Source organism: Arachis hypogaea, chromosome 10, assembly GCF_003086295.3.
Source record: "Arachis hypogaea cultivar Tifrunner chromosome 10, arahy.Tifrunner.gnm2.J5K5, whole genome shotgun sequence".
In the NCBI taxonomy this organism is placed as follows: Eukaryota; Viridiplantae; Streptophyta; class Magnoliopsida; order Fabales; family Fabaceae; genus Arachis; species Arachis hypogaea.
In genome coordinates this window covers 5,359,437-5,431,525 of record NC_092045.1, presented here as the reverse complement: position 1 = coordinate 5,431,525, position 72,089 = coordinate 5,359,437, and the positions used below count along the sequence as shown (strand labels likewise).

The 72,089-nt window shown below is 35.9% G+C and overlaps 4 protein-coding genes across 29 annotated transcripts; all 4 read right to left on the bottom strand.

The window, feature by feature from the left end:
• Nucleotides 1-38,062: 38,062 nt before the first annotated feature.
• Nucleotides 38,063-43,299, bottom strand: LOC112714869 (protein LNK1). 21 transcript variants are annotated; one of them, XM_072204488.1, is made up of 12 exons: nt 43,067-43,299; nt 42,284-42,406; nt 42,006-42,171; nt 41,843-41,890; nt 41,429-41,624; nt 41,149-41,337; nt 40,693-41,035; nt 39,764-40,447; nt 39,054-39,199; nt 38,753-38,888; nt 38,581-38,674; nt 38,063-38,432 (listed from the first exon to the last, which is right to left on the bottom strand). In XM_072204488.1, exons 6-12 carry the CDS (start codon nt 41,331-41,333, stop codon nt 38,374-38,376), a joined length of 1,647 nt encoding a protein of 548 aa, XP_072060589.1. In that variant the 5' UTR covers nt 41,334-41,337; nt 41,429-41,624; nt 41,843-41,890; nt 42,006-42,171; nt 42,284-42,406; nt 43,067-43,299; the 3' UTR covers nt 38,063-38,373. The 21 variants fall into 21 exon arrangements, 17 of the variants coding, with proteins under 17 accessions (XP_072060589.1, XP_072060593.1, XP_072060588.1 ...); XM_072204492.1 differs by having other exon boundaries at nt 41,429-41,510; XM_072204487.1 differs by having other exon boundaries at nt 42,006-42,406.
• Nucleotides 43,300-44,550: 1,251 nt separating this feature from the next.
• LOC112714867 (uncharacterized) lies at nt 44,551-49,119 on the bottom strand. The gene is made up of 5 exons (XM_025766555.3): nt 47,018-49,119; nt 46,767-46,929; nt 45,673-45,836; nt 45,114-45,372; nt 44,551-44,972 (listed from the first exon to the last, which is right to left on the bottom strand). Exons 1-5 carry the CDS (start codon nt 48,550-48,552, stop codon nt 44,865-44,867), a joined length of 2,229 nt encoding a protein of 742 aa, XP_025622340.1. The 5' UTR covers nt 48,553-49,119; the 3' UTR covers nt 44,551-44,864.
• Nucleotides 49,120-57,418: 8,299 nt separating this feature from the next.
• Nucleotides 57,419-61,413, bottom strand: LOC112717224 (uncharacterized). The gene is made up of 8 exons (XM_025769318.3): nt 61,409-61,413; nt 60,781-60,952; nt 60,061-60,451; nt 59,419-59,654; nt 59,129-59,344; nt 58,936-59,028; nt 58,737-58,838; nt 57,419-57,933 (listed from the first exon to the last, which is right to left on the bottom strand). The coding sequence occupies exons 1-8, from the start codon at nt 61,411-61,413 to the stop codon at nt 57,907-57,909; spliced, it is 1,242 nt and encodes a 413-aa protein (XP_025625103.1). The 3' UTR covers nt 57,419-57,906.
• Nucleotides 61,414-62,158: 745 nt separating this feature from the next.
• LOC112714866 (uric acid degradation bifunctional protein TTL) lies at nt 62,159-71,867 on the bottom strand. Of its 6 annotated transcripts, none has more exons than XM_025766551.3 (9): nt 71,547-71,836; nt 71,395-71,473; nt 71,159-71,276; nt 69,689-69,827; nt 67,829-67,878; nt 63,522-63,739; nt 63,330-63,431; nt 63,074-63,167; nt 62,159-62,680 (listed from the first exon to the last, which is right to left on the bottom strand). In XM_025766551.3, the coding sequence occupies exons 5-9, from the start codon at nt 67,830-67,832 to the stop codon at nt 62,427-62,429; spliced, it is 672 nt and encodes a 223-aa protein (XP_025622336.1). In that variant the 5' UTR covers nt 67,833-67,878; nt 69,689-69,827; nt 71,159-71,276; nt 71,395-71,473; nt 71,547-71,836; the 3' UTR covers nt 62,159-62,426. The 6 variants fall into 6 exon arrangements, with proteins under 6 accessions (XP_025622336.1, XP_025622337.1, XP_072061796.1 ...); XM_025766552.3 differs by having other exon boundaries at nt 71,369-71,473; nt 71,547-71,835; XM_072205695.1 differs by having other exon boundaries at nt 71,159-71,273; nt 71,547-71,835.
• Between the last annotated feature and the right edge of the window lie 222 nt (nt 71,868-72,089).

Sequence of the window (72,089 nt, the reverse complement as noted above, 5' to 3'; positions counted from 1 at the left end):
GTCAGTCAGCATTTTTTGTTATTTTTCTTTTGTTTTTTAGTGTTAGTTAGTTAGCATTTCTATATTATATATATGGAGACCACTTTAATAAATATATTAAAAATGTCTTTTTTTAAAGACATTTACATGTGTCATGTTATTATTGGATATCTTTATTAAACCGGTTAATAATGAGAAGTTTATCGTCTCAACTTTTTTTTCTCTCTTTCCCACCGAATACATCTATGCTTCTTTCTTATCTATGAAAATTTGATTAAACCACTCAGCAACTCACTTTTTAACACACTCTCTCATAATTTTTATTATTTTATTTTTTACAAAGAATACAAAAAATTAAGCAAACAATAAAAAAGAATAAAATAAAAAAATTATGTAATTTTTTATTTATTTTTTAATTTATATTTTTTATAATAAATACAAAAATTTTTTAAAAGAAAAATACATAATTTTATAAATAAAAACTTATAAATTCTGCAAGAGAAAAAAAAAAAGAAAAAACAAAAAAAACTGCAACATCAAGTTTAAAATTTTGAAAGATTTTGGTATTAAAGTTAGAAATATTTATTTTATAGTTAAAAAATTATGATATTATTTTTTACATGAAAAAAGAAGAAATGTGATTTATGTGCACATATATGAATAATTTTTATTGAATTTGAGTCAATTTAATTAGATTTGGTTAATGAAAATATTTAATGCATAATAGGATTGATATTTCTTAGCTTGGTGCCATAAATTATTGAGAACAATAATAATCATAATGATGTACTAAGCAATAAAGGTGAGACTTGTTCGAGTTAAGTGTCAATTGTGAATGCACAAAATGAAGTGTGGTATAATGACCCAAATAATGGTGCATTGGTGGTGCAACTGAACAATGTAAGATATCGCTATAATAGGATAGTAACCGATGGGGTCGCTGTATTTGCAAGTTTTAATTATTGTCTCTTTTTTTTGACAGAAAGAAACGTTTTTTAATTATAGAAAAGTTAAACGACACTTACAAATATAAAAAATATTAATTTTACATAAATAATAAAAAATAAATATCTCATGTATTGAACTAAAATTTGATAATAAGTTCAGCATTTGATTACTAAAAATTTTAACGAAAAAAAATTAAATAGAATCTTTTTTTTTAAAATTTACACACATGTACTGCAAGTTAATAAGATATATCTTCTTCTTTTTCATATAGATTTAAATATTTTTTATTCTAAAATTTTTCGATAAATAAAACTATTTTTTCGTAGAATTTTTTTTCAAAATCTGAAAAGATCTGTATTATCATAACACTACCAGTAACCATAAAGAGAACCAAAATACCACCATAAAAGAAAAAAAAAATCGCAGATGAGTTATAAAATTAGGAACGTAGAGCTAAACTCAAGTTTGAAGGAAGGTTATTTTAGATCTACATCTAAATCGAATCTCAAATCTAAATCTCTAAAAGAAAAGTAGAAAACAGAAACAAACCAAAAAATAGAAAACACGGAGATAAGAAAAAAGAAAATAAAGAGGTGGCATAGTGGTGCAGACAGAGGCGGAGGAGAACAGAAAAATAGAAGAGAAGGAGAAAGGAGGAGAAAAAAGAGAAGACAATGGAGGCAAAAAAAAGAAAAAAAAAGGTTAAAGGAGATTGAAGCATAAGAGGACCACCAGGATCTAGATTGAGGCGACGGCAGTAGCCTTCAAGAGAGCTTTGCGGTTTACCTCAATGGGAGAAAGAGGAGAGCTGCCCTAGGATTTTGAAAGTTTAGTTTTAATTATTGTCTTAATGATAATAGTAAGGTCTTTTAATTTAAATTGTTGTCTTGTGAAATTTTTTCTATACAAGGGTCTCTCTCCGTTGCTAAGACCATCTCTAGTAGAAAATTCATCCTAATTTCTCTTTATGACCCACCTGTCATAAAAAATAAATCCACATCAGCTTTTACGTCATAAAGAGTAAATAGGAACTCAAAATATCTCTCTCTTCTCCATTAGAAGGAACTAACTTTAGTCCCTATTGTGGTCCCACTTAATTAATTAATTAAAATACTTGAAATTAATGTAATTAATTTTTTCAATAATGTAATTTAAATTTGTAAATTTAAAAATAATTCACTATTAAAAGATATTAATATTAAATAAATTCATATATAATAATAATACACAATATATAATTTGGGGTTACACTAATTTGTAAAATTACTTAATACAAAGAAAAACATAATTAAGTTTTATAGTTGACGATAAGCATTGTGAAATTGCCATATGTGTTCAATCAAGTCCTCTTTCAATTGTCTATGCTGCTGCCTATTTTGAAGTTGGGAATTTCTTTGGAGAAATTGATGGTATGGTGCGAAATCTTCTTCTCCCAACTGAGGTTGTGATAAGCCATTTTCGACATCATCATATTCTAAGCCCTGAGCAAAATTTCCTGCATAAGTGTCTCTTTCATCCTCAACAATCATATTATGCAATATAATACAAGCTCTCATTATGTTGGCAAGCTTCTTCTTTTCCAAAAAACGAGCTGGACCACATATAATTGCAAAGCGTGCTTGCAACACTCCGAATGCTCGATCCACATCTTTTCTTTGCCCTTCTTAGTATTGTGCAAATAACTTGCGTTTCTCCCCTTGTGGCTTTGAGATTGATTTGACAAATGTGGCCCATTCAGGATAAATACCATCTGCTAAATAGTATCCCATAGTATAATTATTACCATTAATAGTGTAATTTACCTCCGGAGCACGGTTGTTTAGAATATCATAGAACACTGGAGAACGATCTAACACATTGATATCGTTATTTGAACCAGAAACTCCAAAAAACGCATACCATATCCAAAGGTCTGAAGATACTACAACCTCAAGTACTATGGTTGCAACCCCACAATAACCACTCATGTACATACCTTTCCACGCCTTTGGACAATTTTTCCATTGCCAATGCATGCAGTCAATGCTACCCAACATGCCAGGGAAGCCACGACCCTCCGCCATTTGTAGCAGGCGTTGTACATCATTTGATTTGGGTTTTCGCAAGTATTCATTTTCGAACACCGAAATGACACCTTCAACAAATTTTTTCAAGCATTCAATTGTAGTGCTCTCGCCTATGCGCACATAATCATCAACAGCATCAGCTCCTACGCCATATGCTAACATGCGTATCGCAGCAGTACATTTCTGGAGTGATGACAAGCCTCTTCTTCCAGTTGCATCAACCCTCTGTTGGAAATACGGATAGACGTTTGAGAGAGCGTCTACTATCCGAAGGAACACATGTCTTCTCATTCAAAATCTCCGTCGAAAAATGTCAGCATTATACACCGGTTCATCTGCAAAGTAATCTTGAAAAGGCGATCATGTCCTGTTTCTCGATCTCTGTTGATCCATCTACGAGTAATTGGGATAGAGCTTCTATCAATATCTTCTTCTTCTGAATCTTGAAGTAAACACTCATCGATCCAATTATCTATGACTGTGTTATCTTGTCGTCTACTTTTACCATACAAAGCCTCATTAAACATATCATCAAAATTTTTAGCCATATTTAGAAATGTAATTTTTAGTTCTCTTTCGAGGTGAGAAACAAGAATTGAAGTGCAGTTGCAAAGTCATGGATAGTTGATATTTATAAGTGTGTCTGCAATAAGTACCTTAACGGCTAGTTTTGCGACGGCTAGTTTTGCAACGGCTAGTTTGCAACGGTCACTTTCATGAACAATAAGGGCACAATAATATTGACTAATGTAAAAACTTACATCAGAAATAAATAAAACAAACTACATCATAAACCAGTAATACGCAATAAAAATAAGAACATACTACATAACTCTACGAATACAAGGAACCATTAAGTAAACCACTTGGCGATTATTTTCTCACATGCAATCTCATGAAGAGCTTGTCGTTTTTCACTCATTGTAGACGTGTCAGCATTAAGTATTTGCATATCCATCTCCCTTTCCCTTTCCTTGGCCATCATTTTCATTTCCCTTTCTTTTGCTTTTATCTCCATTTCTTTAATATACCTCTGAGTTTGTAATTCTTTTTCTTTCATTGCTGCTTGAACTTGTAATTCTTGTTCTTTCATTGCCGCTTGGATTTGTAACTCCTTCTCTTTGATTGCCATAATCTTTGCTCTATGTTCCTTCTCCTCTTCTATTTCTTTTTCCTATCTATTTGTTCCTTTTCTCTAACATTCTTAATATCTTCCATGAGAGATAATTTTTTGACAACCAATGATTTTTTTCGCTAAAATCTTCAGACATCTGTGCTTTTTCCTTACCTTTTCGCTTGCTCTTCTTTGATCCTTGTGGGCGAACGGGAGAGTCCACACCGGGTTCGTCAGCCAATAGTGTTTTTGAGTTTGATGAGGATGAGTATGCTCCAGTTGCACTAACCTTAGTTCTCTTTAAGCCGCCACTCTGTGTAGGATGAGTATGCTCCAGTTTCAATCCCTCTCAAAAGTGAACTTTTGACCATAATTTGTGGAATAAAGTTTATAAGCCAACTCCTTTATATCATCAGCGTTCGAACCACTCCTTATGTTTCGACTAGCTTGATCGTAGCAACCAGCAAATTGTGCAACAGCCTTGTTGATCTTATACCATCGTTTCTTACATGTAACTACCCCCTTGTCATGTCGGAGAAAAATTTTACACAGTAGCTATGAATTCGACTCCAAAATGTTTCCCCTTTTGATCGGTACCAACTACAGAGTTAGTTGAAATATATAACCATCCACTGATCAACATCTCATCCTCTTTTCAATGTCATTGTTGAATACTATCTTGCCTCCAATCTTCAATATCATCATCATTAAGGTCGATAGCATCTAATCCACGAGGGTTGGCAAAATCTGAATATTGCGAATTTAGACTAGATTGTATAGGAGTCTGAGAGGATGGGTTAGAAGAGCCACCAACACCAGATGAGTTATGTCTTGATGCACTGAATTGAGTTGGAAACGGCAAGAAAGTTGGAGTAACATTTCCGATAGAGGGATTAAATATGGACAAAAATGGAAAATGGGGTGTTTGTGAATTTTGATTTTGCGCTTGGAATATAGGAAACTGATTATTATAAGGAGCTTGAAAATTGAAATTAGAAAGATTTTGTGGATTTGGATTTTGAAATGAATTTTGTAGTGTGAAGTTTTGATTTGGAACTTGAGAGTTTGGGGTTTGAGATTGTTGGGTATTTCGAATTTGAGGAAAGTTTTGTAAGTAATTGAAGAAAGAGTTGAGTTGGTTTGGATCTATTTTTTCGAATAAAAAAAATAGTAGCAGAACTTTAATTTCGTAAACTTGCAAGAAAATAAAGAAGAGCAGTAGATAGTGTGAGAATAGAAGTGTATCTAAGTGGTATATATAGAGTAACAAAATATTAATTTATTAATAATAACGGTAACATAATAACGGCTAGTTTCTAACGGCTAGTTTTACAACGGCTAATTTAATATAATAATATAAATATAAATAATATTTAATATTAATTATGATATAAATAATTAATATAAATTATTAATTAAATAAAAATTTAATTATTTAATCTAATTAATTATTATAATTATTAATAAATAATTATAATTTAATTACTTAATTAATTATTATTTAAATAATTAATATAAATTATTAATTAAATAAAATTATAATTATTTAATTTAATTAATTATTATAATTATTATTAAATTGAATATTATTTAATTATTTAATATAATTATTTATTATAATTTAATTATTTATTTAATTATAGTTTTATATAATTATTTATTTAAAAGGTAAGGCAAGTTACTATTGGTTGTCCTTGAGTCCCTCTGAGCAGGGACTCTTCTACTTTGAACTCCGTGAAGAAACTCATTTCTCTGCTTCTCCAACTGTAAATTTCTCAAAGTGTCAGAAAAAAGTTAAATAGGGATCAGTCATTGGAGGTGCTCTAATGTATCTTCCTATCTCCCTTAATAATCTTAATGCATGATTCCTAACTATTGAATTACTATTTTCTACCCAACATGGCAATATTACTCTGTCAATTACAGTAAAATTAACTCCGATCCACTCGCTGTAAATTTAATTTTAACCTTATCATATATGTATATTTCTCTTTATTTGATTCTGAAGCGACTTTAATCTATAACAATATATTTATAACAATACATGAGTTTGGTGTTCAAATTTTTTTCAGTATTACTCTTTCTAATTAACTTTTCCACTTAACGTTAGTTATTTAATTTTAAAAAACTTCCACTATTTTCTTTTATCTTATATTCACATTATTAGAACAACTTTGTACTAACTTCTACGGATTATTTTTCACGTACCTCTCGCTTGTTTCTCTCTTCTCATTTCATCTCTTATTAGTATTATCGAATATAGATAAAAAAATTTTATTTTATTTGTTTTTAATCCAATTTATCTTCTCTTAAAGATATCACAAATAAAAATAAACACATATCCAAAATTGTTGACCATCAATATTTTGTCTTAGGTACTCTATTTAAACTAATTGTTGTAAACTATAAGTAATAATTTTTTATTTAGATCCATGTTATGATTATTACTATTATATTTTTATTATTTAGTAGCTATGATTTATATAAGAAATTATTTTATTTTTAGTAGAATTTAAAATACATTAATCTCATGTTAATAATATATTATTTTTTAAACATTCAAATATTCATAATAACAGTAGAGTTGATCTTGGTCCAAATTCAAGTAACAGATAGAATAATAATAATATTGGTGGATATAAACTATCATTTTTCTTAAACACGTTAATCCATGCTTAATAAACTTTCAATTATTTTTAATATAATATATTATATATATTTATAATATAGTGTATTATGATTGTTAATTATTTACTTAAAAAATTTACACCGTTAATGTAATGTTTGAATTATTTTTTATTAGAATACTATTTTAATGTACTCTAAATATTTATTATGTATTTATAATTTTGATGATAATATTTTTAGAATAAATATTAATTTTATTTTTTTTGTCCATATAATATTAAATTATTTATATTAAAAGATTTAGATAATTCAAAAAAATATTATTTATATGTTAATAATCTGTTTTTTAAATATTCAAGTATTAGAATTGGTTCAAATAATATACCAAATGATGATAATATTAGTTGGTTGTGTGTGAGTATATATATATATATATATATATATATATATATATATATATATATATATATATATATATATATATATATATATATATATATATATATATATGTTCCATTAATTTGTTAATTTTATTTTTTGAATTTTTTTATTATGGTATTATTTTAATGTATTTTAATTTTTTATCGTGTATTTATAATTTTAAAGATAATCATTCTTAGAAGAAATATTAATTTTATTTCTTAATTTTTTTATCTTTGACAATATTAAATAATTTATATTAAAAGATCTAGATAATTTTAAAATTATTATTTATATCTATAACAAAATAACAATATACAAGAAGATATGAGAGTTTGATGTCTAATTCTTTTTTCTCATCTTATTTCTAACACTATGACTTAAAATTACGTGTAGTTACTCAATGAATCCCTTGTAGCATTATAAAATGGAAAAGTCTAGGGGTCAGCAGATTTATTAAAATCTGGTCAGTACTTAGCCAGCAAAATAAAGATGAGTGATTTTCTATTATTAGATGAAATCTCACACCATTAAATACACTATTGATGGTTAATTGATGGCTACAACTCACAAAATCTGCTGGTCCCCTAGCACTCTTCTTATAAAATATTTATTTCTAAATATTAGTCATTTTTTATTTAATTTATATGATAAATAATAACGTTTTATGTAATTTTATTTTATTTAATATCTAATAAATTTAGATTTGAATTCTCTTTTATTCTTTTATTTCTTTACTCTAATAATTGTTCCATACGAAAAAACGCATCTAGAATTAGAAATAGAAGTATAAAAAAATTGAAAAAAAATTAAAATAAATTAAAAGGTAGATTAATAGAGTAAATAATTGAAGAAGAGGTTACACATTATTTTTTTCTATAACTGTGACTGAAAAACAGATGAAGATGAGACAGGAGAATATGAGTTGTAAGTGGAAGTGATTTTTTTATGTAACTTAATTGATGGATGTACGGGAGAAGTTTTATCATAAAGGGTAATATTGAAACTTAGATTTAGATACTAAAACTCCGTGTAATTTCTCTTTGAAGTGAGTCACACTCTATAAACTATGTGCAGTTGCTCTCACGTATAATAACAGTTATTTTATAGAATATTTATTTATTTATTTTTAAAATTCTAATTTTTTTATTCTAAAAGAATTAGTATTTTTTTATTTAATTTATACTGTAAATAATATTTTATTTTATTTTATTTTAATTTATATCTAATAAATTTAGATTCGAATTTTTTTTACATGAAATAAAATAGTGCTATTGTATGATTGTAAACTTTAATTTTTTTTGTCATAATAACAATTTCTTCCTACTATAATGCTACGAGTTAAATATTTTCTAATTTAATTTATACTATAAATAGTAATATTTTATTTTGTTAGTTATTTGATAAAATTAAAAGGGATATAAAAGTTTGGTGTCCAATTATTTTTTCATTTTATTCCTATCACTATAACCCAAAACAACTGATATAGTTATAATTATTTTTACTATCATAAAGTAGTTTGTCCATGGAATTATTGTTATTTGACTTATTTCTACTATCCTATATATTGTTTTGTACTCTTTTATTATATTATTATCGTTTTTTTTCATTTTTGTACTAGAAGTCTCTGTACAGGTTGTGAGATGGATCGGGGACTTGCGGGTCGAAACGACAGCCGGATCATTTGATTGGAGCAATGGGGATGGTACTTGCAAAGACAATCCGACGCTCAAGTCATAATGAATCTGAGAGGTATAAGGTATGTAGAATGAATGATATACCTGAGGGGGCCTGGGGCTCCCCTTTATATAGGTGTTGGTATTTCTCTTATCTTATCTTATTTGGCTAAGATAAGGGAGGTGTTTGAATTTGAATATCGGTTAGAGAGTTTAGTAGGCCGGTTTAGGTCTTCTAGAAGGAGAAAGTAGGTCAAACCTTGGTAGCCGGGTCGAGGGCCGTACTAGGTGTGGGACTCAGAGGTTGGGTCCGTAATAGTTGCCCCCGCAGCAGGAGAGCGAGTGTGGTCGGTCTTCGTCGCTGGAGGACATGGGTTTTCCCGTTTATGGCTTTATTCGGCGTTATTAGAATGGGGGTCGGAGCCCGGGAGGTCGGTTTGATGGCTTACCTGATGTGGGAGCGGGCAACTCTTGGGTCGTTGCTCTTGGAATCCGTGTTAGTGATTGGTTTGAGCTTTTCGTATTCTTACTTCCGTTGTGTTTCTCGAGATGCGCTGTCAGTTGAGTTTTTAGAGAGAGCATTTATTGCGAATGGACGTTTGGACTGCTTTTCCTTTTTGCCCCGTGGTGCACGAAATTGCAATCACACTTTTTGCAACTCCGCACAACTAACCAGCACGTGCACTGGGTCGTCCAAGTAATACCTTGCGTGAGCAAGGGTCGATCCCACGGAGATTGTCGGCTTGAAGCAAGCTATGGTTATCTTGTAAATCTTAGTCAGGATATCAAAAATTATCAGGATTGATTATGAAAAGCAAAAGAACATGAACTGATTACTTGTTTTGCAGTAATGGAGAATAGGTTGAGGTTTTGGAGATGCTCCATCTTCTGAATCTCTGCTTTCCTACTGTCTTCTTCTTCAAGCACGCAAGGCTCCTTCCATGGCAAGCTGTATGTATGGTTTCACCGTTGTCAGTGGCTACCTCCCATCCTCTCAGTGAAAATGTTCCTATGCTCTGTCACAGCATGGCTAATCATCTGTCGGTTCTCGATCAGGCCGGAATAGAATCCAGTGATTCTTTTGCGTCTGTCACTAACGCCCCGCCTTCAGGAGTTTGAAGCTCGTCACAGTCATTCAATCATTGAATCCTACTCAGAATACCACAGACAAGGTTTAGACCTTCCGGATTCTCTTGAATGCCGCCATCAGTTCTAGCTTATACCACGAAGATTCCGATTAGAGAATCCAAGAGATAACTACTTAATCTAAGGTAGAACGGAGGTGGTTGTCAGGCACGCGTTCATAGTTGAGAATGATGATGATTGTCACGGGTCATCACATTCATCCGGGTTAAGAACAAGTATTATCTTAGAATGGAAGCAAGCATGATTGAGTGAGAAACAGTAGTAATTGCATTAATCCATCAAGACACAGCAGAGCTCCTCACCCCCAACCATGGGGTTTAGAGACTCATGCCGTGGAAAGTACACAAAGAAACATGTAGAGTGTCATGAGGTACTGATACAATGTCAAAAGATCTTATTAATAGTAAACTAGTAGCGTAGGGTATACAGAAATGAGTAAATGACGTAAAAATCCACTTCTGGGTCCACTTGGTGTGTGCTTGGGCTGAGCATTGAAGCATTTTCGTGTAGAGACCTTTTCTGGAGTTAAACGCCAGCTTTTATGCCAGTTTGGGCGTTTAACTCCAAGTTTTATGCCAGTTCCAGCGTTAAACGCTGGAATTTCTGAGGCTGATTTGCCACGCCGGTTTGGGCCATAAAATCTTGGGCAAAGTATAAACTATCATATATTGCTGGAAAGCCCAGGATGTCTACTTTCCAACGCCGTTGAGAGCGCGCCAATTGGGCTTCTGTAGCTCCAGAAAATTCACTTCGAGTGCAGGGAGGTCAGAATCCAACAGCATCTGCAGTCCTTTCCAGTCTCTGAATCAGATTTTTGCTCAGGACCCTCAATTTCAGCCAGAAAATACCTGAAATCACAGAAAAACACACAAACTCATAGTAAAGTCCAGAAAAGTGAATTTTAACTAAAAACTACTAAAAATATACTAAAAACTAACTAGATTATACTAAAAACACACTAAAAACAATGCCAAAAAGCATATAAATTATCCGCTCATCACCCCGCCATCTTTGTTGGTTCCTGGGGGTATTTTTGGTTTTTTAACCTTCGCAACCATTTTAATTTTTTTCTTTTCTTCCCTCGTTCGCTTCATTTCCTAGTTTTCTTTGTTTCGTGCTTTCTCTGCTCTATCTACTTCGCATTCTTCTTTTCTTCTTCTGTGCACTTTTGTGTTTTGCTTGGTGCTCCTGTACCATTTGCGCGCTAGTTCTGCATCCTGCTTCGACTCGTATCAAGTTGTATCAGGGTGGTGCTCTTTTCTCATGCCTTTATTATCTTTGTTTATTTTCTCTTTGCTTGCATGCGTTGGGACTGCGTTTTGTTCCTTTTACTTCGCTCTTTAGTACTATATTTCAGATAGGGGTAGTGGGTTTATTTTTGGGAGGACGAGCACCAATGTTTGTAGGCATAGTTTATGGTAGATCGTAGTATTTTTTCATTTTCTCGACCATGTGGTTTTGGTAGGCTGATGGTGGTGCTCCCCTCTGTTTTAAGTATGTTTTGGTAGAGGAATGAAGGTGCGGGTGCTCTGGTGGTTCCAGCAGGGGGCATCCCCTCTCTGTATAACTGGATAAACTCCAATGTTTGGGGAACGCCGTCTCGAATGACAGAAGCGGACCTCCAGCAGCTCCGCGATCAGGGGGCTATTTGCGAAGGAGGTGATGCCAAGCATTAGTATGAGCTCGTCCTCCCCGGGGTTGACGAGAGGGTTTGCTACCTAAATCTTGACTCGTCGACCGTCCCGGATTGGATGTAGGTATACGAGTCCATGATTATACGACTTGGCGTGCGGCTTCCGTTTTTGCCATTTGTTCAGGCGTTGTTGAGCCAATGTTCTGTGGCCCCGTCTTAGTTGCATCCAAACAGTTGGGTATCCATTCGCTCCTTCGAGCTTGGGTGCGAGTATCTAGAGCTTTCGGCTTCAGTTAATGTCTTCATTTTTCTCTTCTTGTGCACCCTGCCAAGAAAAGAGGGAAAACACAAGAAGGAGTATATGTCATTTAGGGTTCCAGACTAACCGACATATTTTTGGTCTATACGAGGATTCTTTTCTTGGGTTTAAGAGGGAATATTTTAAGGTGCGTCTTGCTCGGGGGCATCACCGCTTCTGGTTGATGTTGGAAGGGGAATGTCGATTTCCGACGTACTAGAATTTTGGTGTTGGGCCGTCGTATTTGACGCGGGTCACTTCTGATGGGCTATCCCCAGAGGATAGGGATATCGCCAGTGTCCTTTGCTACCTTTTTGGGGTGAGTGTCCTTCGAATCCCCGGGACGTCATGGGAGACCCAGTGGCTTGTCGAACTTTTATCGATGTGTGTTTGTCATTGTTTTGCATTTTGTATCTACCCAATTTAGGGAGTTATGCTTTTTTCTTTTGTTATTTTTTCAGTTGAAACGACTGGTGGTCTGAGAACTTTGGCAAGGCTGAAAGCCGCCATGGAGCGGGAGCTAGCATCGGAAGCTTTTCCTTCTACTCCCTCATCCTGACCTGACGATGGTTCTCGGGCCGTCTCTCAGGAGCTGGCTTCGCTTGGAGTTGGTGGTGGGACCCCTACTTCTTCGGGTCTAGCGACCGTGGGTGGTGACAAGGAAGTGGTCGTGGTCTCGGCTGCTAATCCTTTCCGAAAGCGGAAGAGGGCGGAGGAGATTAACAGCGAGAATTTGGAGGAGGAGGGTACGGTGCCCGCTGTGATGGACTGGAGTTTTGACTCCCTGACCTTCATTGACCAGCACCTCATGCTCGGTACCAAGAAATTTTTCCATGACTATGATGTGGCCTTTCAGGCAAAGTTGGTATACCGTGCCCTCCTCTGTTCTGCCGTTATAGCTCGGAAGGCTGAACCTGTGATGTCCCAAGTGGATCTTCTGGATAAGAAGCTATGTCATTCCCAGGTCGAGGTGGCCAAGATGAAGGAGCAGCTCGAGGTGTCGGAGACGGCTAGGGAGAATGCTGTTAAGGACTCTAAGCATGCTGGAGTTGAGCTGTTCCATTTGTCCAAGGTTGAAACTTCGCTTTTGTTCCAGCTGGGTGGGGAGCGGAGCCGGCTTCGGATGCTGAATCTCTGGCTACCGTGTTCTTTACTGACGGGGATACCTTGAAGATTGAGGTGTCCGCTCTGAAAGTTGAAGCCGAGGGGATGAAAAAGGAGAAGGGGGAGCTGTTGGCTGACGTGAAGAATGTGATCTCTACTACCGAAGAGATGATGAAGGCCCAGACTTTGGTTCTTGCGCCAGATGCAGACGTGTCTGTGATGGCGGGTTCATGACTTTCCGGGATGGCCAGATCGTCGATATAGAGTAGGGAACTTGTAGGTTTTTTATTCCTAGTTGTGTTTGGTTGTTGGGCTATTTTTATGACTTTAAACTTGTTCTTGTTTGTGGTCAGCCTCTTTGCCGTGTCCGTGACTTATGTACTTGATCTTTTATTTATGTATTGATGACTTTGCTTTGCGACTTGGGCCGTTCGGGCCATTTATTATTTAAGCCATGTTTGATTTGTTCGGGTCGTTTAGACCGTTAGTCCTAAGTCGTATCGTGACTCGAGGTTTTATGTGGGCCGTTTTGGTCCTCGTCGAATCGTTTAGCCGTATTTTTGTAGAAATTCGTATGTTTTGGCCTCGGGGGTGATCAGTCTCTGAAGGTAGCCGTGCATTTTTTGTCGTTTGGGAAGGGCAATAATTTTTGAGATAGGAAAGATATTGAAAATGGAATTTTATTAAGATACTTGGGCCTCACTAAAACCCTTTGGTGTAGGCTAGAAAGAGTACCCGAAAAATGACATTGAATAATAAAAAAGATATATAAATAATTGAGATGGTTTGTGTTGAGATAGGAGGTTCTTCCATGGTTGTTCCTAAGAGTAGTATCGTCGTAGGTTGGCGGAATTCCAAGTTCTCGGTATCTCAGCTTCGTTAAGTCGTTCGAGTTTGTAGCCTCCTTTCCCGATCACTACCCTGATTCTATATGGACCTTCCCAGTTAGGGGTGAGTTTCCCTTCCCCAGGGGTAGGGGCGCCGACGTTATTTTGTCGTAGAACTAGGTCATCGGGTTGAAAATATCGTCGGATTATGCTGTGGTTGTACCATATGCTGATCCTTTGTTTTAAGGCCGTCTCTCGTAGGTGGGCTATGCTCCTGACCTTGTCTGTGAGGTCTTGTTCCACGTCCTCGTCGTTGCCCCCGACAGTTCTTCTCAGATTGGGGTCGCCGACTTTTACTAGAATGACGGCCTCTAAACCGTAGGTTAAGCAGAACAGGGTTTTTCCAGTGGAGGTCTGGGGGGTGGTACGGTATGACTAGGGGATTGAACTGAGCATGTCAGCCTAGAGTCCTTTGGCTTCGTCGAAACGTTTTTTGAGACACTTCACTATTATCTTGTTGGCCGATTCAACCTGTTTGTGGGTGTTCCACTGAACTGAAGCGGTGAGATATGTGGAATCCCTCTAGGAATTCTTTGAATCGTTTGTCGGTGAATTGGGTCCCATTATCCGAGATTACGACCTCGGGAATCCTAAACCGCGTTACTATATGTCTCCAGAAGAACTTCTGGCATTGAGTCGTCGTGATAAAGGCCAAGGGTTCGGCCTCAATCCACTTGGTGTAGTAGTCGATGACGACAATAAGGTATCGGAGTTGCCCGAGGGCCGTGGGGAAAGAGCCGACGAAGTCGATGCCCCATGTCCCGAAAGGCTAGTCTACCGTTATAGTGTTGAGTTGGAGCAGGGCGGCTTGATGAAAGTCAGAATGCATTAGAAGTATCCTGCTCAGATGGCTTTCTGGGCCAGCGTTTTGCCCCCAATGTGGTGGCCGCAATATCCTTCGTGGACTTCACAAAGTATATAGTCCGTGTCACCGGGCTCGACGCATTTGAGGAGGGGTTGCGAGAATCCGTGCTTGTAAAGTTGTGCCGCTATTATGGTGTAGTTGGGGCCTCCCGTTTCAACCATTTTGCTTCCCTGGGATCCTTGGGTAACATTCCGTTTAGGAGGTATTGGAGGATGAGGGTGGTCCATGTGCTTTGGTCTGATATCGGGAGATTGATCGTGGTATGGATAGTGTTTTGGCGACTTCCTGGATCAACGATCGGTTCCCTTGGCATGGTTTGGTGCTAGCTAGTTTCGAGAGTAGGTCTTTCCTTACGTTATGTTCTCCGGGAACGTGTTGGATAGTTACTCGCTCGAACTCGTTTGCCCGTTCTTTTACCTTGGCCAAGTATTGTTGTAGTAGGAAGTCCTGTGTCTGGTAGTCTCCGTTGATTTGGGAGCTGACCACCTGGGAGTCGCTACAAATTTCTTGTAGGTTTGCTCTGACTTCTTTGACTAGTATTAGTCCGGCTAGGAGGGAACTCATATTTGGCTTGGTTGTTTGATATCGGAAATTCGTGTCGGATGGACTGTTCGATAACAATTCCGTTTTTGTTTTCTAGTATCACTTCGGCCCCACCCGAGTTGGTATTGGATGAGCCATCTACGTGTAGTTTGCAGATATCAACGAGTTCGCCTCCTGGTGTCATTTCAGCGATAAAGTTTGCCATGGCTTCTGCTTTGATGGAGTTTCGATGCTCGAATTCGATTTGGAATTGGGAATTCAACGGACCACGCGAGCATTCTTCCTGCTAGGTCTGGCCTTTGCAACACTTGCCTGACTGCCTAGTCGGTGCGGGCCATAATGGGGGTGGGCCTGGAAGTATTGTTGGAGGCGTCACGAGGCCATGATTAGTGTGAAGGCAAGCTTTTCAAGCCGAGAGTGACGTGTCTCCGTGTTTTGGAGAACTTTGCTTATGAAGTAGGCGGGTTTCTGTATCCTATACTCGTCTTCTCGAACAAGTGCTGCGGCTAGGGTTTCTTCTGTTATGGATAGGTAAAGGTATATGGTTTCCCCTGTTTTGGGTTTAGAGAGAATGGGAGGTTCTGCCAGTACCTTTTTGAAGTGTTGGAATGCCTCTTCGCACTCTGCCTCCCATTTGAAGGTGATGCCCTTTTTCATGAGTTTAAAGAAGGGGATGACCTTTTGGGCCGATACACCGAGGAACCGGGAAAGGACGGCCAGTCGGTCGGTCAGTTTTTGGATATCGTTTAGGTTTCTTGGGCTGTTCATCTCGAGGATATCTCTACATATTTTGGGATTTACTTCGACCCCGCACTGGGTGATCATAAATTTTAGAAATTTCCCGGCTTCCATTCCGAATGCACACTTTGTCGAGTTGAAGCGCATTCGATATTTCCTTAGGGTATTTATTACTAGCTCGAGATCGCTGATGAGTTACTCACCCAACTAAGTTTTGGCCAGCATATCATCAATATAGACTTTTAATTTAGTCCTAGCCAAGACCTAGAATATCTTGGTGACGAGCCATTGTTAGGTGGCCCCTGTATTTTTCAGTCCAAATGGCATGACTGTGTAGCAGTATGTGCCGTCGGGAGTTACGAAGGCCGTCTTTTCCTCGTCGAACGATGCATGGGTATTTGTTGTACCCCAAATAGGCGTCCATGAAGCTGAGGTACTGGTGTCCTAATACAGCGTCAACGAGTCCGTCAATGTTTGGAAGGGGAAAGACATCTTTAGGACAAGCTTTGTTCAGGTCTGTGTAATTGACGCACATTCGCCACTTTCCGTTTGCTTTCTTGACTAATATGACATTGGCTAGCCAGGTCGGGTAGGGTAGCTCTCGTATGAAGCCTGCTTCGAGAAAGGCTTTGACTTGTTTTTTTTATCTCGGCTGCTCGGTCTGGGGACATTTTCCTTCTTCTTTGGGTCACGGGCTTGGCCTTCGGGTCTACGGCAAGCGGTAGCACATCAGGTCAGGATCTATGCCCGAGGTGAATGTGAATAAGTCCCTGTTTTGTTTCAAGAGGCCTATTAGGTCTTCTTTTAGGTCGTAGGGTAAGTTCCTGTTGATGAATGTGTACTCCTCCTTGGTTTGCTCTATTTGTAATTTTTCCATGTCCCTTTCCGATTTCGGTCGGGGTGGCAGTCCTGGTGGACGTCGAGGTCGGCAAGGAAGATGCCCGCCGCGTCTTGGGACCTTTTACGGAGGGCTAGGCTTGTGTTGTTGCATTCTATCACGATTACCCTATCTCCGTGGATTGTTCCGATAGTGCTGTCGTCGGCCTGGAACTTCATGAGTAGGAATTTGGTAAAGATGACGACGGAGAGGTTATTTATGGTTTTTCTTCCAAGGATGATGTTGTAGGCGGTGGAGTCTTTGAGGACTACAAACGCAGAGAGGATCATTTTCGTTTGGCTTCCGGTTCCGATGGTAAGTGGGAGCACTATGGAACCGTCCAGTTTAAGGAAGTTATCCCCAAGTCCGTTCACTCTTTTGCGGAGATGACGAACAGTGCGTCTTCTGCCGAGGTGCCGTGTTGGCAGTCCTCGGGTGAGAACATGATTGCTCCTGTGGCCGTGGAGCTAGAGCTTGGTTCCTTACAGCCAGGATCTTGAGGTCCTTTTTTAATGCTGATTTTGATTTTTCTGGGGCATCATTCCCGGTAATGACGTTCACGATGATGGTGGGGTCTACTTCTGGACAATACTGGAGTGCTTGTCGTTGCGTACTTGGGTTACGTCCTTCGCGTTCTGTTGATCTGTCCCTTTTCGTTTGTTTTGGCTCCTTAATGATCTTGGCAAACTTAGGGAGTTTGCCGTCTCAGATGGCTTGTTCGAGGGCATCCTTTAAGTTAAAATAGTCTTGGGTTTTATGCCCGTGTCTTCGGTGGTAGTCGCAATACAGGCTCTTGTTGTCGCCTGTCCGCTCTTTCAATTGTCGTGCCTTCAGGAGGATGCCGGCGAGTTCTGCTATTTGATGGTAGATCTCTATGATGGGGCCTAGTAGAGGGGTGTAGTTTGAGAATTCTTTGACCCTAGGTGGTCGGTTAGTGTTTTCCGGCTTGGGGTGTTCTTTCTGAGTTTCTCTTGAGAGATTGTGATGAGGTGTCGTGTGATGCGTGAGCATCTTTCCTATCTTTTCCTAGTGAATTTGCATCTAAATTGTTGAGTTTAATTAAGAATTAATTATATTTTAGCCACTATGGATTCTATTTTGAGTTTTGTGCAATTTTATTTATTTTAGGTAGTATTCGGATGGATTTGATGAAGTTTCTGCAGAGAAAGAGAAGAAACCAAGGAGATGGCAGCGATGAGCGACGCGCACGCGTGCTTGACGCGTGTGCGTGATTTGGAGATTTCCATGGCGACGCGTGCGCGTGACTGACGCGTACGCGTGAATTGAAGAATTGCTCATCGACGCGGCCGCGTGACCGACGTGTCCGCGTGACTCGCAGAAAAGACCATCAACGCGGCCGCGTGACTGACGCGTACGTGTGACATGCGCCACGTGCAGAAACGCAAAAAATGCTGAGGGGTGATTTCTGGGCCCCATTTTAGCACTCAAGTTAGGCGCTGATCCAGTGAAGCCAAGTGGTCCCCACATTACAAGACACGGAGTAGTTAGTTAATTCTTATTTAAATTCAAATTTGATTTTAAAATAGGAAAAGATATTATTTTAATTTTAAAAATTAGATTTTAAATTAATTAGGATTAGTTATAAATAGGGGAGACTTCTCTTCTAAAAGAGGGAGGTTCCACTAGAGGAGAATTCCAGTAAGGGGGATTCTATACAAATTTATATTCCATATTCCATGAGCAACTAATACTCCACTGTTAAGGTTAGGAGCTCTGTCTATTTATATGGATTGATTTTATTACTTTTTCTATTTTAATTTATGCATGGATTTATATTTAAGAATTATTTTCGTTCTTTATCTTATGAATTTGGGTGGAACGGAAGTATGACCCTCTTTCTATTTGAGTTCTTGTATAACTTGAAAAAGCTCTATACTTGAACAACAGCTTGAAAACATATTCTCCTAAATTTTAATTATCTGGATTTAATGGGATACGTGACATATAATCCTTTTATTCTTTGGGTAATTAGAGTTTTTGTGGCATGTAAACTGGAATTTGATCATGTAACTTCTAATTGGAATTAATTGACTAAGGAATTGGCTGTTGATGAATTTTAGAGGAGACTAGAAAGGTCTAAGGAATTAGGGTCTAGTCACATATAGTTTGCCATAAATTAAATCCTACATAATTAAAATAGTTAGTAAGAAAAGTTAATCTGGAAAAATAGATAACTCTGAAGCCTTAACTATTTTCTCCATATTTTCTTCCCAATTTATTTACTTGCCTACCTTCAATATTCTTTATACTGTTTAATGTTTTTTATATTGCATCCAAACACTCTTTTCTATTTGTCTAACTAAGCCTATCAAACACTATTGTTGCTTAATCCATCAATCCTCGTGGGATCGACCCTTACTCACGTAAGGTATTACTTGGTACGACCCGGTGCACTTGCCGATTAGTAGTGTGGGTTGTAAAATACCGCATCATCGTGCTGTCGTTTGTTGGCGGCTACGACCTGACTCACCTCTTCGTCGTTTATGTACTCCCATGCTATGCTTTGGATCTCGTGCATGGTCCAGACTGGCTTGGTGGTGAGGTGTTTTTGGAAGTCTTCGTTCATGAGGCTGTTGGTCAGGCAAAGACTCACGACTGAATTCGTGAGTCCGTCGACCGTTAGGCACTCATTATTGAACATATCTAGGTATTTTCTTGTGGATTCGTCCTACCTTTGGGTGACACCAAGCAAGCTGATAGGATGTTTTGCTTTGGTGATTCTGGTGGTGAATTCGGCCATGAATTTTCTCGAGATATTGTGAAAGTTGGCTATGGAGCCGTTTGGGAGGGCGTTTAACCATTTGACCGCAGGTCCAACCAGGGATATCGGGAAGGCCCTGCATCGGACCGCGTCGGCGGCCCCTTCCAGGTTCATCCTGACCTCAAAGGCCGTTAGGTGTTCCTAGAAATTCTTGGTTCATCGTATTTCATATCCGTGGGCTTGTCAAAGTGCTTCAGAAGCTTGGCTCTTAGGATTCTTTCGGTGAAAGGGGTGGCTCCCATTATCACGTGGTCGCTTTTCGTGTGTTTGGCTTCTTAATGGTGTCATCGGTTGTCTTCTTTGTGAAAACGTTCCGGGTCTCGGAAAATGCTGCGATTGTGTCTTTTGCCGTGTCCCCATTTGGGAGACCTGTTGTATTTGGTCTCGCAGTGGGATCGAGTTTTGGAAGTCGCGTGACTTTTGTGTTCCGCGTGATACCGTTCCTTGGTCGCAACTCCGCCCTCGGAATCTTGCATTTTGAGGTAGAGATCTTGTATTATCTGGACCGCCTTTTCCCCCAGGCCATCAGGGGCTTGGACTTTAGGCTATGGACGATTGTCTCGTTTTGATTGCTACTGGAGCGGGGTCGGTTGACGAACGGCGCTCGTTATTCTTCAGTGGATGGGCAGAGTGGTCTCCCGATGTTCGGGAGTTGGGGTTTATGCGTGCGAGTGGTGAGGGCTTGGGGATTGCTCCTCGGGGTTATCCGCCATGCCATTGTGATGTTAGAGTCCCCACAGACGGTGCTAATGTACTGGAAGTCGCCGTACGGGTTGTGAGATGGATCAGGGACTTGCAGGTCAGAACGACAGTCGAATCGTCTGACTGGAGCAATGGGGGTGGTACTTGCAAAGACACTCCGATGCTCAAGTCAGAATGGATCTGAGAGGTGTAAGGTGTGTAGAATGAATAACATACCTGAGGGGGCCTGGGGCTCTCCTTTATATAGGTGGTGGTATTTATCTTATCTTATTTGACTAAGATAAGGGAGGTGTTTGAATTTAAATATCAGTTAGAGAGTCTCATGGGCTGGTTTGGACCTTCTAGAAGGAGGAAGTGGATAAAAATCGAGAGCCAGGTTGAGGGCCGTACTAGGTGTGGGACCCAGAGGTTGGGTCCGTAACAATTTTCATTCTCACTCTTTCCTAATTTTTTTCTATTTATATTGATATGTTTGTTTATTGTAAAATTCTATTAGTACAATTCCTACAAACAAAAGATATGCATACCAAACTTTCTTCTCTCAATTATTTACCTTTATTTTACTATGTTACCTTTAAATAAGTTTAATAATATTTATAAATGACTACTTTGTGAGTAATCTATAACAAATTAAAAATATATAATGGCAAAATCTATTTTGGTGTCCAAATTTTTTTCCAATTTTGTCTTTTCTAATAATCTATCCCACTATAGGTCAGTTACTCCACAGTAAAAAACTTTCACTACCTCATCCTCTCTCTTATCACATACATTCATGTTCTCTTTTGGCTCATACGTTTACATTCATGGAACTTTTATAATTATCTATTTCCTACCTTATTATTTCTCATCTCACGTTACTGTTACTGTAGAATAAAAAAACTTTATAGTTTTTTTTATCCATCTTCTCTTGCATCTTTTTCACTTCACTTAAATAACATAACGTAAAACCTAATATAATTTACTTTTCGTCATTAAATAAAAGTGTAAAACTATGCTTATATAGTTGTTTTGGTTAATTACAGTGACAACATATCAATGCAAGATTCACATGGAAGTTGTCGACCAACTTGGTAAGACTATGCCAGGCGACAAAGACAAATCATGAGTAAAGAACAGAGGCAGCAACACCTGGCTATCGGTGTTGAAAGTATTAGACGAGAAAAACAAATTGATACATGGAATGGTCCAACCAATATGACAACCCGATTAGAAGATATCACAAATATACTTAGAATTGACGCTCATCGGTATTCTGTGTCTAAGTTATACTTCTAATTAATAAATTTATGTTGTTAGTTTATCATTTAATTTGAATTATTTTTACAATATATCTATATTAATGTACTCTTACTATCATTTATCTATAATTTATCTATATTAATATATTCTTAGTACCATTTATCTATATTAATGTACTCTTAATTCTCTTATTATGTTATTAGTTATAATTCAAATGACATAATCTTTCTTCTTCACCCCACTCCTAACTTTGAAAATTTTTTTTATCTAACTGAATATACTCTTAAGTTTTCATGCCGTCCAAGTAACAAACCGAAAATTATATTAGATATATGTTTAACAATAATTCTGGTGTATCTTTTTTACTTTTCCTCCTACAATGTCATATATTAGACGTGGCTATTTTTTACCACATCCATTTAAACCGATTAATTTATTATTTTAATATAATGATTATTCTACCATTTTAATGTAATTTTAATATTTATGAATTATTTAATCTCTAAAGAATTTAAAATACATTATTTTTGTCCTAATAGTATTATTTTTATTATTCACATGATCATAAAAGAATAATAGTACTTGGTGATAATTTATTACGATCGGGTAAAGAGAAGGTAGAAGAAAAGAAAAAAATGAAAAAAAAAAGAATAAGACAATACAACAGTGATGGTGAGATAATGACATATATGTATAGAAAATAATAATAAGAGAAAATAATATGTGATACAATGAGAAGATACAATAAAAATATAAATTAATAATTTTTAAAAAATAATAAAATTAAAGATTATTTAATAAATTGAATATAAAATTAAAAATAAAATATTTTTGTTTATTAGAATTATGCATGAAGATAAAAAAAGCTTTAAATATAAATTTTTATCTTTATTTTAAATTAAATAACATTGAAAAAATAAATAAATAAACTTATATAATATTTATAGATAATTACTTTGTAAATATTTATCTTGATTTTGTTACACAAAATAATAACATAATAATTTTTTAATATTTTATTTAATTTAAATTTATTTTCATATATGTATATATATTTAAATATTTTATGGAGTAACACAAGATGCTAGTGCTGAGCAGGCTACACTTCACCATCAAATTTTGTATAGAGTTTAAGATCATGCTCTAAATCTAAATCTACCAAATTTCACAGAAGATGCTCTTTTAACGTTCACTGATAAGAATTATGGACCAGCAATTGTTAACATTCCAAGAATGATTACTACAGAGAATTTTCTTCTATAGCACTTTTGGAATGGCTCACTAACTATGAAAGAGCTTTTTCACAACATGTGCCTGATGTGCATACAACGATGTCTCCGGTCATCAGCCGAGCACTAGATGGAACTGTTAGGACGGTCTTCCAGAAGCCAGGAATAGAAGAACAATCTTCTTTTTCCAAACAATCATCATTTAGGAGAATTTGTACTATTTTTCCTCTGACCATCCAACACACAAGTGATCAGAATGATCCTCTAGTTCATTACTTCCAAGAAGGAAAACCTGTTTATACCTCGAACATTAATGGCCATTTTTTATGGGATGTCATTTCTAGTATGTGTGATTCTGACTGTGACTGTGACTCATGGGATGACTCTGAAGAAGAAGACTATTTGAAAAAGAAATCAAGAAAAAAGAAGAAGCAGAGATGTACTGCTTTAACAAGGTTCCACCCACCAGATGAACCTGATGAAACATCAAGATTCAACCTAAAGAAGAAATCTCAAAAGATCTTCAAAAATCATCCTTTAAGCAGTCCTATTTCTTTACCGTGTGTGGCCACTATCTGACCTTATGACGAAGAGTTTCCTCCTCTTCAGGTTAGCACTGATGATCAGCGAATCACGCGAAGACCATATGTTATCCCTAAGGGAGTAACTCCAGAAGGATACCAGTCAACCAAGCTATAAGAGGAGGTCTTAAATTCGCAGACTGAAAATGCTGCCAGCCAAAACAAAGTCTTGCTAAGGACTGATCATACCTTAGAAACATTTATTGACAAAACCGACAAATTTTCTATACAAGTGTATTTTATGCAAGCCCAAATCAATGAATTGAAAGAGCGCCTAACTAGGCAAGCTCAATAGCTTGATCAAGATATCAAGACGTACATTCAGACTCAGTACTTTGGTATTGAGTTGACACGCATAAAAGTACAGCTCAAGCAAATTGAGGAAGATCGGGCCAGACAAGCTAAACCACAAGCATTGGCCATAGACCCACTATCCATGTATCCACCACCATATCCCACATATTCTCCTATCTTTACTCCACCACAACAACCTCCTCCTAATCTGCCTGATTATAATAGTATTTTCAAAACAAACTATCATCTTGCCCAAAGATTTTACCAAAAAAGGGAAAAATAGGTTGTCCAACCCACAGGTCTCTAATCAAGATTAACTCGTGAACCAAGACCACGACTGCCTTGGTCAGCAATAGACTTCTTTAGAGGAGTGGCTTCTGGATAAAAATCCAACAAGACCTCTGCTGAAGAAAAGGAAATTAAAGAAAGGTCACCAACTCCTGATAGGACCATAGGAATGCTGAATGCACACACAGCTATGGATGATACATTCACTGAGGATACATCTGATACATCCAATTTATCAAATTCTTTTAATGATTCAACTGAAGAAGACCATATGACAGACCTGTCTGCTATTGCAATGGTCAATTATGTCCCTAAAGAACAAGATAGAGGAGAGGTCTTAGAGGTAGAGGAAGAAGAAAATAATCCATTACAACCTCAACAATCAGACCCAACTCAGATAAAAGCAGGCAATCACTATTTCACATTTGACAACCTTTCTCCATACAAATATAGAAAAAGGTTAAATGATTTTGGTGCACGGATTGATACTAGAATGGTAGCTCCAAACACAAGTATCCAGCAAGTTCTCTCTGAATTCGTCACTAGGATGACAGACAATCTTAGAGAATGGATCAACACTTTGAGTGAGTATGAATGCCTGTAACTCATTAATGGAGGTGCTGTCCAGTTCTTGGGAACATTACACAAAGAGTTTCTAGGAGATATCACTATAATCCAAAAAATAATTCTCAAGAATACTTTGAGATGAGATGCTACTCTCTCAACAAAAAAGATTTGGAAGCTCACTACAAAAAAATGGCAGCTAAGTACTAACCTCTTGGAGGACAGAGCAATCCACTCCTTAAACAAGTATTCCCTGCCTCACTTCCAGAAGAGCTTCAATCGGAGGTTCAGAGAATGATGGTTACACTCCGAAAGAAAATCCCTACAACAACTCTTGGGGAAATTCAACAGCTAGCTTTGGCAGCTCTTGACAAGCTTCGTGAACAGCAACAGATGATTAAACAACTGACAAAAAATTTCCAAAAGCTTAAAGGAGCTTGTAACTGTAACATCATATTACATAGAGTTTTACGCTTAAGTCATAGAACAGAGGTAATGTGGTATTACGGATCTCTAAACAACAAAATAAATACATAATAGAGAAGAGGTTAATATACTAGGAGCCTTGAAACAAAACGGGAAGCAAAAATCGCAAAATAAAAAGCGCAACGCTCAACGGAAAGGATTACTTGCGTGCTAAGAAACCTAATCGGAGAAATGATAAAGAGAAACAAAAGGATAAAGGAAAGCCAAGGAAACAGTATAACTAGCCTCTAACTCTGCCTACGAAGCTAAGGCTGGCCAGAGGATACATATATACATATAAACATACATAAGTGCTTTGGAATGGCATCCTCAGACTCCCTTTTTCTGCTGCAGCCCTTCTGACACAATCCTCCGCCACCCTGCTCCTATTTACCAGCTCAGAAAACACCCGAATCTGCATAGGTGCCACAAAACTCTGAATGTCACCCCTAAGGCCTCCTTCATTCTTTATACACTTCCACTCAGCAAAGTCCTCAGGAGCTCCCTGACAGATGCATGAAAAGCGGCACAATTCCTCAAATTTACTGGTGTACTCAGTAATAGTCATCTGGCTTTGCTTAAGTTGAAGCAATTCGAGTTCTCTGGCATTTCTAACTGAAGTGGGAAAATATTTCTTGTAGAATTTCTCTCGAAACAACTTCCAAGATATCACAACCCCGTCAGGCTGCAGAATGCGCCTCATACCCTGCCACTAGTGCTGAGCTTCACCATGCAACTAGTGGGTCCCAAACTCAACCCACTGTTCATCAGGAACCTGCTGAGCCTGTAATGCCCGCTCAATGACCTGTATCCAGTTATCGGCATTGGTAGGATTCGAGGTCCCTCTGAAAGTTGGAGGGTGAACCTTCAGGAAAGAATGCAGTGACATTGGACCATTTCTCATCATTATTGTCATTATTTCCATTATTAATTTGATTTCCCAGGGCTTCAGCTGTCGCTTGCATTGCTACTACCATATTGCCTAATGCAGCCATGAAGTCTATAGGGTTAGGAGTGTTTCTTAATGCTTCAGGCATAGCATTGCCTATTCGGCCTCTACCTCGCCTGCGTCCGCACCCCCGAGTAGACATCTGGTCCCTATATACACCAAACAAGTGATATCAAGTTAATCAGTCTCAATATCGCAAGTTCAGTGCTTTCAGTCCCAAATGCATGCTCATGAACGTTTATACCACACATATCAGTTTGATATCCTAATAGCACATAAACATATACACAGAGAATGCACAGAAGCACAATCAATCCGTCCTCAAGCTCTATAGGAACGAACTGCTCTGATACCATAATGTAACACCCTATTACACAGAGTTTTACGCTTAAGTCGTAGAACAGAGGTAATATGGTATTACGAACCTATAAACAACAAAATAAATACATAATAGATAAGAGGTTAATATACTAGGAGCCTTCAAACAAAACGGGAAACAAAAATCGCAAAATAAAAATCACAACGCTCAACAAAAAGGATTACTTGCGTGCTAAGAAACCTAATCAGAGAAATGATAAAGATAAACAAAAAGATAAAGGAAAGCCAAGGAAACAACATAACTAGCCTCTAACTCAGCCTGCAAAGCTAAGGCTGGCCGAAGGATACATATATACATATAAACATACATAAGTGTCTCCGAAATACACCAAAATACCAAAGTAACTCCTATCTCTCCCTCAACTTCTAAGAGGAGCAGCGTACATAAGTTACTTGGAGAGGAACTAAAATACAAAACAGGAACCAAAATACACCCAAGGACTACTTCGCTTCCCAGGATCCAGATGCCTAGTGAGGAGCCTCCTAACCTGCATCTGAAAAACAGCAATACAATATGGAATGTGAACCGGAGGTTCTCAGTATGGTAAAAGTGCCACGCACATAATAAATAAGGTCATGAGAATGCCATAGGCAATCCTAGAACTCCGTTATATAATTATCCAACTTAATTACTAAACAGAAGCTATAAACAGGGGTAGGTATTCTAAATCTACCTAACTTACTCAATTTCAATCCTAATCTAACACCAAACCATTTCTTGTTTCCTCCATTTCCTCCATCATTCATAATGCAACAGAAACAAGCAACCAAACAAGTTTACGCACCAGTAATGAGCAAATTGTACAAATAGCAAGTATAACAGATAGTAGGTGATATATATATATATATATATATATATATATCAATTAGGCATACCTAGGAAATGCATAGCAATCAAAACAAACAAATGCATATGATGCATGCCTGTCCTATGGCTGATGGGGCCCATCTGTCGGTTATCCAGCCAACCTGACAAGTCCGAAAACCTTAGACTGTCCCCCATCGCGCATCCCCAAGAGTCTATGCATAGAGTTCACATTCAATCATCATATAATCATTCAATGGAGGCTATCCATACCCGGAAATTTATACGTGCTCGGTCACCCTTACGACGTAGGGTCAACAGAGTATCGAGAATCGACCTGGAACACATGGTGACGAGCCACGGTTCTTATCCAGGGAAACTCGTATCTCAGATATCTTTATTCAAAAGCCATGGCATTTATCATCACTACATCATTAGGTATCACATTAAACTTCATTAACATCCTTCTTTTCTTCATAAAAGCCACTATTTACAACTTTCTTCACCCTCAAGTTATCTTGTTTTCCTACCTTCTTTTATCTACTGAACCTAGAACCATACTTTAAGCCTTAAAGGGAAGAAAATGGAGGTTTAGAAGTGGAAAATTGGTTTAAAAAAGTCAAAACCAGTTTTTGCAGCAAGCAGCATCTATGCGTACGTGTAGGCCATGCACACGCGTGGAGCGTACAACAAGTCATGCGAACGCGTGAGACATGCATACGCATGAATATGCACACACGCATACGCATGCTTCTCGCGTAGGCGTCGCCAAAATTTCACACCACGCGCACGCGTGAGCCATGCATACGCGTGAGTGGGCGTTTTCTTAAAAATGGGCAGAATGCCCAGAAAGCTTGCAGCAAACCTGTTTTGGCCATCCTGAACACAAATTTAAACACTAAACTTGCAACGTCCATAACTTTCTCCACAAAATTCCGTTTTCCACAAAGTTGATATCAATCAAAAGTTCTTGAAACCATCTTTTATTTGCAACAAACCACAATTCAATCCAAAATTTGAGGAGAATATTATGGACGTTCAAAGTTCATCAAAATTTGATTTTAACCACTTTCAACAAAACCTCTTTTTCTCCAACTTAAGTTTCTTACCATTAGGGGTGGAAAAAGGCCAGGCGGCCTGCCAGGGGCCTGCAGCATGGCCTGTGTTTGGCCTGGCCTGTTACAAAATAGGTACAGGCCCAGGCTCTTTTAAAAGCCTTAATACATTAATAGGCCAGGTCCAGGCTCACTAATTAGCCTTATAGGCCTGTCAGGCCTGCCTGGGCCTGTTAAGATATAATTAAATATATAAATAATTATTTATTATTAATAAATTATGAGATATTTTAAATTTATTATATTTTATTATAAATATTTGTGTATATTTTAAATATGTTAAAAGTTTAAAATTTTTTATAAATATTAAATATATGACATATTACATATAACTATTTTTATTAAAAAATAATTTTTTAAATAATATTTTTATTTTTGTAAAAAAAAATTATCAGGTTTTTTAACAGGCTTCAAGCCAGGCCAGGCTGAATAACAGGCCAGGCCTAGTACTTTATAAAGAGCCTATAACAGGCTGCAGGCCAGGCTCAGGCCAATCAACTGTATGACAGGACAGGCCTGTTAAGAGCAAAGCCTGGCCTGGCCTGGCCTGTTTCCACCCCTACTTACCATATAAAACTTGCATTGTAATGCCATATCAACTCAATTCACCAACAACCATTACCAATATAAGCTTTAATCAACTCAACCAACCTTGGTTATCAATAATTATCCACTTTTACCTCATACATCAATAACCTCTCTTTTGTTCACATGAATTCTTCACCTATACCAATTCTCATCAAATATTTATCAACCTTCCATCAACATATACCAATTAAATGCCATCAACATAAATCAACTCTTCATACATGTTAATTCATCAACTTGACATAACAACCATTTATTAACAATCACTAACCATAATTCATCAATATCAACATCAATACAACCCATTATAAGCAAGTCCAAAAGCATGAAATTAATAACCTCAATACCTCATAATTCCAATCTATGTTCATCAACAATTTACTCTAACAACATTACAAACTACTCATTAAATGCAATTAATAATTCAACTTATCCTATGGTTCCTCTAACCTAAGTTTTCACAACACTGTAAATATTAAACGTGCGAAACTTAAACCATACCTTGGTCGATCACTTAGGTCACCCAAGGTAGCCTCACAACTCAAAATTACAGCCCCTCCAAGCTCAATTAACAGCCCCAAAACAAGCCTTGGTCACCAACAAACCTCCAAGTAATCCCAATTCAACTCCAATTCATAAACACCCACTTAATCTACACATGTATATATATATATGTGTGTGTGTGTGTGTGTGTGTGTGTGTGTGTGTGTGTGTGTGTGTGTGTGTGTGTGTGTGTGTGTGTGTGTGTGTGTGTGTGTGTGTGTGTGTGTGTGTGTGTGTGTGTGTGTGTGTGTGTGTGTGTGTGTGTGTGTGTGTGTGTGTGTGTGTGTGTGTGTGTGTGTGTGTGTGTGTGTTTTCCATTACAAATACAAGATTGAGCTAGGATTAAGGTGTTCTTACCATACCCATATGCTCAATAGCTTGAGCCCACAAGTTCCGAAAGCTAACTTGAACCTAGAACACAAAAATTGGACAAGATTCACTATAGGTTTTCAAGTTTACCAAAGAAAGAGGGATAGAGATTCTGAACCTAATAGGAAGCTTACCAGAGAAATTGTTCAGATAGAAAGGTAGAGCTCGACGCGCTAAGCGCGTGGCCGCGAACGATGCGGCGATCGGAGCCCGGACGGAGGAGTTATGGTGGATCAAAGGGTTAGGGTTTGAGAGCTTCTCTCCCTTTCTTCCAAATTCCAATTCTATTTGCTTCGTTGGATGCAAATGGAAGGGATGAAGCTGCTGCTTCTTTTTAATTATGGGTCCGGTTGGACGCACGGGCCCGGTTCAACCAGTTTGGCCTTTCTGGTTCGATTTTGGGCTAAATTTTTTAAATTGATATCAAAATTCTCATTTCGACGAGCTCTATCCCATTTTGTTATTAGTTTTGCATTTTTAGCTTTCCTAATAAAAATTCATTTTATTCACTAATTATTTACCTTTTTAGCGGGGTTTACATCCTACCCACCTAATTAGGAATTTTGTCCTCAAAATTCAGAGTGAGTTACCTGAAAAGAGGTGTGGGTAGTCCTTTCACATCTCTGATTTAAGCTCCCAGGTATGTTCTTCAATACCAACCCGACTACAAGCTACTTTCACCAAAGAAACTTCCTTTCCGTGGAGACGCTTGGTGCTGGTATCATCAATCCTAACTGGATTTACTGGAAGCGTCAGGTCTTCTCTCACTTGGACTGATTCCGGCTCTAGGACATGACTAGGATCAAAAGTGTATTTACAAAGCTGCGATCCTATACGCCACTGGTCTAATTCTCTTCAGGATTTCAAACGGTCCAATGTAACGAGGATTTAACTTCTTGGTTTTGATGGACCTCCCTATTCCAGTGGTCGGAGTAACCTTCAAGAAGACGTGTTCTCCTTCCTCGAATTCTAAGGGCTTCCGTCTTCGGCCAGCATAGCTCCTCTGACGGCTTTGAGCTTCAAGCATTCGACTCTGGATTCTCTTTATTTGCTTAGTGGTTTCACTTACCATTTTCAATCCTATCAAGCTCTTTTCTCCTTCATACCAACATAATGGAGACTGGCATTTTCTTCCATACAAAGCCTTATATGGAGCCATTCCAATACTTGTATGATAGCTATTATTATAAGCAAATTCTACCAAAGGCATATATCGATCCCAGCTCGCTGGTTGATCCAAAACACAAGCTCTTAACATGTCTTCTAAGGTTTGGATTGTTCTTTCTGATTGGCCATCCGTCTGAGGATGATAGGCAGTGCTTAGACTTAATTGAGTGCCAAAAGCTCGCTGAAAAGCACTCCAGAACCGTGTTGTAAAGCGAGGATCTCTGTCCGACACAATGGTGGAAGGTATGCCATATAGTCTCACAATCTCCTTTATGTATAAACACGCCAACTCCTCTATAGTACAACTTATCCTAATAGGCAAAAAATGAGTTGACTTGGTCAGTTGGTCTATAACTACCCAAATGGCATCACAACCTGTCCGAGTTCTTGGTAAGCCCAACACAAAATCCACAGCAATGCTCTCCCATTTCTACTGTGGAATTTCCAAAGGTTAAAGGGTTCCTACTGACCTTTGGTGTTCAATCTTGACTTCCTGACAAGTTAGGAATTTGGAAACATGTAACGCCACATCATTTTTCATTCTTGGCCACCAGAACATTGACTTTAAGTCTTGGTACATCTTGGTCCTTCCAGGATGAATGGAGAACCCGCTCTTGTGAGCTTACTCCAATATGCTCTGTCGCAAATCCCCGATATCTGGCACAATTATCCGGCCCTTGAACCTCCACAACCCATCTTTATCTTCTGACACTCTCCATTGCTTGCCTTTCTCAATCGCTGGCAAAATCTTATACAATTCTTGGTCATTCTGATGAGCCTTTAACAATTCAGCCTTGAAGTCGCTCGAGATCTGTAATTGGCTTAGGCATAAAGTCCCAAACTCTTCTCTGATTCCCAGTTTCAATCCTTGGAAGGCTCTCAACAACTCTTCCTCTCTCAACATCATCCAAGAAGCACACATGAATTTTCTACTCAAGGCATCTGCCACTATATTCGCCTTTCCCGGATGGTAGTTTAGGTCGAAGTCGTAATCCTTCAGGAGTTCCATCCACCTCCTTTGACGCATATTCAATTCTTTTTGCTCAAACAGGTATTTCAAACTCTTATGGTCCGAGAAGACTTGAAATTTCACTCCATAGAGATAATGCCTCCAAATTTTTAAGGCAAAGACAATGGCTGCAAGTTCCAAACCATGAGTCAGATAGTTTCTTTCATGTGGCCTTAGCTGATGGAGGCATAAGCTACAATCTTATGATGCTGCATCAACACGCATCCCAAACCTTTCAAAGATGCATCACAGTACACCTCGAATGGTTCTCTCGGCTCAGGCAACACTAATACAGGGGCAGTAGTCAATCTCTGCTTTAAGGCAAGGAAACTCTCCTCGCACTCGGGAGTCCATACAAAAAGAACATCCTTCCTGGTCAGCTTGGTCAAGGGCAAAGCGAGCTGTGAAAACCCTTTAATGAACCTTCAATAATAACCCGCCAAGCCTAAGAAACTCCTGATTTCTGTCACTGAAGTTGGCCGCTCCCAATTCATCCCCACCTCAACCTTAGCAAGATCCACTATTATTCCTTGCTTACTCACCACATGACCAAGAAATTTCATCTCAGACTTTCAAAACTCACACTTGGATAGCTTGGCATACAACTTCCTATCCTTCAAAATTTGTAGCACTGTTCGCAAGTGTTCTACATGCTCATCCTCGGTCTTAGAATAGATAAGAATGTCGTCAATAAACACAACAACAAACTTATCTAGATATGGATGGAAAATTCTGTTCATGTAATCCATGAATATCGTCGGAGCATTAGTTAGTCCGAAGGACATCACAGTATATTCATAGTGGCCATAGCGCGTTCTGAAGGCAGTTTTAGGAATATCCTCATCTCTGACCTTTATCTGGTGGTATCCGGATCGTAGATCAATCTTAGAGAACACACCAGCTCCCCGTAACTGGTCCATCAACGGGTATTTATTCTTCACTGTAACTTTATTCAGATGCCTATAGTCAACACATAAGCGCATGATTCCATCTTTCTTCTTCACCAGTAATACTGGCGCACCCCACGGAGATACACTTAGTCGAATGAAATTCTTACCCAACAGATCCTTCAGTTGAGACTTCAATTCGGCCATTTCTAGAGGCGACATCTTGTAAGGAGCACTCGAGATTGGTCCAGCCCCAGGTATTAAATCAATAGCAAACTCAACTTCCCGTTTTGGTGGAAATTCATCAATATCATTAAGGAACACCTCTGGAAGCTCACACACAACCGGGATTTGTTCCAAGTTCTGATCATCACCCGAAACACCCGCAACTAACAACAATATCCCCGCCCTGACATTCGGCCCCAGAACAGTCCACCGTCATGGAATTCAAGTAGTAGTTATTCACTACAACCGGCCCTTCAGTGCCTTCAGGCATGAAATACACTATTTTCGCTGAGCAATCTAGTCGAACGCGGTTCTTGGATAACCAATCCAATCCCAGAATGAGATCAAGACCAGTCATCGGCAAACAAATTAAGTTATGCACGAAATCACGCCCTTGTACTCGAAAAGGAACATGGGGGCACCCTAATCTAGTCACCATAGCCTCGTGGGTAGAATTATATACCTTTAAATTATACCCCAGTACTACTAATTTCAATCCTAGCTCATCATCCTTCTCAAATGCAATAAAAGTATGTGAAACCCCAAAATCAAACAAAGCATTCAAAGTTTTACCCGCCATTTCACAGTTACCTCTGATCAATGCCTCTAACCCCTCAGCGCCTATTGAAGAAGTAGTGTATACCCTTCCTGGTTGCTGCACTCTGCCTGTCTCATACCTCTTCTTCTCTAGGCAACCACTAGCCAAGTGTCCTGGCTGCCCACAGGAGTAAAAGACCCCAGTCCCAAACCTGCATGGCCTTGAATGATACTTCCCACATCTGTAGCAACTCATATCCTGCTGTGGCTGCTTGGTATTCATCCTAAAGATAGATACAAAATAGGGTTTTATATACCTGATGCACAATACCAATGGATTGTCATGCCATTTGGATTAAAGGTGGCTCCATTATTATTCCAAAAGACCATGATCAAAATCTTTGAGCCCATACTCCATTCAGCCCTAATCTACATAGATGACATTCTCCTGTTCTCAAAAGATAGTTCAACTCATCAAACTCTCTTGGCCCAATTTGCTCCCATTATTGAGAAATATAAAATCATGTTATCTGCAAAAAAAAAGTCACATTAGACAGGACCAAGATTTAAAATTAGCCAAGGAAGAATGTGCTGCATTGTTAAACCAAGAATTGATTGAACCCACACCATCCAATTGGACGTGTTAAACCTTCTATGTTGAGAAAAGATCAGAACAAATCCGAGGCAAAAAGAGATTAGTCATTGATTACAAACCCTTAAATACATTCTTGCAAGATGACAAATTTTCACTACCCAGAATCAATGTCATCACCTCTCGCCTCAGCGATGCTAAGGTTTTTAGCAAGTTTGATCTAAAAGCTGCATTTTGGCAGCTTGGTATTCATCCTGAAGATAGATACAAAACAAGTTTTTGTATACCTGATGCACAATACCAATGGACTGTCATGCCATTTGGATTAAAGGTGAATCCATCATTATTCCAAAAGACCATTATCAAAATCTTTGAGCCCAAACTCCATTCAGCCCTAATCTTTATAGATGACATTCTCCTGTTCTCAAAAGATAGTTCAACTCATCAAACTCTCTTGGCCCAATTTGCTACCATTATTGAGAAAAATGGAATCATGTTATCTCCGAAAAAAAGTCACATTGGACAGGCCCAAATTGAATTTTTGGGAATGACCTTTCGGGATGGATTTTTTCAACCATGAGATCACATTTCCAAAGAACTGTTAAATTTTCCTAACGACCACCTGTCGACAAAACAAGTCCAACAGTTCTTGGGCATTGTGAACTATATCCATGACTTTATTCCAGATGTGACTAGGCACACAAGTCAGTTATAAAAGATGCTGAAAAGGCAACCTTCCACCTTGGGGTCCTGAATAATTAGCAGTTGTCAGGCACTTAAAAGAAGTAGCTCAAAAACTCCCTCTATTAAAAATCTCTAGCAGAGGACAACGCATTCTGCAAACTGATGCTAGTGATAATTACTGGAGAGCTATTCTACTTGAAGAGATTGATGGAACAAGACATACTGTGCACATGCCAATAGACAATTCAAAGAATCAGAAAAGCATTACCATGCCACATACAAAGAAATTTTTGCAGTCAAAAGAGAGATAGAGAAATTCAGCTTTCATTTAAGTCCTTACCACTTTATCATGGAAATAGACAACACATCATTTCCATCAATTTTGGATGCCAAAGGAAAGACACTTCCAGATTCACAACTCTTGAGATGGAAAGATTAGTTTTTTCACTATAAATTCACAGCTAAGCACATTCACAGCTAAGCACATCAAGGGAAACCATAACATAATAGCTGATTTTCTCTCTCATTCTAATAAAGAGTCTCCACCAAAAATCCTCCACCTTTTAACCATGAACACCATCAATCCACCAACATTTTCTCTTCCAGACTGCCCTCAAGACCATCATTTTTATAAAAGACTAGTAGAGCCTTTTCGTTTCTCAGGCAAGCCAACAAGTCTCACTGAAGTAAAAACTCTGGCACGACAATGTCTGTTTTACTGGTTACACAGGCTCCTCCTTATTACGCAGATAAAAGCCAACCTTAGATATTTGATATCGACTTTCCTTACTACATCATTCCCATCATCAAGGGACCAATTCCAGAAGAAATGTTATAGTTCATGTGGGCACTCTCTGCTCAATATGATTGCGCCATAGTTGTTCCCGCTCTTGCCATATATCACCTGCTTTGTGATAAGTAATTATCGGGGTCACTCCTTGAACAACTTCTAACTATGTTTGCCCTTATCCCAACATGACGAGGAAAACTTTACAATGTACTGGAAGCTCATGAAATATGGAATATTCCTGACAAAAAAAAAAGCAAAAATTCTATTGCTCTTTTGTTCTAAGGAGATAGTTTCATTACAAGCAAAAAATCCTCTATACAAGATGCAACATCAACATAGTAGGGTATTCAAAGATGTGGCCCACAGATAAAAAAAACTGTCTCAACAATCTTGCCAAACATCTTACTTTTTGCAATAACCCTGATATCAATACGCTATTGAAAATTATTGAAGGATTTTCTCTCTGCCAAGAAGAAGATGGTTCTAGCACCTCGGGAACAACCAGAACAATACAAGAAGAGTTACGGTAATTTCAAACTAATTTTCTTACTGGGTTCATCTCTTTTCCAACCCCATCACTCGCTCAAGACTCAAACCCATGGGATAATTCACCACTTTCTCAAAATACTTACAACTATGAAGAAGAACCAGATACAAGGGTTTATCCACTCTTATCCAGCCCAACATATGTGGATGCAGGAATTGATGATGACACTAAAGAACCAACTGAAGAGCCGTTTACTACCTATGAAAGACTTGGTGATTACTATTTTCAGCAAGAAGATGCAACCGTATTTGCTCCACATTTAGAACACATAGATGACATCACGGAACATGAGTCCATCACTAAGTTTTGGCCCTTAGCCAAATAATTATGTATGTAGTAAAAGTGTAATAATGGAGTTGATAGGATCCTTATCCTCATCCTCCACGTGTCTAGATCTTAGTAGTCTGTTTAAAGTTGTTTGTCCTCATATATTATTGTAGCAGGAGATAAGTTTCCTTCTTATCTGCCACATGTCCTGTCTTTATTAGTCGTGTAGATTTCAGCCTTATCTGTAAGTCTCTATATATAGAGGCCTCTATCCTTGTAATGAACCAACTCAATTTCAAATAAAAAATCCATTGTGAGATATTCACCATGAATACTTGCTAAAATTCTCTCTCTTTCTCTCTCTCTAAAAACTTGATTCTTTAGTATGCTTATCTTTGCTTTTTAGTTTCACGTATGCTCTAGGCTTGCCTTTTGTATAAGGATCCTGCCTACTAGAAATAAAACTTTGATCAGATCATTGGAAATTTCTAGTGTTGGAAAAGAAAAGAACACTAGAACTTCAGGATGTTTTGTTAAGAGTTCCATTGACGACCTCTGTTTTGAAACTATTACAGCTCTGTATGAAAATAGTTGCAAAACATCTATAAAATATGGATTTTTCTTTTATGAGTACGCCTGGATCCACCCCTGTGATAAAAATAATAGAAAAGTGGTTGAATAGGTACGGTAGTTAGATCATAAAACTCTAATATCATATTATAAAATTACTTCTTTTAAAAATTTAAACAGATAAAAAAATTAATAAATAATTATATCGCTAACTATAAAATACTTGCATTAACCACATTATCAATACTATTTTTAGACATATACATTTGATAATTCTACCACATTCAAATTTTTTCAGACTCAAACAAAATTTGGTAACAAATACAAAACTTTACTAAAAAAAAGTTTAATTACTTTGTTGGTCTTTATAGTTTCGCCAAATTTTTAATTGGGTCCTTATATTTTTTTTTCTTTTAATTGAGTACTTGCACAAATTTTTTTTTAAGTGAGTCCCTAAATTTTTTTTTTAATTTGGGTCCCTGCACCAATTTTTTTTTTTTAGTTGAATCTCTATACAATTAAACTAATTACTGTTAAGAAGGGCCTAGTTAAAAAAAATTGATGCAGAAACTAAATTAAAAGAAAAAAATGAGAATGTAATTGAAAATTTCTCAAAATTATAAGGACAAATAGAATAATTCAACCTAAAAAAAATAGCAAAATGACTCGAGTGATTTTTGAGAAAAACAATAGAAAAAGGGCTGCCTGTTGAGGCTTTAGTAATAATAATTGAGGCTTTAGTAATAATAATTGGAAGATGTATAGTACTTTTTACGTCTTAAAGTAACGATTTGATTTGAGACAATGACCTAATTTCCATACATATAATCGTCAATCCAAAGCCAAATTGCACTTTACTCTGATACCAGTTATTCAAAATGTATCTTATGTCATTTGACAAGGTTTATTGCGATTGTGTCTGAGCCACTTTTGTTTGATCTTATCTCGTATTTTGGAAGAACGTAACAGGATTTTCTACAATTCCAAATTAAAATTAAGGGGATAACCTATGATATTTTTTTTCTCATATATGCTTGCAATTTGCATGCATGACTACTACATATCTGTGCTTAGTTATATTGTGTTTGGGAAAGAAATAATTTCTCTATATATTTCCACATCCTACGATTGAAGAAGACTCTACAACTTCCTATTTTCTTTGTTTTAACTACAAAAATTCATATATAATAATTATTCATATAACATAATATGAAATACTTTTTTAAGTATTGAAAATTGTGATCTTCTTTTGCATGAAAGGATTTGTCAGCGTACCATTACATTACTCGTTAATCGTCATCGTCATAAATACCACCTTATGATGGATCAGTATGATGGCATCTAAATCCAAAGCAGAAAAATGAATTACAAGTTAACTACAGGATCTAAGTAAGCCCGAATAATTATACATATATGCCCTTGAAAAAAATCATCATTATACAGACAGCTAAATGTGACAAAGCTGATTTAGACACTGATTAGGTGTTACCTCCTACGGTCTTCTTTCCCACTCCAGTAGAAGAGTCTTCTAGACAAACGTGTTTCTCAGTCTTTAGTGGTGAATTGATCAGTGACCCATGTATCTATCATCAATTGAATAAAGAAAATGAAGCAAGGATCAAACAATCATTTAAACATGTATAGAATTAAAGAGAGCATACCGTGGCACTGGATTTGGAAGGTATAGTATCATAAGGATGCGACATTGATTGATCATGGGGTCTGTGAAACAGTAAGTGTGCTATAGATCGATCAATGGGGTTTGTGTCAGTTTCCATATCCATGAATCCCATACACCTGAATGAAGTTGCAGGTTATACTTATCAAGAAGATTAAATAGCATTATATTTCTGCAATAAATTAAAAAAGTTTGTTTAACAGTACTTTCTATGCACTGACATAGTGACATTAAGTACTTATAACTATGAGCAATAAAACTGAAGTGAAGACAGCAACCAATACCTGCTACCATTATGTGGCACCATTGATTTGCATGCTTGATCATCTCCGGTGCAACCATTTGCATTTGAGTCATTATGTCTTTGCTCGGCACTCTTAGCCAAACGGTATAGACTATCCCTTAGGCACAATTTGGTTCTAATATCCAACTGCAGCCAAGCAAAATTTTGTTACCGAAGTAAATTATAATCAATGAAACTGATGAACTTGCAGTAATAATTATAAATAGATAACAATTTTAGCATTAAAGCTTTACATCTTGAAACCTTCAGCCTTTTACTTACCAAAGAATTAAAAAGGAAAAGAAAGAATATCACGCACATGCCTTACAAACACTGATGGCAGTGCCAAACTTCAAAGAGTCACTAGACCTTGAAGATAATGCCACCCACAAAAAGGATAGATAGACCTACCAGGGAGGAGAGACTATTTCTTCCTGATTTACATATGGAACAAAGCCCACAATATGCCACAAATTTATTACTTTGACATTTCACCAGGAAGCATCTTAATTTATGTAACTTGGACATTTAAAAAAGTTTACATTACATCATCTTTTTGCCTTAGAATTATGCATACGTAACCAAAATCAAAAGTCATCTTTAAGCTAAACTGGAGTAGGGTGCAACGTTGAGGTAATCACACTCTTTCTTAAGATTAAAAATCCAAGAATAAACAGGATCAAACTAGGACACCAAAGAAGATTCCAATACCTGATCCATGACCTGTTGCAGCTGGCAAAAGCTGTTTGCTTCAAGTGAGTTGCTGTTCACTGCAGAGCTCATGGATGAGCTTTCCTGCGCAGTTGATGAGTCTATTTCTGGAGAAAACCCTATGCGTACTCCATGAACTTCACTGTGGCCTTCATTTTCATTTTCAAACTGATTATCTACCTTCTGAGCTGAACCTGGACCACAAAATGGCATTTCTCTTGGCACACCGTCACTTTTGACACTCCTAGATAACGTGTGTTTATCATGGCAGGGATACATCTTTTCTCCCTTTTCATCTGATTTCAAGGTAGCAGCTTCCAAAGAATGACCATGAGAACTCTCCATGTTTGAGGCACAAGATGATTCTTTAAGAGAAGCTGATGGATGCTCACTTTGCTTGGATCTTGATTTAGAAAAAGTCGGAAAGAGGGAAGTGTGATTTGGAGTTTGACTCAAGTCTAGGTGCATTAATGGAATTTGTGTCTGCATGCAACCTAAAGGATCAGAATCTGAGCTCAACTTTTGTTTCTGGATGCTATCAACAGAAGTGATCCCACTGGAAGAGGCTCCAAAGTGTTGATGTATATCTTCATACTGCTCCAGAGGAGTATATTGATGCATGGAATCATCATTTTCTAGGTAACTATTTTTTTGTCTTCCTGCTAACGACTTTGCCATCTTCCTCTGCAACATTAATACATAGTGACTTTTTGTCATACACTAATGAATAAACAATTCATCCCAGTTTATAGGTTCTCCCTAATAAAACAGAGTATGCATTCAGAACCTATTGGAAAATGGAAACCGTATAAATCCAACATTTACCCAGAAAATGACAGTTATGACTACTGGTCTTTCCAATTGTGTGTTACAATAAAAGAGAAGTTCAATTTTCCATCATAAAAAAAAATGGTGAAACAGTAACCAACCTTTTCTTTTGGCACCAAGTCAGCTGTATTGCTGGATTTCTTTCCTGATTCATTGAAACTCGTAGGAGGGATGCCATTATCATCAACATCCATTTGAGACCTAACTTTTCTATCAGCAGAAGATAATGTTTTGTTGGAATCATTGATTGGAAGACCTTTAATATCTTCCTTGGAACTCATATCATAGTCAGACATACTTTTCAATGGACTTATTTCTGCACATGAAAATTTGAAGTCAGACTTCAAAGCATCATCAGAACCTTCAGCGTCACGAGAAGACGATAGCCAGCAGAACTCCTCTTCATTATTGAGACTTCCCATTCCAAAAGTTAAATCATAATTCCTGCGATATAAAAATGATATTAAGATATTTATATGACAGGCGCAATACATTGATCGGCATTTCACATCAAATGGAAGATTAGAAGATTTGTGTCAAACAGAAGAGTTTCCTACAACATTCTGTCAACATCTTCAAAGTTCTCTATATCCAGCCACCCATCACTATCAAGAAAACTGAATTCGTTATCATCTTGAGACATCTGATTAATTGGATATTGACTAACAGTACCATCTTCAACAACAGACTTGTCTCTCAGGAGAGTGTCATCAGTACAAAGCTCATCACCACCACAATCCATATTGCTGCTCTTGAAACAGTGACCAGACATGTCAGTATCATCTGATGTTAACCTTTTCAATTCTACATATGAGTCACTGTCACAAGAAAACACACCCTCAGATGTGTGAGACCATGAACCCTTTTCCAGCATCCTTTATTTGTGGGTTGGATTTCTCAAGTACAGTTTCTCTTTATCCTGCGTACCACGGTTATTCACAAAGTCACTACTATTTAATACCATACAACCCCAACTAATATTGCAGCTATGATGCTCCATTACATCAAATCCATCCCATGCGTTATTTTGAAGCTGCAAAACAAAGAGGTATTTAGACAATAAATAATCATAACCCAGCAAAAATAACATTATGAATCCACAACACATCATCAAACCTAATCATGAGAGAAGTAGCAAATGTGCTCCATCTACCCCCCACCCCCCCCTTTTCTTCCCCCACCAAAATCACAAAATGCAACCCAAACGTTGTTCCATTACTCATTTAAAAGAAAAAGGAGGACTCACTTTACCTGTCATTCCAAGATCCAAAATGAACCTTAATGAAGCTTAACTTAGGCCTGACCAGTTAACAACGATTCTTACAAGGTCAATCTCTTGATGCAAATAAAATATGGAGACATGGAAAGCAGGCAGCAAGGTACAAAGGCATACAAATTAATGTTTTAGTTTTACCATTCAATGACTTGTGTAGAACGGTGACAAAGCAACAGCTACCACCAACCAACAAGTATGATTTCAAGAGTAGTATTTCTGGAGTCTTATCAATAACTATCAAGCCATTGCTTCATCACTAGCTCTTTTTGGACTTGGATAGCACAACACCCTAAATAAGATTATGCTACAGACGAAAAGTGGATTTGTGTATAAAAGTAAAATTCAATTGGAAATAAACTGTACTGCAAAGAAAGCATCTAATTAAGTCCAAATAATGATATCATCAATAACATTACAGAGTTGTTCATATTATTTGAATAATGAGGGCACATTCTTCTGCTATCTGTTACACCAAGATCTGCCACCGAACATTAGCCATAATATGGGTTACATGTCACATGTCCTCCAGCTCACATGAACTGCTCAAAGTGACTTCACTACTTTAGAATTACGATTATATAGAAATGAAAATTTATAGGGAACATTTTTAAAGATATGACATCACAGGACTACCCTAGGAGGAAACTCATTCTAATGACTACTATCACACGAAATAAAAAAAGCCTCTAATTATGCCGAAGAATCAGCCAAAACAGTGTGATTCTCTCAATGATGAAGTTTCCAAGATGAAAATCTCTTGGATGATTTTGAACAAAAGGCACTTATGTGCAGTAAAGAAAAGTGTGGTTACACTAAATCATTATTATAAATGCAGATAGAGCAACCAAAGTGGTTTTACAACAATTTAACAGGGTAATAACTTACAACTAATAACATGTAATATAATCAAAATCCAAAGAAAATAAAGCAAGGAATCAGCTCATGTGATTAAAGTGACTCAATTCTTTACTAACCGCGGAAATGATTAACTAAAGTCATAGATATTATGAACAGAATCACAGAACAGAGCCCTACTTCACTAAGCTTATTCAGTCTGAACTCATTCATCAATTCACTATATTAAGAAATAACAGGATGAATTAACTAGCAAAATCCAAAACAATAATAAGAGTGGCAGCAATTGAACCATTGACACATGCATCGGAGTAAATACATAAGGAAAGAGAAAGTGAAGTTACCGCAAGGAGAAATGAGGAGATGAAAAGAGAGGTTGAGGAAGGTGAAGAGAACGGAGAGTAAGCGATTCAAAGATTCTTATTACAGAATGACGCTTTGTTCCACAAGCTTCGTTCCTATCCAACTTGCACTCCACAACTTTTCTGTTTTGCAAGTTGGGGGAGGAGGGGATCACGCAGGAAGGGACACGTGGCAGGGTAGATGGATATCGGATCTAGTTCGTGGACGGGAGCCTGGGTTCTCAAGATCCGATCACTTACTGTGTTTTAATTGGTCCAACTCTTTTAAACGCTGCGTTTCGATTAAAACACATTGCTTCCTTTTTTTCTTTAAATTTTATTTTTCTTAATAATATATTGCCACTTGGCTAGTTGCTTAACACTTGCCTTTCCTTCTTCCAAGTGGGATATCATAATCATTCACTAGTCATCTCCGCTGGTATTGACAAAAATTAAAAAAGAAAAAAAAATCATTTTTACCATTAATAATAAGAAACTTAGTATACTATAATCATGCAAAAAATTAAGATTAGAAACCTTTAGAATATCATTTCCGACCATAAAAAATTGATAGTTAATAATTCTCACAAAAGATGGCATGTAAAGTAACAAGAAGATTTAATAAAAAATAGAGTAACTCGATAAAATTATCTAAAACGTTTAATGAAATTATCCAACAAATTATCTATTTTGGCTAATTTTGTCAAAGTAATTCTATTTTCAATGAATATCAACTTAATTTACATCTTTTAAAGTTAAATTTGTCCACAATCAAATTTTTATAATAAAAATTGATAATATATTTTAACTTTTATATAATCACAATAATCAGAATGAAAAAATCTAGAGAACAGCAATTTTATTGAATATTGGCCAGCATGTAACCAGCAGAAAAAGGTGAACCATTGGATAAAATCTCACACCAATCTCACACCATCAAATTATCATTGATGGCTAGTTGATGGCTAACAATTACAAAAATTGCTGCCCCCTAGCATTGCTCAAAAATGAATTAGTTGAGATTATATATAATAAAGTACTTTTTTAAAAAAAGTTATATAGCAGTCCTTCCTATATCTGCATTATATAAAGAATATAGTACAAAAGTATGAATGTACAAGCTTATAAGTTTAAACATATTATTATCAAAATAATAAAACAATACATTATTTCTATAAAAAAATAAATAAAAAACAACATAAACCATCCCATAAGCACCTCTTGTCTTCTAAGATTGATAACTGTTCCTATCAGTTTCAAAAACCACTATATGTACAGATAAGAAAATTGTTGCAGAACATCACCTCCATAAGTAGTAAACGAATATGAATATGTAATGAGAGTCTAAATTCTAAAACAAGGATGAAAACGAATATGAATATGTAATGAGAGTCTAAATTCTAAAACAAGGAAGAAAACAAGGAACTATGTATCTCATAAGAAAACTACAGCGTCATATACTAAAGACTAGAAGTATATTCATATAATAACCGCCAAAAAATATATAAGTATATATATGATCAGAGCAAACGTCCTATACACTTTAGTACTTTACATTCTCAGTCAATGAGAATACCATAATTAACAGGATGATAATAATATCCAAATAGTAGTTCAGAATCTGGTCAACAAAATGGTACATGTCTAATATTCAAATGAGAACAAAACTACCTTATATTTTGAAGATATTAGATTAGATGAGTATATATATATAGATAGATTGATAACTACATTGATCTTCTTTCTTTCTTTCAAAATGTAGGACAACAGATAACACTTGCTGCTAAGGAGAGAATATACATCATTTCTTCAAAAGCTTCTGTGAGAAAATCTTCTTGGAATATGGGCTATTTCTTGAAATTGCTTTGTAGGACTCAACTGCTTCAACTAGTAAATTATGCACATAGCCCTGGTTGAAAGTTGAAACGAGAAAAAGAAAACAAAAAGGAAAATGTCACAAAACTATGTGAAAATCATTGGGTGCACTTCTTATAAGTAGAAGGCAGCAGCAATGAATGAAAAGGAGGAATAAAGTGGCTATGTTATGTACCTCGGAATAACGCAGAGCTGACTGAATGACATAATTGGCGTGAGGATCTTGAAGTAACTGTTCGAAGCAAGGCGCGCAGAGCAGTTCGCAAATGATTCTAGCCCGATTCTCATCATTGAATACAGCAAGACATTTTTCAACCACATGGCTACTGAACTTCTGCATTGACATGTACACATAATTACCTTCGAATTGCATGTTCATGGTTGATGTCGCAGATGGAGTCCTTAAGTCCAAGATAAATTGTACGACGTAGTTTCTGCAGAAGGCAAAAGGAATCAAGAGACTAGAGATTGGAACAATCAAAAAGGTATGAAAATTGTATGGACAAATACTGAAAAGATGCAGAAAAAATAGTATCAGACTTGTTTCAAGAAAAGCACATCTTCTAGTCACCGATAAAATTGTTTGAAAATCTCTCTACCAATTACCATAGAAATTTCATTAGAGCTAAGACTATTTGCTTGGGGAAAAGAAAAGAAGATAACATTCTTAAAACAAGGAGTATCTGTTAAGGGTTTTTATGTGCTAGAGTGAGAAGTACAGTTCCACTAGTTACCCGTATTGATGTTGCGCTAGAAGAAGAGCATTTGCAGATATTTCTGCAATTAGTTTCTCTCTATGCTCCCCATTTGAATGACCAATGCATCTTTGTAAAACACAACATCCGTGTTGATGAGTTGCAATGTCAACACAGTACTTTGCAGCAGCGACAAATATAAACTGCTCAATGCAATAAATGAAATAGAGAAAGAGCAATTACCATACTGCAATGGAATTTTGAGAGAGACAAAATGCAGAAAAGACCTAATCATTTTATACACACTGATTTTTTAAAAAGTAGTACAAAGTGACAAAATTAACTGCTAGTCAAGAAAATGCCAATGAATTTGACCTGCCAATCCAATATGACATGGTTTAGTCACTTATGTATTACTTTAGACTATTCCCTTCTCTGCACCAGAAAAAATTGTAGTTTATGTGAAATAAAACATTCCACATGCTTACATACAAAGACATCTGATCACAATATCAAGTAATAACAGAGGCCGGCCATGGACGTGAACTTGGAACGGCTATTTGCCCAATAGTGAAGTTTGAATATATGGTGTCAAAAATTAAATTCCTATCTACAGAACCCTGGCTGAAAATAAATCCAAATATTTAAGTTACATTGACATTATAGAATTATATAAATTGCATAGAAGATAAGTTTGAGATAAATATGGCTCAAACCGATTTAGCAAAGCTACATATCTGCCATTCAAACAGAAAAGCACATTGCCAAAATACATCCATGTCATGTATCTTTTCAAATTTAAAATTTTATTAAACAATGCAGGCAAACTTGGTAGAGAGGTGCAATAAAACTGATTAGCTGTTAGAACATCATGATACAGATTTTAGCGTTTAAGGAATATGAGAAACAAACATTGAGAAGTTGAGAACAGAATGAGACAATGGGAACACAATGAACTGCTATTTCACATAAGATGACCATTAATCATCTGTCATGGATATATCGAATAGTTCATAGAAATATAGCAAGACTGAAAAGAGCAGAAAGATTAACATGCACCCATAACAACTTCATGTTTGAGACTATTTTACCATCTATATACACAGAAGATTTAAATATTGTAGGCATCATACCTTGTTATCTTCATTGCTAAGGAATTGCAAACAATGCTGAACAACATGGTTTCCATTAAGATCTTTGATGAGAGCCAAGAATCCCGGTTCAAGGGCAGATACGACCAAAGAAATTTGCCTTCTAGTTTTGAGAGTCTCAATCAGCTTCTGTACAACACGAGTGCTGACACAAGAAAGGGAAAATAAGTAAAGTCAAAGTCCACAACACAATGAAAATAATATCTCAATACTTGCATAAGTTGCAAGATTACCCATGAGTGTTCAATGAGATTCTGACAAGCTGCCCCGGCTCCATAGTAACCTTGAGTATGATCTGCATCCTTTGTTCTTCGTTACAGACATCCAATAACTTCTGCATGAGGTAATTTCCAAAAGAATTCATCATAAGTTCAGCTACATGATCAACAATCTCGTTAAATATCACTTGAACATCTTCTGCCAAACCCTCTTCAAACACTCTTTGCAAGAATCTACAACCATGTTGATCTTTGGCAATTAAATATATGTACCCTCGAACTTCTGCTAGGGAATTATACTTGGATTCCAAAGAGAATGGACCATGAATCCCATGACTCCTAGGAGTCTCATAAGTTCCTAAACCATGGCACTGAATCTCTAGCTCCGACCTCTGTAGATGTTTGGTGAAATTACTTTCACGCACAGCACCCTGACATCTTGACCGATTCAAACCCCTACTAGCAACATAGTTAGAACCTTCACCTTGAATGATGAAGCTTCCCTCACTAATAATAGTATCTAAACTTCCATGTGCTAATCTAGCATTTGTAAGTGGCACAGCTCTTACATTAGACATAGGAGGGTTATAATGCAATGACCCATTAACACTTCTATAAGGACTTAAATTAGTACATAGGGGAGAATCAGGTGCTCTTGGCATGCCCCTTTCCTCCATTATATTAGTTCCATAATTTCGTGCATAGAACAAATCATCAACCATTGGATTTCTGCTTAAAGAAGCAGCAAGCTCTGCTTCCATACTTCCTCTGCCACAGTTCCCATTTCTCATCTGCCTCACATGGCTTGGAGAGCCCATCGAACCATGAGAACCATTCGATTGAGGAATCATATTGCCATGCCACCTAGGACACTGTTGTGATCCAAATAAGTTAGCAATGTTACAATCCTGGTTTAATCCTAACAATGCTGTTTTTGTTTCAGCAGCACAATGAGATCCATCACTAACAGGCCATTGAAATCGAAGTAACCCTCTCCTAAAATCATAACGATCCCCATGCTCTCCATGAACATTCACAGAATTGTTTCCTCCACTCAAAGAATAATAATCAGGAAATGCAAGGCCATTAGGATTCTCTTGTTGATTTCCAATATACATTTTACTCAAATTGGCACATAGGCCTAGTTCATCAATATCACTGCCCTTCTTCCTCATAGCCACAGCTGAATCAGGTGCCTTCGAATCCAACCAGATGGTGTTAGGGTTAGGGCAAGGCATGGTGGATGTAAGGTCCTCCAATGGAGGTGGTGTTGGTGATCCAACAACGGAGAAAAAGCTTGAGGAAGAACCATCAGATTGAAGAGATAAACCACTAACAGGGGATGATGAAGCACATCGATACTTAATCTGAGCAAAAGTGTCATCATAATCAACATCATAACCCATGACACCATGACCATGATCGTGATCATGCTCATCATCACCAGCATGACGGTAATGATGAATGAGATTGTTTGATGTTGCAAGAGGGATCTCATTCAGCAACATTTCTAGCTCTCCAGCATCATCCTTCACTGTCTTTTTCCCCATTACAACAACGACGACGCTTTCAGACACCAACAAATACAAACAACTGAAGGAGGAGGAAAAAGAGAAGACGCTAGAACCCCAGAATCAGAAGAAGAAAAATAATCGGAAACGCAATAACTCGTTTAAGAGAGGCTAAAATAAGAGAATCTCACTAGAGATAAACCGTTTGAGTGATTGATGAACGATCAAAGGTGGTGTCTTAAGTTGAAGGGAATTCAGATTGCATTTGCATTAACATTTGGGTTTTGATCTTTTCCTGAGCGAAGTTTGACGAAGCATGCAAGTGCTAAAGGTTCAGATATGGTTGTTACGTTGCACGGTGTAGAGTATAAATTAAACTCTTTGTAGTTTGGAGTTTCTCACGCCATTGAAGCTGGAACGAGAAGAAGAGGATGAAGAAGAAGGTGAAGAAGAAGAAGAGTCACTCTGCTCTCTAGTTTCTACTCTATTTTTCTTTTTTTTTTTGAAATTAAATATTTATATTTATATATTATTATAAAAATAAAAACAAAAGAGAAGAGAGAGAGTGTGTACTGGTAGCAGCAGAAGAAGAAAACAAATCACGCTATAGCGCCTGTATCTTCTTTCGTACTCTTCTACGCTTAGCTTTTTCGGTGATTTGCTATTGGAAAATGATATTTGAATTCTTGTTTGGCAAGGAAGGGAATGAGGGGAGAAAATAAAATCTTAACCGAGAGTCTTCGTATCTTTCTCTGTAATTACTACTTGCTAGCTGCTAGACCTCCTAATTAGCGTGTGTTTGGATTAGCATTTGTAAAACTGGAATTTGAATAAACTTAATTTTATATAATTGATTTTGAGTAAAAGCGAATTTATATTTTTAAAAAAAATAAATTAAAAAAAATATTTTGTAATCATGATTTTCTTTCCATTGCTTTGGTATGTTTGTTGATTTCCCCTTATAACTGACCATGGCACCATGCACATGTATTTGGGCCACAATTCATTTTGCCTTTTTGGTACTTACTACTTAAATACCTCTATAAAGATGTTTTGGTGTGATAACAATAAGATGAACCTACTACAAAAACAAAGTAGGGTGCTAATGTGCTATACATACCCATTTTTCTTAAAAAGTTCATTGTCAAAAAGAAAATATAAATAACAATTTTGTGACGTGGGAATGATACCTACAAAAAAATGCCACATTTTAATCATTCTAATGGTTGATTTAAGAGGAGGCTTCCCAATGTGGGGTTTTCACCATACTCAACCTCTCCATTGCTTTTGCTAGAAACTAAAGTGATTAGCGACCCAAAAAGGAAAAAAGGTGAGTGATTAAAGACCATATTCATATTTATTTGTTATTTGGATGAAAATGGTGAGAGGGCCAAATAGTAATCTTAATTAATCATTTAATCTCTTTAAGGACATTGTTGGTATTTGGTAATTTGGAAAGGTCAAATTATGTGCATACTTTTGGCCCAAAATGGAATTAACATGGCAACGTCCGAATATGGTTAGATGATGGGTTGCTTAGTAGGAAAGCGAGAAACCAATTGGGCCCACATGTGGGCCTTGCTGTGCCCACAGTTTCAGAATTGGCCCACCCACTCCTTGTGCAACATTAGTATTCCTCCTATCAGATATTAACACGTGGAACCTAATGTACCAGCTTAGAGGCTTCTAGCACTTGGAACTAGGATTTTCATTTCCAACTTCCAAGTCTAATCAAAGTAATGATACGTTGAAAAGTATTTTTTAATAAAAGATGAATGTTGTTGTTTTTATAATAATAAAAAAATAAAAAATAAAAATATTATGCATAATATGTATCTTTTAAAAAAATTAGTTATAATTTATAATTTTAATTTTCACTTCACTTTATTTTTTTATTAAAAAATTATCATATATTTATATCTCTTTAAGTAAAATTTTTATGCCCTGATAAATATCTTTTAAAGTGAATGTTAATGCATTCTAAAAAAATTAAGGGTTTGTTTAAGAGACTTTAAGAGTCAATTTGGATAAATAGTTTAATTAAGTTTTTTTAAAAAAATAGCTTAAATAATAAATGACTATATTAAAAAGTAGCTTATAAATAAGTTATTTTGTATTTAAATTTTTAGTTCTAAAAGTGTTTAAAAATAACTTTTTTAAATTTTTGCCTTATAAAAAGTAGTAGTATTAATGTTTTATGCAATTTTCAAAATCAAATTACAACTTTCTAAGAAGCTATTTAGAAATTTATAGAGAAATTAAAAAAAAATGACTTCTCTCATAATACTACTATTTTTTACCACATTTCTATAAAATAAGTATTTTTAGAACTAAAAATTCAAATACAAAATAATTTATTTATAAGTTATTTTTAATATAGCCAATTATTATTTAAGCTATTTTTTCAAAAAAAAAACTTAATTAATCTGTTTATCCAAACTAAAAAATATTTTTTGAACTCTAAAATATAAATTTTAAATTTAAATTTTAAATTATAAATTTTAACTTCTAAACTTTAAAATTTAAATTCTAAATTTAAAATAATTTAATATAATATAAAGATTATATTGATGACAATGTAATTTATTTGAATTCAACATTTTCTCATCATAACTTACGAGTAAACTAATTGAAGCATAGTGGTTCAAGATTGTAGCTCATCACAGCTATAGCATAACATGTCCCAACTCATTAAAAATCTATATAGTTTTCAAGCCAGGCTTTTTATTTTTGGTATTATAGTACAAGTAGTATTTTTTAATAATGTAAAAATTTAGTGTATTTTTATTTTATATAAATACTATAAATTTGAGGATTAAATTTATGGTTTTTTTTAATTTACAAATCTAAGAGTCAGAAATATATTTCAATACTAAAATTTTTTTTGAATAAGCCTTCAATTTGGATTTTTGATTTTTTTTATTTTTACTTAAAACCGACTCTCAATTTTTTATTCCTACCCAAAATCAAATCTCAGTTTTTTACTTCTATCCAAAATCTGACCCTCAATTTTTTACTTCCACTCAAATCTGAGCTTTCGATTTATAGTTTTTAATTTAAAAAAAATTATCTTTATATTCATAAAAAACACACAAACATTTCATAACTATAACTTTTCATAACACATTCTTTCAATGTATTACCAAAAAATTTAGCCTCCAAGCCACTGGTTGTTACGTTGATGGCACACCCTATAATAAGAGTCACAAATGATTTATTCAAAAAAAAAAGGTAAAATATTGTTTTTATCATTAATATTTAAAATAAGTCTTATTTGTATCTCTAATATTTAAATCATTCTATTTATATCCCTAACATTTATAAAAGCGATTCAATATTATTCTATCGTCAATTACACATAATGAGCTTTAATTTGAGTTATGAAAATATTTTCTTGAAATTAGAAATACAAATGTTTGGAAAATAATCGATGATCCACTCTGAAAAATAGTTCATCAAAAGTTGAAACTAATCTTTGCAACATTGACATAATTGACTTTTTTAGGTACAAAATTGAACTTAAACACAAATAGTGGGTACAATATTAAAATCGAACACATTCAAGTGAGACCTAATTGAGAATGAATATATTTAAGTAAGAATAATTGAAAAATACCATCTGATTTGTTAGTATAATTGACGGCAGATAACATTGAATCATTTTTATAAACGTTAGGAATACAAATATGACGATTTAAATGTTAGGAATACAAATAGGACTTACTCGAAACGTTGAAAACAAAAACGATATTTTATTAAAAAAAAAAAAGATAAAATAGCCTCCTTTATGTGGGCTAATTTTTTTGGTAATGGATTAAAGAGATGTGTTTTGCATAATTATAAAGAATTGGTATATTTGTTATAAATATGGAGATATTTTTTTTAAAGAGGGTCAGATTTTAGATAGAGTAAAAAAATGATAATCAATTTTGGGTAGAAGTAAAAAACTGACAATAAATTTTGGGTAAAAAAAAAAACCTAAATCGAAGGGTTTAATTTATATGTCTCAAAATGTTTATAATGTTAAATTATAAATCTAAAGATCAGATTTATATTTTTTTAAAATAAAAATCTCTCAAATTTGTGATACTCATAAAAAAATATATTAATTATCCATAATTCTATATTATTAGAAAATACCAGGCGTACTCCAACACAAAAAAATAAAAAGTGCACTTTATGTGGGGAGTTTCATGTTGCCATAAGTTGTTTAACGCAAGGCCAAATGTTATAGGAGTAATAACTTGGTAATGGCAATGCAAGAAGCACCACTTTGATAGGCAAACAAAATCTCTTTAACCAGTTCTCTAAATAACAACAATCTCCTCAATACGTCATCTTAGCTCTACACACCCCCTAAACTACAATACCTAACTCCCCACTTTTCCACCATCAACATCCTAACTTTGGACATCTATAACTTCAAACCACATTTATAATAATTAGAGTTAATAATTAAATTAGTCTATAATAGATGATTTATTTTTTAAATTTATATTTAAAATATTTTATTAATTAAATTGATCATTTAAATATTATAAATAAATTATTTTTGTCTTTCGATTACTCTATCAATAATTTTTGTCAACAATTAATAACATGAAACATTAATTCAGATCATACATAACATCTAAAATATCTAATTAAATATTGAACAAATATATTTATAAAAAGTTATTAATTTAGTGTCGTTAGATTATATTAGAATTATGATTTATAGAATTGGAAAAATTGACTAAATTAATAGATTTTTATAAATATATTTGTTTAACGTCTAATTAGACATATTAGATGTCATGTATGTATTATATTACGAATTATTGGCGAAAATTATTAATTGAGTGATAGAAGAACAAAAATAATTAATTTATAATATCTAAAAAATTAATTTAATTGATAAAAAATTTTAAAGATAAATTTGGAGAACTAACTCATCTTTTAAAAACTAATTCGACCATTAACTCATAATAAATTGATACTCAGGCTTTATTCATTTCATGAAATCAGTGTCACCTCTCTAATAACTAAATGGAATTATACATACCTTTCTTAAATACTTCGGATTATTAGATTGAGAAGATGAATATAATGTTAGTTTTAACTTAGCCAATGTCATTTTCAGATTCAGTGCCTTAGCTTGCATGCAGTGCTCTATGTTAGATGCAATTATATAAATTATGGATTTGGACTCTCTAAAATTTGAATTTTACTTTAAAGAGTAAAATGTGATCTTTTATCCTTAAATAATTTTTTTTTCATATTTATTTTTGGTCCCACCTATGAGATAGATTGTGAGATATCACACTTTACTCTTTAAAGTAAAATTCAAATTTTAAAGGATCCAAATCTATAAATTATACATTTTTATAAATATAATTATAATTGTTACTCAAATGATAAACGCTTCACTTAACAACAAAAATTAGAGAGAAACCACCCACAAATAGAGGATTCTAGGAAAGGATTTGAACCCCAAAAAGAAGTCATCAACATGTCCACATCTGGAAAGTATACGAAATTATAGAGTTAAGATATAACAATTTTAAATGTGCAAAATTATTGCCACACCAAATGCTTCCAAATCAGTGAATCACGAACGCGTAACCACCCGTGATTTTATGATAATAATAATAATAGTAGAATAACCTAAAATAAACCATTTTTCAACTCACGAATATAGAAAATTTTTTAAATATATATTTCAGTTATTTTTAATCGTTAATCTTAATTATAAAAAATATATAATATATATATATATAATTAAGATTAACTGTTAAAATTTTTTAAAATACCGAAATATATTTAAAAACTTTCCATAAATATAAACCTTAGTTTGGGTTTAAAAATTGTCAAGAAGGACAATTTTAATATGTTAATTGATAATTACTTGTATTACACTCAAAGGAGTAAACCTTAAAATGGTCAACCCAACTAAAAAACAAAATGGATGTTTTTTTTTCTGTTGGCATTTTGGTTGTGAAGATAGAACGAATGTTTGAATAAACTGAATTATGTCCCTATCGACTATCCAGCACTATATATATACCCAGTAAAAGGAGTAGCACATATAATTTGTGAGAGTAAAAAGTAGAGATGTGGAGTAGGTAGGGATAAATTTTGGTATTTATTTCATCCCATTTTATTATCAGTCACACTTTGTTTTCACTTTTATAATTTTATTTGTGGTATTGAAAAGTTCTAAGATAAAGTCTAACCTACTCTGGTTCGGTATTTTTTTTGTGACTTAAAAGAAAATAAATAATAATTAAAAAAAATAAATAAAAAATTATTTTAAAAAAATAATTTCGTTGAATATTATTTTCAAATTTTTTCCAAAACAATAGAAATTTCACTTAAACAAAAAAGATCTCATTGCAGTCTTTGTCATGGTGTCCTATTCTAATACTACTCTGATTCGATATTTGACAAATACTATTTGTTTCCTAACTCGCCTTTTTATAGGATAGAGAAATATTTATTATTTTTTACTATTATCTAATTATTAATTAAAATTTTTTAGTTTAATTTTTTATCTAATAATTTAATAATATATTTTATTCTTTTTTTAATTATCGATGATAAAAATAATAAAATTTAATTCTTTTAAATATATTTTTTATTATTTTAGTTTAATAAAATTCAATAAAAAATACTAAAAAATCACCAATATTTATTATTTTTGGCAATAATTAGCTATAATATTAAGACGTAAGCTAAAAATACATTATTGGACTATTAGACAAAAGGTGTTGAACTAATAACTAAAAATATTAACAAAAAACAATAAATTCTACTAATTTTTAAATTTTTTTCAATCTAATATGTAACATTAAAATATGTATATTTATAAATAACAAATTGTGTGTCTAATTAAAATATAAGAAATATTAGAGAATAATTAAAATTTATTATTTTTTGTCATTATTTTAAACTATCAATCCAATTCCTTTAGTTTAGTACCTCAACAAATAGGGATGGCAAACGGGCACGCCCACCTTGTCAGCCGCCACGTCCCGCCTATTAAGGTCGTCATAAATTTCTATCCTGCCCCGCTTAGAATTGGATTATATATTTTTTATAAATACTAACATCTTTATAATTTTAAATATCTAATAAACATAAGGGGTTAAGTATGATTTTGGTTTCTAAAAGTATAAACGGAAAATTTTTTTTGTCCTCCAACCTCTTATTTTGCATATAAAACCCGAACAATTTATATATATTTTGAGAGAATCGCAGAAGAACCCATACTTGTTTTTGGATACTAAGAACCCAAACATTTTTTTGGTGAAAGAACCCAAATATTTCTTTTTGGACTTTACCCAAAGGCTACTCCAGAGTCCAGAGATACTCATTTACTAAAAACAAAAACATCCAGAGACACTCCTTATTTAATTTCCATTTTCCTATCCACTACATACTTGAAACGGCAGTGAAAATAAATGATCATTGTATTTTTCTTCGTATAATTACCAATGATTGTGTTAAAATATCTGATAGGAAATGAGACAATTTGACCTTAAATCTAGGATCTTGTACTGTACGAAGGATTATAATATTCATTAAAAGTAATAAAGTGCATACTCTTTGCCTGGTAAATGTAAATATCAGAAAATGACGTTTCTGTTTTTTTGTTTTTGTTTTTTAATGTACTGAGATTGGAAATTAATTGTTTATAGTATAATTCAATTTTAGGTTTGATTGGATAATATAAGAAAATATTATATGCTAAGAGAAAACATAAAAATTTATTTAATAACAATATATATAATAATTGTTTTAATTTGTTTATAAATATCTACCATCAACAGTAATAATAGTCAAACCTAAAGAATTGAGGCACATAAGACAATATCAACTGTGAAATTATCTACTCATAGTGAAGATATATTTATTATTTGAAGATCCCATATACTGTATATACAGATTGATCTCTGCTGGTTATTATTGCATTATTGCATGCAATAATATATGACTATATAATAATAGACATTCATGCATTGACTGGAAAAAAGGTTCAAAAAGGTCTGAAGATATTTATCTTGAATTGCCATCAGATATGGCATCGCCTTCAACGAGTATGACAATTTCAGAACCATTTCATCTTTTGGTAGGTAAAATGTAGTAATAAGTTTTTTTTTAATTTATTTATATAACTATTAACAATACATTAATCTTCAAAATGCTTATTTGATAAAAGCATTTTAAAAAAGTATGTCATTTTTTATAGGGCACCTATGAAATCAGCTGGCCCAATTCACAAGTGTCACACAAAATTTAGTCCATAAATGGCGTTCTTCCAAATGATATGGCACTACAAGAGAGGCGGGAATTGGCGGCGTTTTTTTTCTTCATTAGCGGCGGTTCTAAACCGCCGCAAAAACAAATTCCGGCGGTTAACATGATCGCCATGGACATGGGCGCCGGGATTGCGTTTGGCGGCAGTTTTCACAAACCGCCGGTATAACCGCCACAAAATCAAATTTTTGCGGCACACAATATAAAACCGCCGCCAAATGACTCTGACACGGTTTACTTCATATTTAGCGGTGGTTTTCGAACCGCCGCAAGTTATCACAATATGCCCAAGTTGAAACTAGTTTAAGGGCGGTCTAAAACCGCCGCTAAATAGGTCACTAGTTTCACTCAATGTTGCCGGCGGTTGCAAACCGCCGCCAAATCCGAAAGTTTTTACAATCTATAAATCCAAACAAAGGCGGTTTAAAACCGCCGCCAATTTAAGGAAAAAAAAAAAAAGAAATTTCGGTCATTCAAAAAAACCCCCCCAATTTATTTAAAGTATTATTGGATTATTTTTTTAATTTTTTATATTTATTATTATTTTAAGAGTGAGTATTTTCAACAAAAATAGAAGCTAAACTTGTAGCAAAAACAAAATTGACTATATAAGCAAAACAAAGTTATATATTCATCAAAATACGAAGTAAATAAATCTATTCTGTAGAGTTGCTCAGTCTAATCCAATAAAATGTTTGCTTCAATGCAAAATAACTCCAAACCTAATATTCTATTTTCACTCTATCATTCCACGAAACTCATCCCTGCAGCGATTTCTGGGGGAAGCTCCTCACCCTGCCGTTGAAACAGATAAATCAGAGCACTCTCCATCGCCTTCAATTTTTTCTTATCTGATGCTGCCTCATCCTCCATCGCCTTTCTCTTCAACTTCTCGCCTTCCAGCTCTGCCTGCAGTTCAAGCATCTTCCTCTGGGTCTCCTCTTGTTGGACTCCGTTGCCATATGCATGTGAATTCGGACCGAAGAGTTGGCTAGGAGTCGGTCCAGATCCCATACCACGTACTCTACCCGGTTTCTCTTTTCCGAAAACTTGAGCAATGGAATCATTCTGAGACAACATTCTAAAAGACTCATCCTATTGCTCGATCTCTTCAATTCTTTCCTACATACACAAATTAACAATCTCCTCAACTAACTTATCACTTACATCATGATAAAAAATACACAAATATAACAGCAAAAAAATTTAGAATTACACATAATCCCCAATCAATAAAAAATCCAAAGGCTAATGAAAACAAAAATAATAAACAATTGAAAGATTAAAATTGATTTCTGATAGTAAATGAAATGCAAAGTAAAGCTAATGATAGTGGATCAGAGAAGCAGCAGTGGTTTCCGTAGGTTCTACGTAGAAAAATAGAAAGTGGCTATAGTAATAAGAATTCTAGTAGATTAAGTTAATATAGTTAGTTAAATTATTATTTTATTTGTTCAAGCAAGACTACAAATTAACTAAAGACCAAACTCATATATGGTGGTAGACTCCCGTGACATCCACCAAAACTCCTCGCACACCTAGTCAAACACATCGGCTCTCAATATTGAAATTTAAAGAGATCACCTTAATTATAAATATACTATAAGTACACCAGTTAATAAATCACACAAAATATTTTTGCTTCGAAGATATTTAATTTCAACCTGACATGGATGTAATGCATGGTAATAATAAGCACGTGTGCCCAACTAACTATTGTCTGCACTTATTCATATCCTTAATACTTTAGATATATGTAATGTAAATAATTGGATACCGCCAGACATTGAATAAAAGATTGAGTTAATAGTGAAATTTGTTTTTGAAAGATCACTAATTTTTTAAAATTAGTTCTCAAATATCTTAGTCGTTATAAATTAAAAAATTATTCAAAATACAGGCTGCAATTAACGAGTAATACTTACACCAATTGCTCTCGCTTCATCATTGATATATGAGCCATCCTTTTTCTTGTGCACCTTGATCCACAACTCCCCTTTACCGACCATATTTCCTTGTTCTTCCGACTGTAATAACAAAGTTTTCGAATTGAAATTTTTCACAAAATCAATGAAAATTAAATCATAGAGATAGTTCAATAACTAAATAAAACAAGTAGAGTACCTCTTCTTCCATCCGCCGTGCGAAGCTTTTCGAGCCGCCAGTGTGAGTATATTGTTGTTTTGATCGATTGACCGCGTTTTTCTTGCACTTCTCCTATTGGTCCATCCAAGACAAAGGGCGATTAGAATCTGATAGAAAAGGACTCAATGCAACATAATTGGTATTCTTGTGTAACAACGATACAGTATATTACCTTCGTCTCAGGTTTGGCGCGATAGTCAAGGTACCATCTCCAATGCTCTCGATCAATTCCCGGCGGCCGATTCTCAAGATTTTGTTCAGTCGTGAATGTTGGCTCATAAAAACGGTCATACAACCTCAGCTTTGTTTCCTTCCAAGACTTTCCCATACTTTTCAAAATATTTTTCTTTATAAGTCCTTCGCTGTCTTCATCAAAGTGGAATATTTGCTACACAGATAATAATAATAATCAATAATTGTAAAAATAAGCAAATTTAATTTAGCCGGGGTATAAACTTTTACCTTGACACATTCGTTATAGACCTTGTCTTTCGTGGTAATCTCACGCCAACTTGTTCTACAAATGGGAAAATTTCCAAAATCAGATCCCAGTAAACCAAGCACGCCACTCAACACTCCAGCTTCGTCCCCAATAGCTTGCTTTGCATTGTTGAACCTAAGCACGATCTTCCTACCGTTAGGCCGTTTCATAGCCTCCCTCACACTTAGTTTTGCCGGCTTGATTGTGCCGTCAGAATCTATAAGCCAAACATATCATTTACGTTGTAAACAGCATGTCAGAAATTTTTTATATAACATAATAATTTCAACATAATACTTTATTGTGCGCCTAGCAAAGAAAGCATGATGGATCAGACCAGCATAAAACATGTTTAAATTGGTACAGAATTGCAGCACTTGAAAAAAATTTAACAAAAACTGCTTGACTTTTATTGTAAAAAACTAAGTACAATGACAAACTTAAAATTAATTTTAAATGTGGGAGGCAATAATTAAATTAGGGTAATAATTAAGAATTCTTTTAAAATATTTTGATAGCCCACATAATATATTTTGGAATAATCGAATTAGAGTATATTGTAAGTTAATAATGGATGGAGCCTAAGTTATGTTGATGAAAGAAAAAATAAATAAATACCATACCAATGGTCCTAACCGCCCAAAATTCGGTAGTCTTGCGTCCTCTGCGAATCTGAGTTCCAGAAGCATCATGAAGGTTGTCAACTTCTTCATCAAGAAGAGTTTCCTCATCTGCATTAGCGTCCAAGCTTAGATGGTCTGGCAACGAGTTCCGGACACTGTGTGGGCTCATCTGTGGAGCAGGCCTTGGTTCACTTCGCGGGGGATGGAAAGGGCGTGAAGTAGCGGGGACACTATCACCGCTTGCAGGGACACTATCCCCACTGTTCGAGTGAATTTCAGAGCCATCATGGTGGGAGTCTGAAGTGGCATTCGCTCCCCCTTGAGGTTGCTGAAACCCTGGTCCAAACTTTGATCTTTTTGTGAATCGACCTTTCCGGGCTATCTTAAAATCCTGACACCAACAAGAACACAAAAAGGAATAAAAGTAGTCATGGTCCATAGTTGTTATATCGGATTTCATAATCTCAAGCAGCTCATGAGACTCAATACTTGTTTTATAATCCCTGTTATTTTTATTTCTATGAAATCTGCAGAATTACGAGGTTTCCAATAACAAAGGCATTTTTAGCAACATGCTCCTGTGACAATGCAGGTTCATGAACTATACCCCCGGGTCATTTATGAGCAAATTATATCAGCCATGCATGTTGCCATGTCCAGGTAAACTCTTGCTTCAGTTAAAATAAGAACACAAAAAATAATGGGAGGAGGAACCCTTACCGCAGACGAGAAGACGGGAGTGCAGTCCTTTGTAGTGGAATGAATGCGATCGACGAGAGAAGCAATAGGTTTCAGGCCTTCGTCAGGAGGGGGCGTGGGACTGTGTGAGACACCGCTGGAGGTAGGTTCAAATGGAGTCTCGCAAGGGAGAATAAGGATTTGGGCGCCGTTCCTTATATCATCTCAAATTTGGGTTTAGCAATCTGTTAGTGTGAAATTTTGGATTCCCACTCTTTTGCTCTTTTATAATAATAATAATAATAATAATAATAATAATAATAATAATAATAATAATAATAATAATAATAATAATAAAAACAGCCATGTGTAACAAAGGCGTGTCATTATTAATTCACACCTGCACACCGCCTTAAGTACAAGTATCGGGGAGTGTTAAAGTGTATATAAACATAGGAATGATAATATAGGGGTTTTCTATATCTGAAACAAAAATTAGTTGTCACATATTTTCCAAGATATAATTTCCACATAAAAGTAAATCATAGTGACCTCTATTACTATTAAAAAGGGGATATTATTCTCATATCGAATATATAAAAAATGTCTTCTTATTGGACCAATTAATATAGCATCCCTATCTAATAGACAAAGTTCATACTTGTATTACTGCATAACGATAATTACCATGTTTCATACATAATTAGATAAATAAATTATCTGAAAATTAATATCATAATGTTGACCAAAATATAAATACAAGGACTGTCTAATTCCCCAAATACGAGTCACTTCGAGGTGCCCGTGCTGCTAAGGCAAACCAAAGCTCCTTACCTAACGATCTATCTATCTATCTATCTATCTTTCTCCTCGTATTCCCCTGCTCTCTCTGTGCATGTTTTGTTGTTATTTTTGTATGTATCATGAATATTTTAGCTTCACCAATTTTGAGTACAAAACAAGCACTTCTATGGGTAAGCAACAACATTTCCTTTGTCCATTTCTATAAGAATTCAAAATTCATTGAAACAGGCAACACCACCAAAGAAGAACTCAAACTTGGTCCACTGGTTATGGCTGTGTTTACTGAGATCAAAACTTTGTGGATTTGTCTAGAAGAATATCATGATTCAAATAATTGTGGTTGAAATGTTCCTGTGGAGTTTTTCTTTCGAAATTATAAATTGTTATTTAGGCTAACTCCTGGGTTTTATTGTTAAAATAGAAATATATCTAGAAGCAGTAACAGCTTATATATAAAATAACTCAAAATCAACACTAGAATTATTAAACATAAAAAAATTGGCTAAAATGATAACAATGGACAAAGTCTGGGTATTTTAATATATTTATACGAAACCTGACAAGTGTATGTTAGATTTATATTGTCCATATAATATTTGCACAAAGAAAGCCTCAATTGTCGTTAGCAAGTTTAATAAGTATATATCTGATAAGTATTACTAACATACTTATTAGCAATGATTCATCCAAACTTCTTCGAATTATTATAGTGCATGTATAGTAAATTAGCTAAGTAGTACAATCTTTAAAACAAGAACTAGATAAAAGTGCCATGATAAAATAGTTATAAAATTATTTTCTCCTTAATGAATATAGCATAGTATTGTCTCCGCTATCATATGCAACCTGACTCTAAGTCCTTCACCTAAACCAAAGCTTTTCCCTCAAGGATTCAAGTATCTTGTTGCCCACGTAGCCAAGTGCCACGCATTCTTCTCCTCGGGAGACATTCCACTATAGGGATATTCATTCTCTTCGGGTGTTCTATTGAGGTCGTAGGTCAGCATCGAACCCTTACGTCCAGCAGAATCTTCGCCCTCAGAGATCTCGGAGGAGACAACATTCTCTCCTTCCAACGAATCTCGAACCACCTCCACCGGGTATTCAGATTCCTTTTGTACATTGTCTCGAGACATTCCTGAGAGGTGCAAGGTAGCCAAACAAGCCCGGATTAGGAGGAACTAGTGTGTGAATTGACTAATCAGTATGGCTTAACATTTAGAGTCAATAACTTCTTTAATCAGACAACATTGGGATTATAATTAGTGAAGCCCAGGGTGACCCCTACTTCAAATACGCTCCAAATTGGGATGGAGAGTCTATGCAATTCAACTAGGCCGAGTCTTTAGAATTAATAATAAAAAGATACAATCTTATATGTACATGAGATAAGGTAGAGTGATGATATATATATATAAGTCTGCATTCACGTATGTGTTAATTAAATAATTCTATATAAGATTTGTCAAGCTTATAGTGGATTAGACATAAACAGATCATATAAACAGCACAAAATCCGAGTCTTTCTTACTATCCCATAGTCGCTCAAGGCCGACTGCTATGAGTTTAAATTCCTCCTGTGCTGCATAATCCAGTTCAACGACAAGAGAGTTCTCATAGCGTGACTGCACAAACAAGCATAATTAATGTATAAGTACTGCAGCTATGAAAAAAAGTAAATTTCATTTTCCAAAAGTAAAATATTGAGCAATAAGTAGAATATGAAACCCAAATTGAGCCAGCGCACATCTTGCCAAGGCAAAGGATGGTAAAACATGAATATTTACCTTCACCTCGTCAAGTATTTCCTGTGAGCACCACTTTTCCGTACTTGTTATAAACTCAAACCCAAATTTAGCCCGGTACTTTCGGTCCCAATGAAGCATTTCCTAAAATTTTAGAATAACCACATGAATATGGTTTCTTTTGACAAATAAGAAAATGGTTTAAAAAATTAAACTGTGCAGCGGCAAACAAACCTTCATCATTGAACCAGGTGCATAACTAATGGCTCGAAAAAGGTGACTTTGTCCAGAGAACGCATCCAACCATGATTGTATGCGGGACTCTTTGAACCACAATTGCCTTGCAAAGGACGTTGCGTGGTCCAACGAAGATAACGGAGACGCTTCTATCATCTTCTCTGCGAACCAATGGCTTCTGGTAATGAGAAAGAAGTCTCTGGTCTCCAATTTCCCTGATAATCCACCAAAAATAGAAAGAATGTACAAAGACAATATAAAAATGTGACTGTAGGAAGTCTTAAAGGATAGAAAACAGTGTTGTCAAAACCCAGATAAATAAAAGAGCTTTATATGAGACGATGCGTTTTGAAAAATCTAAAATAACTCAATCAAATCAACCTATTGTCGGAGAATATGACTAAAATACAATCTACTGAAATATGAACTACATGCATGATGGAGAACAGCATTTTAGGATTCGGCGGCCTCTTCACAATCTTCAACCCTTTCGATGGTGGAATCTTCTAAATCGCCGTCTCTCGTCAACCGCAGGCCTTCGACATCAAATTCAGGGAGGCTACTCATACAGGACTGTGGATGAAGGTCGACCTCACAATGTTCATAATCTTCGCCCATGTCAAACAAATCTCTTGGCTTCACATGGACCACTACACTCCATCCGTTCTCCACCTCATCCTCCACGTAGAACACAAGACGCGCCTCAGATGCCAAGATATACGGCTCATCGTCTTCTCGATCACCGGTGTGGATAGGATTGGCAAAATTGACACAGGTGTGGCCCAAAACGTCTCGTCGGATGCCTCTGCCCGACGTAGTGTCCGCCCAAAGGCACTTGAACAATACTACAGTGAATTGACCACTGTAATTTAGCTCGATGATGTCTACTAATCTCCCGTAATACGAGACACCGCCAACAGCAACATTGGCATCCCGTTTACTTGCATAACTTCTAGTATCTGAAGTGACATAGACCCCACTATTCTGTGTTTTCATCCCTTCCTCCCTCGACATGGTCCTGAATTTAAATCCATTGACGTTGTAAGCCTGATAGCGACTGGCCTGAGCACGGGGACCACAGGCGAGCCACTGTAACTCGTTCGAATGATCCGTGCTTCCAAATTGGACCTGACATTGAACCATTAGTGATAAGAAGGCATCAAAGGGTTGTAGGATCCTGAGATATTATAGATTACCTTATGCCTGAACCAGTTCGAAAATTCTCTGTGCACAACAGTATCTATGTGAGACTGCGACCGTGTTTTACCTCGCAGTTTTCTCTTTGTGAAGGCTCTGTACTCACTGTGCATAGACAAAGTTCGTTCAAGTTCATTTCTATCAATACCCAAATTGGCTAACTGTATAATTTTAGAACTTAGGCTGTTGTACTTACTCCAAGAATTTCTCTACAGCACTGCAATTCACCAGTACATGACGATGTGCTTGAAGCTGTTCGGTTGCTGTTAGAGTAAAATATGAAGCTGCCCCGACCGACTTTCCAACCTCTGGGAACATGTTGGCAATCTCGCTCTCTGGAGCATCGCTCGGTCGGTCGTCAACGCGCGTCGGTCGGTTGATCCTAGTCTCGACATTATCTAAGTATCTTGAACAGAACGTGAGAATCTCCTCGGATAAGTAGCCCTCTGCAATCGATCCTTCTGGTTGTGCCCTGTTACGCACGTACTGCTTGAGACGACCTAGGTACCTTCGAGTAAATAACATAAATTAATAAGTGACAACAATCCTAGTTATAGAGGTCGAGAAAACTTAAGTAGATCTTTACCTCTCAATTGGGTACATCCATCGGTAATGCACTGGGCCACCAATACGGACCTCCTCGACCAAATGCACCGTTAGATGAACCATAACTGTGAAGAAGGAAGGTGGAAATATCATCTCCATATGGCACAAAGTATGGACCACACGATCCTGAAGGAGAGGAAGTTGTTGAGGATCAATGGATTTACTGCATATTAGTCGGAAAAAGGCTGATAACTCAGCCACGACGGCAGACACTGGGGTGGGCAACACGTGTTTTGACGCAATTGGAAGTAGATGTTCCATTAGGATATGGCAGTCATGACTCTTCAAGCCGAATAACTTGCGCTGTTTTAAATCAACACAGCGAGAGATGTTGCTAGAGTACCCGTCTGGAAAGACCACATTCTTGATTGTCCTAAGAAAGACATCCTTCTCTGGATTCCGCATGGTAAAGACTGCAGCAGGATACTTTCCACCTTCAATAGGCCACATATCCTGCCGGATACCCATCAATTGGAGATCTTTTCGAGCTTTTAGGTGGTCTTTGGACTTACCGCTTTCGTTCAACATGGTGAAAACAATGTTGTCGCATACATTCTTCTCTATGTGCATCACGTCAAGATTGTGACGTAATTCGTTGTTCTCCCAGTACGGCAGATCAAAGAATACACTCCTCTTTTTCCAAGGAGACTCGTCTTGGACCACGGTCTGCTGTCCGCGCCTTCTTTTACCGCCCATCGCTTGCACCTTGCCTTGTGAGACGGGAACACCCTCCAATTGTCTCAGGACATCCCTACCAGTCAATTTGGTAGGTGGGGATCTATCCTCTACCTTGCCATCAAATCTACTCCGATCCTGTCTATATCTGTGATCGCGATTCAAAAAGCGACGATGACCCATATAACACCATTTCTGACTGAAGGTGAGTCGCCTAGTCTCGGCATCCAAATTGCACGTGGGGTAAGCTCTCCCGCCGTAAGTATTCCAGCCAGATAAATTGCCCAAGCCAGGGAAATCACTGATAGTCCACATCAGTGCAGCTCGCATCTTGAATGTTTTCTTCTCACTGGCGTCATACGTATCGACACCGGCCCACAGCAGCTTGAGCTCGTCGATCAGGGGCTGTAGGTAGACATCTATGTCATTACCAGGCATTTTAGGACCGGGAATTATCATAGAGAGAATGAAGTTGGTTTGTTTCATGCAAATCCATGGGGGTAGGTTGTACGGAATAAGAATCACTGGCCATATTGAGTACTTTGAACTGAGGTTTCCATAAGGGTTAAAGCCATCACTGGCCAAGGCTAGGCAAACATTGCGCGGATCGCCAGAGAAGTCAGTGTATCTCCTGTCAAATGACTTCCAACCCTCGCCATCCCTGGGATGCCTCAGGTAACCGTCAGAGTTGGTTCCTCTCTTGTGCCACAACATGTCCATGGCTGTCTTGCTAGACATGAATAATCTCTGCAACCGTGGAATCAGAGGAAAATAACGAAGAACTTTTGCTGCCTGAGGTTTCCCATTCTTCTTGACAACGGCGTTGATCTTTACAATGGAATTCTTCCTGGTCTTTTGCTTCCACCTGGATGCTCCACACCTTTTGCATCTGGAGAGGTCATGGTCGGAACCCGTATATAGCATGCAGTCATTTGGACATACATCTATCTTCTTGTACTCAATACCGAGCTTCCTTATGATCGTCTTAGCATTGTGCAAGGTCTTCGGAATCCTTGCATGCTCAAAGGCATCCCCCAATAGCTCCAGAATCAATCCGAAAGCCTTGTTGCTAACTCCGCACATGCACTTGATATGGTAAAGTCTCACCAAGAAAGACAGCTTCGAGAATCTTGAGCATCCTGGATATAATCTCTGCTCGCCATCCTCAAGCAATTCTTGAAAGGCACGAGCCTCGCGGCTAGGCTCGTCAGATAAGTTTGGCAACCCTTCCGCACCATCTCCGACCACTTCATCCATCATGTTTTCATTATCACTCTGCAATCCCGGAATGTTGAAGGCCTCGTGGACCATGTCAAGCATTTGATTTCCTGAGTTTCCAGTGGGTTCTAAAGTTTCTGTATCTCTAGAGCTCTCGTCTACGGTCCTCTCACCGTGATGTAACCAGAAGGTATAGTTAGGGGGAAAGGGTTTCATCAGAAGATGATCGTAAGCATCCTCTCTAGTTTGGAAAAATCGGAACCCACACAAAGGACATGGACAATGTATCATCCCATCCGATGATGCATTGGCAAAGGCAAAATCAAGAAATCTATTCAGACCATCCCTATATTCTGCACTATCTCGTGGCTTTGTAATCCAACTCTTATCGATGTCTTATTAAATGAAATAGCACGAACAAATAAATATACAGTAAGTAGATGCATAACACTAAGAAATCTATTGAAATAAAATTCGGATATGTGTAAAGAGAAATAACCACAGTTAATCACAATTATAAGACGGAATATCTCAAAACGGGAAAAGATACAGTTATTAGCATCCCGGATAACATGTAGCACAGGAAAGGTAATTGGAAGGATTCTTACTCATTGTAAAATTCTGTGCTTTCTTTTAAAAATACTGGTAGAAAGAAGTGCTGGTTCCAAGTCCAAAAAATGAAAATATTAAGAAATACTCCCTTAAAAGATAAAAAGGAAATAAAAAATAATTGTTAAAAATAAAAAATAAATTAAACAATAACTATAATTAATCCATCATAAGGCACAGAGAACGGGATATTCAAATGATCTCAAAATATGAAAAAGAAAACAGGATTGAATGTTACATATGGGTACCAAAAATGCTAGCGAGTGAAATAAATATAACTAGTCATCTTGTGCTGTCTTCTAGCGTGTAAGAAAAATAACGTGTTCATTGTAAAAGAAAATAAAAAAAATAAATAATGCACAGCAAGAAGGGTCAGACAAAAAAGATATGGGAACCAAAAATGATAGCAGGTGAAATATCCTTTCCTTCATGAGCTGTAGGACCTACAGGAAACACACTAAGAGCCCAACAATTTTTTATTCATTATTCTTCTTCTCTACACACAGATAGACTATACAAGTTTTCATCTCATAATCATCGGAGATGAATCATAATAGTAGAAAACACGGAAACTATATGACTGTATGATCTACTCAAGAAAAACCCAATATTTTATTTACTTGGGGAAAACAAAGTTCGAACAAGAACATTTAAACGTGAGAATCTGAATTCTGATAAAGAACAAGCAAATCGGCATGGCTATGACTGTATGAAACTAAAACTTATTGCAACTGGACCTGGTACACACGAATTATTGGGGTACCTTTATTTGGATTTGAGCCATGGAAGAAGATGCTACGATAATAATTATTATAGTAATAATAATAAAGCATATAATTGAGATCTTATGAAATTTTGGGTGCATTTGCAATGAAAAGGGAAATTGTTTTAACCAAGACAGAAAAAGAAAGGGGACACTTTCATCAATGAACAGAAATTGGAGTCAATTAAATACATGTTAAGCCAAATGAATCACGCAAAGTATACCACAAGTCCAATATTATATACATACTTGTAAAAACATCAAAACTGTTTCACTCTTCTGTACAGCACTTTCTCTGCTAATAATTAATATATAAACTAGCGAAGCTAGCTAGCTGCACAAAATACTAACAATAAAGACCCATGTGTCATGTATGTTTGTTAGAACTTAGACACTCCTCTTGTATTTTACATTTCGTTCATCAATCAGATCTAAACATGTATGAATGCTGCCAAACATCAAAAAGAACTAGGTTCACAATGTACAGAAAGTACAATCAACGAGCTTTGATAGAATCAATTTACCGGACACAATAAACCAGTCCCATTGAAAATGCAGCTAACTCAGGAACCGAGCAGCAAGAAGAAATAAGAATTGTATAATCAAATGTACAAGTTTCAAAGAGCATCAACTAAGAAGCAAATGTAAAATTGTTCCATCAAAGCCATTTGGATGGATCAGATTTAACAGATACATATTTTGCCGAAATAAATGGTTCCCCTTTTCTAGCAAACTTGCTAAACAAAAAACCAATTTGTATTGCACAAATAACCCAGCAGGAACAGAGCACGTGAAAAATAAAACTACCAAGGATCAATTGTCACTTGGAAGAATCAATAACAAAGTGCTAGTAGTTGTCAAAATTGGCTTGATTATATATGTATTCTCTATGTACTCTACATAGGTTATCCCTAAAGCATGAGTAGAATTTCTCTATGTACTCTATATGTATTCTCTATGTACTTAATCTATTCCTTTTAATAAATAATAAACTGGTCATTTCTACTACTCACCTACGCAAGAGATGAGTAGAACAACAATAACAAATCAACATCATCATAATCATAACAAATAACAGAGTCAGAAGAAAGTTAACCTTGTTCAGAGTGTGCTCTAGGAGCTTCTCTGCTGATATTTATGTTGAAGCTCTTATAAACAGCGGAGCGGAGAGTGAAACAAGAGTTGGCAATTGCTTTGCTCAGTAGTTAGCAACCGACACCAAACGACGTCGCTTCCTGCACAAAATGTAAAGATGCATAACACTTTGGACTAGTATTACCTGCTTCAATGTATGAATATATATCTCAGGATTAAAAATTAAATATTTTTTATGCAGATACAAATTTAGCGCCTAATTTTCCATCTCTAGTACAAATCTAATAGATATGAACTTCAGTCAATCTATTTTGAAATTTATAAATTTATAATACACGACAATCACAAGTATCCTTGAATTTCAAATTTAATTATTTGTTATTGTATATCATCTATATCTATTTCTCGCAACTCCAACCTACTCTGTTTTTATCCCCCTTAATTATCTATGTATTAATCTATTTTATCTTTCTAAATGAAGTGTTATTCTTTATATCTCAAAGTTATTTAAACTAAAATTTAAAGTGTCATGCAAATCAAGTTACTTTATTTAGTCTTTATTTTTCTCTCTTTTTATTGACATCTTTACATTTTGATTCAGCAATTAATAATGTTGAATATTTAAGAAAATTTCAAATATTATCTTTTATACAAGATTTATCAAATATTTAAAACCAACCGCAAAGAGTATAATTGGATAAAAGATAACATAAAAAATTAAAAATATGAGAAGCAGAAAGTTAGAAGGTGAAAAATAACTTTGAGTGCCTATCTGAAGAAAGATTTTTCTGACCTTAAAAATGTTGTACTATAGTTTACGAAACAGTATCAAACAATGACATAATGTAGTTCTCTTTTCCCCCCAAGTTGTATCCCCAACTATTAACTATAATGCTAACCACTAAATGAATTAGCATTAGACTAGTTACTGGTCAAGTTTATTTGTTTCTCAGCCTGCAATAAATTTCTTGGTTCAGTGTCTTTTGCAGATCCTTACTCATAGTGTTGGCAATTCTTATACATCATGCGAAAGGTACTCGAGGTGTCTAGATAATAAGCGAGTATATACTCTGATTATAATTATCTTTTACAATTATTTACAATCTGGTCTCATTACTTAATAGAAAAAATAACAGAGCAACCCATTCTTGCTGATCGTGAACAAATGTATGTATACTCTGATTAGAATTATCTTTTACAAGATAAAATTACAATCTGCTAGTTAATTAAGATCAATTAGCTATCTAGCTAGTCAAATCTGAAGTGTTCAAATAGTTTAAGTTATGACAGAAACATAAAACTGATTACCGAGCTGGGCTTGCTCATTGTAGAACAAGTCAAATGAATGAAATTCCTAACTCTAAACAGCATCAATTAACCCAAATTGGCATAATATATAGACAAACTCTCGATCAGACTTCTGAACCAAGAATGTAAACAAGAAGGAAAGATCAGTTATTAAAGAACGAACCAGATGAAAGGGGAGATGCCGCGATATGGCGATAGCTCAACTTGGCGGATGGCTAAGAATGGTGGAACTGTTTTCACCCACGATTGATGAGAAGCACGGATGGCAGCTTGGTGGGCTTCTGTAATTATGGGCAAAAGCTCAAGAAATTGGGGGTTTCAGCAAAATTGGGGTAGTCGATTAATGGCTGTAACATGACAAGGGGGAACTCACAAATTGGATTATGATAAGGGGGTCACCTGGGTGGGTTCTTCCACTGATGAATTAGGGCTTTGCTCCTATGTGTTTGGCGCGCTCCAAACTTCAACTCGCGGGTTTCTGAACAATTTGGGGGGAATCAATTGGTGGAAACGCGAATAAGAGGGAATTCAAACTATTAATTGAAACTTACTTAGCGGCGTTTCTTGAAGTATATGCCAGTATACGTTGCTGAACGAGGGGTGGGCGTGTTTCGCCTCTGCTGTTGCTTCTCTTCGCGCCAAGAAGTCACGCCTAAAAGAGGGGAGTTGAAGAAATCGCTCCCAAATGAGCGGCGGTTGTCACTGGCCAGCCGCTATCCAGTGGTGCATGGCGGCATCTGCCAGACCGCCACTCACTTCTGCCGCTATCTTTCGATTTCTCGGCGATTATGGGCGTTGCCACTGTTTATTCGCCACTAACATCCGCCTCTGCCGTAGTGTGGGTATGAAATCAACTATGTTAAATATATATTAAAATTAAACTTTAATCTTCTTTTTTTATAAGAAAAAGATTAAAATTTAATTATTAAATTAATTATTTATATTAAATATATATTAAAATATAAATATATATTTAAAATAAATTAATCACAATATATATATTTATTTAAATATATAATAACTAATTTAATGATTTTTTTGTACAAATAACATTTTTGGTTTAAAATATATTTTGTGAATTTTTTATTTTTGGT

What these genes read in the sequence shown, in the direction of transcription:
- LOC112714869 (XM_072204481.1), bottom strand. Translation starts at nt 41,465, where the DNA reads ATGCTGGAAAAGGGTTCATGGTCTCACACATCTGAGGGTGTGTTTTCT. An exon ending in ACTTGGTGCCAAAAGAAAAG is followed by an intron (nt 40,448 to 40,692) that starts GTTGGTTACTGT and finishes TTAATGTTGCAG; the next exon opens with AGGAAGATGGCAAAGTCGTT. An exon ending in TGCAACAGGTCATGGATCAG is followed by an intron (nt 39,200 to 39,763) that starts GTATTGGAATCT and finishes GCTTGGCTGCAG; the next exon opens with TTGGATATTAGAACCAAATT.
- LOC112714866 (XM_025766551.3), bottom strand. An exon ending in AAATACTTGACGAGGTGAAG is followed by an intron (nt 63,168 to 63,329) that starts GTAAATATTCAT and finishes TTGTTTGTGCAG; the next exon opens with TCACGCTATGAGAACTCTCT. An exon ending in CCTTGAGCGACTATGGGATA is followed by an intron (nt 62,681 to 63,073) that starts GTAAGAAAGACT and finishes TGCACCTCTCAG; the next exon opens with GAATGTCTCGAGACAATGTA.
- LOC112717224 (XM_025769318.3), bottom strand. An exon ending in TTGGGCGGTTAGGACCATTG is followed by an intron (nt 59,655 to 60,060) that starts GTATGGTATTTA and finishes TTTGGCTTATAG; the next exon opens with ATTCTGACGGCACAATCAAG. An exon ending in GCGCCAAACCTGAGACGAAG is followed by an intron (nt 59,029 to 59,128) that starts GTAATATACTGT and finishes ATGGACCAATAG; the next exon opens with GAGAAGTGCAAGAAAAACGC.
- LOC112714867 (XM_025766555.3), bottom strand. Translation starts at nt 48,552, where the DNA reads ATGGGGAAAAAGACAGTGAAGGATGATGCTGGAGAGCTAGAAATGTTG. An exon ending in TTAGCAATGAAGATAACAAG is followed by an intron (nt 45,837 to 46,766) that starts GTATGATGCCTA and finishes TGCATTGAGCAG; the next exon opens with TTTATATTTGTCGCTGCTGC. An exon ending in CAGCTCTGCGTTATTCCGAG is followed by an intron (nt 44,973 to 45,113) that starts GTACATAACATA and finishes ACTTTCAACCAG; the next exon opens with GGCTATGTGCATAATTTACT.